The following is a 72,089-nucleotide window of genomic DNA, read 5'->3' as shown; positions in this document are numbered from 1 at the left end:
ACAAAATGTCGTTTCAGCTTTCCACGACCGGTGATTTCTAAAGGAAGAGTGAACAGTTTGATGTCTTTGCTGGGACATAATGTGACGAGGAAATCACCCAAAAATACATACAATTTGAAAAGAAACGAAGAGTCCAAGTACATCAACGACTACAACCCAGTGATTTTGTCCATGTGGAATGCTAACATGGATATACAGTTTGTGGCTGATAACTGTATGGCTGTGGCTCGGTATGTGACATCTTACATCACAAAAAAAGAAAAGACAGAATTGAAGAATATGTGGGAGGACATTTCCCATGAAAAGAGCCTCAGTAAGAAGTTGTACAGTTTCAGTCTGAAGATGTTGTCGCACCGAGAAATCGGAGCTTACGAATGTTCTGACCGGTTATCTTCAGCAAGTCTCTATGCCAAATCTAGGAGTATCATTTGGGCGAGTCTTGGTCTTGCTGCAACGCGTAATCGAGTTCTGAAACCTGTACGGGAAATTGAGTATTTGGTGGAAAAGGAGCCAAACAGTACAGATATTTTGAAGACCAACATGTTGGATACATATTATCCAAATAGAAGCAGTCACCTCGAGAATGTTTGTCTGTATGAGGTTCTACAAAATTACATATTCAAGAGGAACATCAAAGAAGATATTGATAAAGGAGTGTATGCTGTAATTGGAAGTGAGGGATGTCTGGTCAAGCAAAGAAAATGCCAATTGGTAAATCATCGAAAATTGAGTGGCGAATCTCCTGAAAGAAAAGAGTTTTTCTATTTAGCTCTTTTGCAACTTTTCAAGCCTTGGCGTGCAGAAGAGGTACTGCTTGGAGATTTCCTCTGTTACAAAGACTCTTTCAATGCAGCCAAGGAGACCATAGAATGTCCCGTTTTTCCAAAATATCTAGAAATGTTGAATGCGGAAATCGAGCAGGAAGCAACAATTGCAGCCGAGATTGCTAGAGACAGTTCTCAGGACAGTCAGAGTTCTGTTTCATTGAGTCAGGATCCACTAGGAGGACCAGTTATCGAAAATTAAGCTGCCACTGCCATGATTGAAGTGGAAAGAGCCATGGCACATGCTCAGGAGGATGCGGTTAACTTAGAAGATTTGGAAAGACAACGCAACGTTGAGCAGAGGAAAATATATGACGAAGTTACCAACCAAATTGATCATGGATTAAGTCATGAGAAGAAAGAGTGCTCATGTACGTCGTTGAAGCCTGTCCGACTGTACGTGAGTGGAGAAGCAGGAACTGGAAAAAGTTTCCTCATTAAAGCAATTTCATGTTATTTGCAGAAAAGGACTGAGTCATCGCTGTCTTGTGTTGTCACCGCTCCAACTGGACTGGCAGCACATAACATTAAAGGTATTACTTTGCATCGTCTACTGATGCTGCCAGTGGAGCATGATAACAAATTACAATACCACAAGTTATCTGGAGATGCTTGTTGTGAAGTTTCAAGAGTCTTGAGGAAAATGAAACTTCTTATCATTGACGAAGTAAGCATGGTTTCCAATGTCATGCTTGCCTTTGTGTATTTGAGAATGCAAGAAGTTCTTAAAACAGAGTATGATGTGTTATTTGGTGGCAAACACATCATTGTTTTCGGTGATCTTCTGCAGCTGACACCAGTGAAAGGACAACCAGTGTTTAAACTACTTACACATGAAGACACCAGGAAGTGCCTAGGGAGCATTGGCAACGTTAATATATGGTTAAACTTCAATTATGCTGAACTGCGTGAAAATATGCGTCAAGCGAAGGATGAAGATTACAAGAATATTCTACAAGAAGTTAGAATCGGAAAAGTGACCGAGCATGGGAAAGAAGCTTTACATGCACGATTACTGTCAAATTTGTATCCAGAAGAAGACGTTCTGCCAGAGAATATTTTTCGGAAAATTACTGAGAAGAAATCTGGAATATGTTTGATGCCAACTCTTGCAGAATGTGCCATCTTCAACAACAAAATGTTGAATTTAGAAAACCAAGAGATTGTGAAACTGGAAGCTATTGACAGAATAGAACATATGGGAGCAACAATTATTTTGTCTGAGAATTTGAAATCTAAATTGGATTCATTAGAGAAGACTATATCTAAAACTGCTGGTTTTGAAAAGACTCTGAATGTGTGCTTAAATTGCCGTATCATTTTGAGAAGGAATTTACATGTTGAAAGAGGTCTGGTAAATGGATCAATGGGTAATGTTGTTGATTTTGAGAAATACAGAAATAGAGATGGAATTGAATTTTTAAAAATTAAATTTGATGGCATTGAGGAAGTACAGCTAATTGGTTGTTGCTCTGCTAGGTTTTTGCTTGTAAAAGACTTATATGTTCGCCGTAAGCAGTTTCCTGTTTGCTTGGCATATGCGGTGACAATCCATAAATCGCAAGGTTTAAGTGTAGACAGTGCATTGGTGAACATTGGCAGTTCTGTGTTCAAGGAGGGTATGGCATATGTGGCGTTGTCACGAGTCAGAACTTTATCGGGATTGTACTTGATTGAGTGTGATGTCACAAGCATTTGTGCGGATCTAGATTGTGTTAAGGAATACAATAGGTTAAGAAGAGAGTATGCGCCACATTTGCCTCAATATCCTTTGTTTGAGAAATGTGTGGTAGGCCGGAAACGAAGAAATGTGACCAGTAGTAGGGAGGTTGTAGCAAAAAGACGAAAAGTCGATGAACCCGAAATTATAAGCAGAAAGAAAATGGATTCTGTTGAAGATGTTGTTGGTTTTCAATTTGAAAATAGTTCTGGTGTCAACTGCTATGCTAATGTAGTGGTTAATGTTGTCTTTTCTCTAGAAACTTTAAAAGAAGAGATTGAAATCAATTCAGATCAAAGTTTTTGCTGTTTATTGAATTCTGTGTTAGAGAAATGTAGCACTGATAGAACAAAAATAGAAAGTGTGTCTGAAATTCGAAATCTGTTAGACAAATGTTCAGGTCAAACGCAATTCTCTCAAAATATTCAGCAAGATTGTCAGGAGTTTTTAATGTATATGCTTGATGTATTGCAAGATGAAGGTGTAGATGTAGATCATCTGTTTGGCCTTTCTTATAAATGGCAGCATGACTGCGAGAACTGTAGGGTATCAAGTACTACTAGTGTAGACTCAGAAAGATTTATATATTTAACTTTGCCAGACAGTAAATCAGTGTCCTTTAATAAGCTAGTAAAAGCAGCCGATCACAACATGGAGTGTAGCCAATGTAAGTCTGCAATGCTGTCCACATTATTTATACGTAGATATGGCCAGTATGTCATTTTAATGTTCCAACGATGTAGGCCTGATGGAACAAAATTGACAACTTTAATTAAAGATTTTGTGGCTTCACAGTTGTCAATATCAGGAAGGACTTTTGTAACTGCAGCAATTATGTATCATGACGGTCCTTCAACAACATCAGGACATTACACAGCTTATTTGAAGTCTAGAAACGGCTGGTCATTCTGCAATGATTCTGTTTTAACTTAAAAAAAAAATTGCCTTTTGACCTTAAAAATTCTTACCTGGTGTTTTTACAACCAAAATTTTAGGGAAAGAATCTTGGGATTTGTTCAGAGGAATTTCAAGAGGTTCTAATGGCTCCTACACTATTTGGCCTTGAGGATAAGTGTAGTACAGAGTGAAAAGTTATTTTAGAGTTTTAAGTAGTTCCTGAAAAAAAAGAAGGTTTTCTTACAGATAGTGGTGGGCACGGATGAGTTAAAAGACAACAGAGTATTTCCCAAAGCAAACGGTGTTCTTACCATAACACTTGACGTCATGGAAAAATAACTGCACTTTGAATGAGTTCAGAAAAACTGTTTCTTTTAATAAGCTAATTCAAGCAGCCAATCAAAACTTGGAGTAGAGGTAATGTAAGTCTGCAAAGCTGTCCACATTATTTGTACAAACTTTTGGTTATAATGTCATTTTAAAATTCCAACTATATAAACCTGATGAAAGTAAGTTTCCAACTTTAATTACAAATGTTGTGGCTACACAGTCGTTGATTTTAGGAAGAACATTTGTAACTGCAGCTATTATATGACATGATGGTCCTTTGACAACATCCGCTTATTACACAGCTTATTTAAAATGTAAAAAAAGCTGGTGTTTCGGAAATGATTCCCATTTGACTATGAAACAATGTTACCTTTTGATTTACAATATTCTTATTTTGTGTTTTCAGAAGAGAGAATTTAGGGTAGGTAACTGGCCTATAATGATTCTAGGAATTGATATAATTTTATGTACTGTTTTAAATTGCTTTGTGATTAACAGTGATCAAGAGAATTAAATAATTGTAGTAGTCATAGAGGTAGTGTAATGTGCCTCATAGTAAGCAGTATCAGTGTCATAGGAAATGTGGAACATGAGTGAGCAAGAAGGGTGAGATATTAGTAGTACAGGATTGTGAAAGTGATCTTGAACGTTTTCTTTTTGAAAGTTGTGGAAAAAGAAAATGACGGGATTTGCTTAGAAGAATTCCAAGAGTTATAAATGGCTCTTACACTATTTGGCCTTGAGGAGAAGTGCGGTAGAGAGCGAGAAGTCATTTATTGTATGTAACATATTTGTCAAAACGATGGAGCTTTTCTTTCAGAAAGTGGCGGGCAGAAAATAATAACAGCACAACAGAGTATAAGCTGTTCATAGGACATCCTCCGACGTCATGGAAAGTAAGTTACTTTTGAGGAGTTCTGATTTCTGATTGGTTATGTTTTATGTTTTTTTTAAACACAATCATTTTGATTGTGGTTTTTTCCCCCGCTGTTATATGATGAATACCTTCAACTCACTGTTTTTAGTGAAATTTGATATATTCTGAGAACAGCAAAAATAAACCATTTAACATGTATAATTAATTCTGTACTTTGTATAGTGAAGTTTAATTTGTACTCATCTTGTCTCATGCTCACTCGTCTTATACTACCTTCTATCAATCCTCTTTACATACTCACATTGCCTTTTGTTTTATTCTCTTTCACCCTTGTTCTCTAACTCAACTTATCTTTCAACCTTTGTTTCCCTATTCCAACTCTGCTTTTTTCTTTTCTCCCTTGCACCATTTTCCAGCTTTTAAACCTTCTGCTTCGCTTGTCTTTTCCATCTTTCCTCCCTTTGTTTTCTAAATTAAATATTTTTGGGTTCTCCTTTTTTGGTGCAATCAGTTAGTATAACTCACCCTCACTCATTTATCTTTCTTTGTTGCCTCACTCAGTCTGTATCTGACACTCTTTCCTTCACTTCCTCTGTCTCCTCTCTCCCTCACTCTCTTTTCCTTATTCACCCTTTCCTTATATAGTTTACCTTACTCACTTTCTTTTAGTAGCTTACACAACTTCAATTTAGTTTTCTCTTCTATCCTTCTTTTCTGTCACTGAAAGTATCTTCCTTTTTTTTCTATTAGTAATTTACTCAATTACAATTTCTTTTTGTCTCTGACTGTCTATCACCGTTTATTTCTCTTTTTTTTCTGCATGTTTATCTCTAACTTTATTTCTTTGTAAAATTGGATGATTTTCAATCTTTTCCCTTGTCTTTTCTAAATTTTCAATACATGTTTTAATATTTTTCTAATTTTTGGTCTTTCTTTCACACATTGAAAGTATAAAAATAACAAGTGACTAAGTTAACGACAATTATAAGGTAAGTGTTTTGTACTCTTTTCGTTACATTTCTATCACATTTAACTTCTATTAGTTCCACTGCTTCATTTCTTTAACTCTCAGTTTCCTGCCTTTGCTACTTCCCTCATTCCTTTTTCTATTACTTACTTACTCTACTCCTTCCACTCCTTTTCTCAGTCCTTCTGTTCTCATAGTTCCTCACTCCTGTTCACTCACTCCGTCTCTATTACTGTCACTGCCTCTCACTCATCACTCTTTCACTACTTCTTCATTATGCTTTCTCCCTGTAGTTCAAGCACACTATGTTATTTACATTTCTTTGCTGTTTCAATTATTCCTTTTCTGTCACTTCTTCTTTTCTGCTTTCTGTTTTTTCTCTCTGTTATTCCACATGTTTTAACCTTAGTCAATGTCATACATCTTGTTTTATTCCTATTTACTTTCGCTCACTGTTTTCTTAACACTTTCCCTCAGGGTTGCTCTTTTACTCCGGTTCTATCCCTACCTCTCATTCCACATCCTTTACTGTTTTTCTTCTTAATTTGAACATTCACTCACATTCTCTAAGTAACTCTTGTTTATTATTCTTCTACTCTCCTTTTTTTCTTTCACTTCCTTATCTATGTTGTTTTTCTCAATTATACACTCTTACATCTTTTTTTTGGTAAATAGATCTATTAAATAGTATCTCTGTGTTACTCCCTCTAGCTGTCTTTATTTTCACATTACTCTCTGTTTCCTTCCCTTATACTCACTCTTCCTTTTTTTTTACATTTTTTTTTTGTTTCGCTTCCGGTTCGCGTACCGGATAGCGAACCGGGAAGCGAATCAAAAGAAATAGAGGTTGCCAGAGTGCTAAACATTCTAGCAATTTTTCATAAATGGGAGGTAGTTCTGAAAAGAACTTTTTTTATTGTTTTTGTTGTTTTATATATTTTTTTTATTTTTCTGAACAATTTTTTTACTTTTTTTGTATTTTTTGAACAGTTTTATATTTTTTTTGTTTTTTTGGGGGGGGAAACGAAAACCATTCGTTATAAAGGGCTCAACAGGAGCAACAAAAAAAAAAGATCATGTAGTTTCTGGGGCGTTTTGGACATTTATGATTGTCAATAGCTCTGTTGATTAAAGTGATGCTACTCTCCCTGTAGCAAATTAATTTGCCACAAAAAATGCACACTTGCTTCACGCCCCAGAACTTCATCTGAATGTTTGGGACCGTCTCCCTCGCCTCTGGTCCCGTCACTGCCTCTTCTGTTAATGTACTGGCCACAGGAGGGGGGGTTTTCCTGCAGGTCACGTACCTGCGCAGCACTATAATTTATAGGGTGCCACCTCTCCATGTGGCGATGCATGGTGTAATTACCATAGCTGTACTTCTTATCAGTCCCTCTGGACAGAGATTTGTCACAGATGAGACATGTGACGTACCGGGCATTTACTTTTTTTTGGCCCCGGGGAAATGTAAAGAATTGCCAGATGTAACTATCCTTTACATGGAACCTCCTTGGCTCCTCACGCAAAAACTGTCTCCTCCTTTGCTCCTCTTCCTCTTCTTCATCTTCTTCCTCCTCTTCATTAAGGATGACCTGAGGAGGTGGTCCTCTCTTCCTAGGAGGTGGTGGTGGTGGTGGGGGTGCACCAGCTGCAGCTACTAATGAAGCCATTTCTTATCAATCAAAATAGGTCTTCCTCTCACAAAGTTGAAAGTCAGAGTGAGAAAAAAGGTGGGGGCTTTCATCATTTGGGAAAAAAAATGTTCTTAACCAATGAAAAGTGTTATTTTTAGGTCACATGACCTAGCCTTACATCATTAGGAAACCAAAAGTGAAATGAACCAATGAAAAGTTTTATTAACAAGTCACATGACCTGTTACGCTTACGTTACGCGCTCCGCGCCGCGCCCCGGATCGCTTCCGGGGCGCTGCGCTTCGCACCTCGGTTCGCGCACTGGAGCACTTCCGGGTGCGCTAACGCGGCGCGTCATAAGACGCATTACGCGACAACGCGATACGTCGCCCTTACGCGACGCGTCACGATGTTGTTTTCTAACGCGGCAGTTGTGCAAACGGAACGTTTACCGGTTCGCGGACCGGGTCGCAGCACCAAATTGAGTTAACAGGAAGCTACCCGGTGCGCGGACCGGTAGCGAAACAAAAAAACAATTAAAAAAAATATATACATAAAAAAATTGTATTAAAAACATATAAAATATATTTTTCAATTTAAAGAATACATTTTAAAGCTTTTGATATTTGCTATTAAAAAACATTGAAATTCACTGAAAAAAACATAGGTTATAGACCATATATAGTTAGGAATTAGCATTTACAAAACCTTGAAAATTCACTGAAAAAACCATAGGTTATACACCATATATAGTTAGAAATTAGCATTTACAAAACCTTATTTTACTCACACAAAACCATTGAAATTCGCATATATAGTTAGTTGCACTAACTATATATGGCGCACCCGCAATCCACTGCTGATTATGTCACATATTACATTACTCCCCCACTTCATTTAAATGAGCCCCCCTGTGGGCCAGGTTCCGGGGTCAATCGTATAATTATATTACAGGGGCCTACGGGACAGCCACCTTCCTGGGGCTATGTAAATTAGGTGTGGGAGGGCCGACAGACCTTCCGCAGCCCCGGGGACCGCCACCTCCCCGGGGCTTGTTTTGTAATTATTGGGGAGCCTCTGAGGTCCCCCCAAGCCCCAGGGATCGCCACCTCCCCGGGGCTTTAAAAATAGAGGGTGGGGGGCCTCGCGGCCCCCCTCCTGGAGACCTTGATGGCCCTGGAGACCGCCACTCCCCAGGGCAGGCTCCTGCAATGCCCCGGGGAGCCCATCCCGGGACATTGTTGTTTGCTATGACAGAGTGGAAGCACGTCTCCTGTCCTGTCATAGCAAACCCTGGTTTGCTTCGTTGAAGCGAGAGGAGGAAATCCTACTCTTGCTTCAATGAAGCAAAGCAGGATTGCTTTTGGCAAGGGGAGCTGCATTTTAGCAGCTCCCCATGCCCAAAAGCAATGCCGGTTCCCACAGGAGGCGGGGAGCCGGCAGGACCGTGGGGGCATTTGGGCTACCCCCATGGTCCCCAACGAAGAGGCCATGCCCTGGGAGATGGGGTCCCCGGGGCCAGAAGTGGACAAGGGAAGGGGGACCACATGAACTGGGACTGTCCCGGGGAATGGGGTCCTCGAGGCGAATATAAATTAATGGAAGTGAACCGTTTTCTTTTAGAAAAGTTTGGAGTGGTGATCCTAATGTGACGCTCAGCATGGCCCCCTAGTGTGAATGTGCTGGGTGCGCGGCTCTCAGGGCGACCGCCTAGTGTGAACGGGCTGGATACGCTGCTTTCAGCGCGGCCCCCTAGTGTGAACGCGCTGGGCGGACAGCTCTCAGCGCAGCACCCAAGTACTTCACAGGTCTTTAAAATACCATTTACCTGGTAATGAGGTTTTGTTGTGTGTTCACCCCTTCTTAGAGCCCCTGCATCTCCACTCTACCTATGACTGGAAGAATTAGCCCCCCCCCCCCCCAAATTTGCGCATGCAACTGAGTGCCAAAAGAGGAGGGGTACAACCTATCCTTCGTCCTGGCCCTTGCCTCACGGTTTCTACCCCCCACACCGGTCATGCTCCGCCTCTCCTTATATTAGTAATGTCCAGCACCCCCCCACATATTCTTCATTGCACTATTCAGTTCTTACACGGCAGGCCCGAATTAATTCACAATACAGCTACCAATGTATTCACTTCCCTTACGACGAACTCCGCACTATACTCACAGACGCCTGGGCAATTTTAGGAATTACCCCTACGCCAGGCACCCAGCTTAACATCTCTACCCAATCTCTTGACATCCTCCCAGACATAGTTCTTACCCCACCATCTCCAGACACTATAGATCCTCAGCTGCTGTATACAGAAGAGGCCTCTGATTCTTCCACCCTGTCTGCCCCCCACTCTCTTCCCCTTGGATACCCAGGGTATCCAAACAACCCTGGTACCTCACCCATTCTCATCACTGATGACGAGTCTTCAGTAGACTCTATACAGTCAGGTGCAGCATCTGAAGTAGCATTCATCCCACCGCCAGAAGGGAAAGGCCCAGACGCACCCCCGACATCCGCCTCCAACTCATACTCATATCACACACAATTTCAAAACGATACAGTACCCCTTTTAAGAGCACTACTGTCCGAGTACCCATAACATACTGTGGGCCCTGCGTTCTGCCACACCTACAGAACTCATCCCACTATTCCAACTTCACATAAGGGAATGAGTAATCATACCACTGACCATATCACGATATTCCTGATCAACAATAACATTGTAGGCATTTCTGACTGCCAACCATCTTGTTTCATCCACGTCACACCCCTTATGAGTTCTGTCCTTCTCACAATATTTCAGGCACTCAATATTGACTACGCCTACCCTCGCCAAGTCACCCTATCTCTCGCACCAGCATTTTCACGCCCCGCCGAGCCTGCAGTAAAGGCTTTCCCGCACAAACATTTTCACGCCCCACCGAGGCCATAGTATCGGCTCATAGCAGTTCTTACCCCACCCGTGCACCACCTGCTTGTCGCTCACAGGAGACAAGCCCCATGCAGGCTCTTCAGGCAGTATACGAGAAAAGAATATTCGGCACTTCAGTGCATAAAACACCAGAGTGGATCTACATACGGATCCGCCTACTATCCCCAGGCTTAGAACTACCCACCGTATTCACGTCCTCCTGGCCACGGAACCCACTGCAAAGCAAAATTCGCAATACCTTTGCCCGTCACAATCTTGAATTCCCTGACTTATCCCCAGAAGGAAGATACAGAGGACCTGACAAATTAGATTTAAGATACATACTCTACAATATTGTCTGTAATGAAATAGGAGAGGAACTTATCAGAGATCTGCATCCTCACGTCTGTAGCCCTGAAAACACCCAGGCAGGGTTTGTCTGTCCCTCCATTCCAACATCAGACTGTATCCCACACAGTGTTTCCCAGCAACAGCATATGCATTGAGTAATTTTATGAATAGGATACTGAATTCCACTGTGTATAAGACACCTACTGGCTAATATATATATTTTATTTTGCGCCTTGCAAGTTGGGAAGGACCGACAGTCCTATCTAGCGTTTTACCCAGACACCCACATCAATCTAAAATAGCTGACGCTTGCTTTGGAGGCCAACTTCTTTTCCCCGGGTGCACTACCTTCCAGAATATTGAATTACAAAGCGCCATATATGACTGCATCCTTGAGGCAGTAGCAGGTGAACTCATACGTGACCTCTAGGACCGCACAGACCGCATCGCCCCCATTGCAGAGCCTAATTTGCTTCCACACAAATATTTCATTATGGCAACACCACTCCAACATGTCCTGAAAATGTTTAGTAGCCAAGAACAGCGCATACTCAAACATTGTAGGGAGCTTCACAAGTTAACTAGAAATATGAACTTTCCATGGCCCTCAAAAGGATCTTTTGACGTAAATGTCCTTGAGCACGCCACCACCTTCCTAGACACCAAATACTCTGGCACCAAATTACAAAAAAGGAAGGCCACAATAAGTCTCTGGCGTATCTTTAAAGAGGACAATGCGCAAGAACACACTGCCACCCGGCCCACTGCCCCTCCTGCGCCCCCACCGTACCAAGCCAATGGCATGTATCCCGCAATAGCATCCGCCGAAAATAAAGAACTGGACTTACAGTGTACAACTAATAATATGCCAACTGTAGGGTATGGTCAACTTCCAAGTGATCTCTTTACCACACCCGAACACCCTCAACATGTAACTGAAGGCAGTGCTGCCCCATCGACATCATCACCCGGCACCAGCAGTGGCCCAACACTCCCCGTCACAGTGCCAGCCACAATACCCACGTCAGTACCCGCCCCAGTCAATTCCCCACCTGTTACTCCTCTCACCAGTGGCAGTCCAACTTTGCACGCCACAGTGCCAGGATTCCCAGGGCAAATAAATGTGCAGTTTTTGCTACAACTGAACCCCACTTCTGTCTCAGTCCTGCCTGTTGAGGAGGAAGAGGAGGCGACCAAGAATGTGTCCGTCGCCTCATCAAACCACTCACGCACGTCATCTCACCACTCATCCGACTCGCCTCGCCAAGCACTCCCCCACTACCCCGATCTGAACAGCCTCCGTGACACCAATGCTCCACAACTTCCGGAGCAGGAGGCCACCTCACAAGACCACATGCCATTCTGCGGTCCAAACACAGGCGAACCGCTGATCACATTCACCACTGTCCAACAACAGAATAAGGATAGAGAAGTACAGGGTCCGCCAGCACCATATTTAGTTCATTATGACAACTGGAGAACAGCCACAGAATTCAATAAAAGCTTAGAGTGCAGTCCCAATGGAAATGCCCGAACTGACCTGTTCATCCGAGAAAGGCAACCCAGCCCTGAACACGACGACATATCCCTGGTGGTCCGACGCGGCTCACTGAAGTTAGAACAGATAAGTGACTGATTGTCCGAGACCCTCAAGTTTGCCCACTTTAACTCACCAAACCCTAAGCAACAATGAACACTTCGCGACAACTCACTGGACAGGCAGACATCTTTGAAAGCACGGGAGGGATTGGGGAACTAGGTCATAGTAAACAGCAGACAGCCCATTTTCCATCCACACCTTTGCCGAGTGTGGGTCCCTCTCGGGACATAAGAGATTATGAAGGACGGCCGGAAGTGCAGTACAATGGGTCCCCCTCCCCTTGCCGCCAGACAGCTGCGCCAGACCACACACATACGACGGCTGAGACAACTCAGGTCCAGCCTACACCCCCAGACATACCCCCACGGCACCCCGCACCTGTAGCAGACCCGTTTGCCCCACCTTCCGCCACAGACGAGACAAATTCCTCCAGCCAGCCACACGCAATCAGTGGGACAACCACATCAACAAACCCGTTCTACCAACATCAGGAATTCCAAAACTCGGGGGTTGTGGGCGGGACCAGGAAAATGAGAAAAACAGAGGTAGAAAGACTTGCAGTGTTAGGAACACACGGACGACCAGAGGACATCGCATACGATGTCCCTGGCACGGACGCTCACATCAATTACCAGGTCACTGGCACCGCCTCCATGCGGAACACTCGAACTAGACCAACTAATGGCATGTTCCTCAGCAGGCAATGTGCCCTGCGGGACAAGGACTTAACTCCCAACAAAATAGTGACAATATGCGAGAATTCAGATTATGCTGTCATCCCCTTCACTGACAATTTGGCTGGATGGACAGAATCCTTGGCCCCGCAGATGATCCCCTGGCCAAGAGAAGGGTCTTTCGACCCTCAGCATATGGCCACTGCAGTAGAATGTATACTGCAGGGTGCAGGGGATGAGGATTGGGACTATGATTATATGGAAGCCAGTCTCAAAATTTGGCAGAAATACGCCATACGATATGACACCACAAGACCGAAGCTCCCAGGTGTAGGGATTAGCCGCCAGATGCCGCTAATATACAAAACAGCAAAGGCCCCCCCGATATATAACTGCTGGTCTTATGCGGAGAAGGAAGCCATTAAAAAGAATCTCCCGCCCCTCACTGAGGGTGCAAGCAAATGGATAGTGGCCCTAGAGAAAAATACTACAGGCACCAAACCAGGGGTTGGCGATATGAAAAGTTTGCTAATTTCCTTAATGGGAGGGGAAGCAGAGGACATTTTCACAAGTATCAGTAGAGGACTGATAACTATGAACGACACAACATACGATGGAGAACCATTTGATAAAATTAGGGCGGCAGTCTGGACTAAATTGCGCTTGAAATACCCTGATGTTCCAGATATTGGGTCTCTCATGTCACTGACTATGCAAACAAATGAAGACCCGATTAACTTCATTTCCAGGATGAAAGAAAAGTGGTACCAGGAGTTAGGTGACTCCTGGAATACAACTGGAGGTAATAGCAGACTCTTTTACCACATGGTTTAAAGAGGACTGCCAGACGATGTGCAGGAAAAATTAGATGGAGTAGTCGCAATGGAAGGAAAACCCTGGCCTGAAATACAAGACCACATTATACATTTCTGCAAAAAGAAAATAGAACAGGAAAAAAGTAGGCAGCTAGCTATAGAAAATGCAGCTGCAAAATTGGTGCAGCAGAAGCTTAAGAAAAAAGACGCCCTTGATACGGTCATGTTGGCTGCACCTGTCAGCCAAATGACAGCAGTTACCACCTTTCCACAGGCCGCCCAAAATGCGCTTACTACCAATGCCCAGTCCCCACAACAAGTACAGCAGCCTGCCATACAGCCTGCCATGCAATATGTGCAAGCACAGACACAACAGCAACAACTGCCCGCCATACAGTACTCGCAAACTCCACCACAACAAACAGTGCAGTATGTACAGGCCCCACAACAGCCCACAGTGCAGTATGTACAACAACAGCCCCCTGTACAATACATGGCATCACTACCTGCTTATGGGAATGACCAACAACAGTACCACAACAATGACAGAAACTACTCCAACAGAAACATGGGTATGCAGGGACGAGGAAATGGAATGGGGCAACAGAGGGCCCAACAACAGGCAGGGACACACACTTGCTTTTATTGTCACAAACAAGGTCACATGATGAGGGAATGTCGCACTAGACTTCGAGAGCAGGGCCAGCAACTCATGGGCCCCATCCCCCAAGTCCCCATCCAACAAGTAGTACCACAATTACAACAACAACAGACGTTTTCACAACAGCCCCAGATGTTGTATGCTTATGCCCAGCCGGCCCCACAGCAGATGCAAGTCCCCATGCAGCCACGGCAGATGCAAGTCCCCATGCAGCCACAGCAGATGCAAGTCCCCATGCAGCCCCAGCAGATGCAAGCTCCCATACAACCGCAACAGCAAGTATCCACGTACCAAATGATGTCCCAAGCCCAAAACACAACACCTCAAGGAGGAGTGGTGATGACCCCCAACAACTCCTTCGCACAGGGCACAATCCAGCAGTACCAAGCTGGAGGATACGCTCACTAGGACAGCCTACAGACAACTCTTGTGTGCCCAGTTTTATCATGCATCATGAGCGGTGAAGATGACCCCACCGTCCTGGTCACGATAAATAACAAAACTTACAGCTTCCTCATTGACACAGGCGCCACGTACTCCTGCATTACAGGCGGACACCTGCCTATTTCTGATCAAGTAGCGGACACACAGGGATTCTCTGGGGCAATAGCAAGGGTTCCCTTTACGAAGCCAGTACCCCTACAAATAGGAGACCGGGTGCTAGAGCAACAACTGCTTTATTCACCACACTCTCCAGTCAACTTATTAGGGAGAGATCTCATGGCAAAATTAAACATGACCATTCACTTCCATGAGAACGGTACAATGGTTTGTTCTATGCCAGGTACACCCATGGCACGGATGATGGCACTCACTGTGGACTCTTCAGATCAAATGAGGGCTCGCCCTGTGGATGAGCAAGCGTTCTCCACCGCGGTGCACATCGTTATAGCCAACACCCCTGAACTACACCAGCGCACTGTCCAGCTCCCAAAGGAATTTCTCTTTCGCCCACAGTCCCAGCACTACCAGATATCGGACAAAAATATGATCCTAGGCATACTTGCCCTCCACATTACACCTACTTACGGGGCATTCCTAGCAGGAGACGATGATATGCGCTCCTGGGCCTGTGTAATTTTCATCGAACCCGGACACCAAGTGAGAGACATTGCAGATGACCAGCTCTTTGGTGATACTGACGAATACCCCATAACAGAGATCATCTATCAGTATTAGGTATCCCTCTTGGTGTCAGTGGAAAACAGAACTCCCGGTGCCCCACCAAAATTTGATTCAGTGCGTGAGGCAGACTTGGCACAAGTCCCGCCGCATCTGTGGACCACTGGTCCAAATGATGTAGGCCTCATCTGTTCAGCCACTCCTTTTAAAATAACACTGAAACAAGGCGCAATTCTACCCAGAATTAAACAGTACCCACTTTCCAAGGAAGCAGAGGAAGGCATTGCCCCAACAATACAAGCCCTGCTAGATCAAGGAGTCATATACCCCTGTGTATCTCCAGTTAACACGTGTCTTTTTCCTGTCCGAAAGGGCAAGACCAATCAGTGGCGTTTAGTTCATGATTTGCGTTCGATCAATAACATAGTGATACCAGAGTATCCCATCGTCCCAGACCCTTCAGTCATCCTCACCAATGTTCCCCCGAAAGCGCAATACTTTTCGGTGATCGACCTGAAAAATGCATTTTTTAGCGTCCCCCTTCACCCAGACAGTCAGTACCTATTGGCTTTCTCGTTCGGCGGGGTGCAAATGACGTACAGACGACTCCCACAAGGGTACTGTGAGTCTCCCAGCATCTTCAACAGAGTCGTCAAAGAGGACTTATCGAACTTCCAATGTCATAGCACCTTGCTGCAATATGTCGATGACATCTTGCTCTGCAGCACTACAGAACGACAGTGCAGAACTGATACAGTCTCTCTGCTCACCACACTAGCCCACAGAGGTTATAAAGTAGACAAAAACAAACTCCAGTACTGCCAAAGAGAGGTACAATATCTAGGACAGATACTCTCAGCATCAGGGAGACGAGTCACGCCAGACAGAGTTGAAGCCATAAAAATGACACCGGAGCCACTAACTGTAAAAGACATGCAGAAATTCCTTGGACTAGTCAATTATGTCCGTCAGTGGGTCTGTGATTTCTCCACCATAACAACCCCTTTGCTGAAAGCCATTAAAAGTGCAAAAGACAGGCGAAACAAATTAGATTGGACACCTGAAATGACAGCTTCCTTCAAACAACTCAAAGATGAGATAACAAACGCACCAGTGTTAGGCACACCCGATTACACAAAGGAATTTTACCTGTTCACTCACTGCAATGGTCAGGTCATGACTGCAGTCCTTACTCAGAAATATCCCATGGGCCATAAGCCAATTGCCTACTTCAGCGGGATGCTAGACTCAGTCATGAAAGGTCATTACCCCTGCGAACAAGCCCTGGCAGCTGCAGCCTTTGCTGTAGAAAAAAGCACCCCCATTGTCATGGGATCCTCGCTAACACTGTACACAGAGCACGCTGTCTTTGCTATAATTCAGAAAGCCAAGACAACATTGACTACACAGAGAGTTTCAGGTTACGAAGTCATCCTGTCACTGCCCTCCCTGAAGGTTGTTAAATGTCACACAGTCAATCCTGCCACCTTCTTTGCCCATCCCATTGCAGCATCAGACGATGACACTCATGATTGTGCCACATACTCCCCAGATGAATCAGGAGCAGCAAAAGAGGACCCCCTGCCTAACAGCACAGTATACTTTGTTGACGGCTCCTCCACCATTGACCAGGAAACAGGGATCAGGTACACAGGAGCCGCAGTAGTTAGAGCCCAGCAGCACGAGTCCGCCGATTGCTTTGACATTGTACAGCACCTCACATTGCCCCCACATTACTCAGCCCAAGCTGCTGAATTAGTGGCACTAATTGCAGCTCTAAACTGCGGGGCCGATGACCGCATCACAGTCTACTCAGACTCTGCATATGTCACAACAACGACACACTCAAGCATCCTGCGCTGGAAAAGGCGCGGGTTCCTCAAATCAGATGGAACACCCGTGTGCCACAAAGATTTGCTGGAAGACTTGATTGAAGCACTCACACTTCCAACTGAGGTAGCCGTTGTTAAATGCGCAGCACACTCACGAATGGACAGGACTTTGTTTCCAGAGGTAACGCCCTGGCAGATTGGGCAGCTAAAGCTGCGGCCAGGGGCCCTTTACCCGTACCTGCACCATATCACCCTATCTTACTTGCGCAGGCTATTGCTCCGTCAGAACAAACAGAACAAACAATAACACTGGCGGAGCAAGTACAAAAGAGTGACGATGGTGTAGCTCCAGCTCACCACCCTGGCACAAATAATGATAAGTCTGACGCACCTGGTTTCTGCCCTATTGATGACGCACAACAATACGATCACATTGCCCAACTACATCTTAGAGAAGTACAAGAAAGTGCACCACAACAAGAGAAAGAGCTGTGGAAGAAGAGGGGAGTACAACAGGACACTGCTGATTTTATCTACAGACAGACCATATCAGGGAAACCAGTCATGCCACAAGCCTTACTGCAGGTGGCACTGGACCAACTCCACCATCCCGCACATGTCTCCCGAGATAACATGTCCACAACACTGCAAGCAGATTGGTTCATTCCCAATGCCCACGAACTAATACAACTCTTTGTTAATAACTGCCTCATCTGTCAACAGTATTCACCAAATCCAACGCTCAAAACAGTCGCTTCCACCATTCCCAAACCCTCTGGCCCCTTCAAAGAACTCCACCTCGACTATGTGGACATGATTGATCGATGCCAAAATTACCGATATCTCATTGTGGTGGTATGTCCCTTCTCGCGATGGATCGAAGCTGGACCTTGCGTCCACTGCGATGCCAAAGCAGCAGCCACATTCCTACTACGTGAGGTCATCTCACGCTTTGGAATTCCTACCGCCATAAGAACGGACAATGGGAGTCATTTTTCAAACGCCATCTTCTCCTCCCTGACCACGATGCTAGGCATCAGACACAAACTAACATCTGCCTACCATCCCCAAAGTAATGGTATTTGTGAGCGCCTCAACGGCTTGCTCAAAAATAAAATAAGCAAAATCAGCGCCAGCATCGGTAAGAAATGGCTCTACTGCCTTCCACTCTACTCATTAAGAAACTCCCCAAGCTCGGATCACCACCTCACGCCCCACCAACTTGTCACTGGACGATCCATAAATGTAGCTGTCCCCTCCACCAGGCCCAAAACTGACAGTGAGACATCCTGTGAGATTGTGAAAGCTGAACTGTACGAGTTTGTCTGCACACTAACCCGCGCTACGCAGTTCCTTTCTACCCAGGTATCCAAAAGGAAGGAGAAGAGCTCCAACGATCCAGAACTGCCACCTATTCGTCCTGGGACTCTGATCTTTATCCGGAGGCACGTCAGGAAGTGGAAAGACCCCAAATTCGACGGCCCCTTTGCAGTGACTGATTCATCTCCAACTGCCGTCTGGATAGCTGAACGCAAAGCATGGATCCACCGGCGAGACGTTCGGCTCGCTCCTGTACCTCCGCAGCAATAGACAATGGGCTGAGAGAGGAAAGAGACATGCCCATGGTCCCCCTGAATGAGGACAGTGGTTTCCCGTCCACTACCGAAGAAGAAGAAGATGAAGAAGAAGAAGAAGAAGAAGAAGAAGGCACACCCGTGCTGGTCCAGGAATGCAGCAGCCACAATGCAAAGTTATGTACTCTTGTCACATTTATGTTTTGTATCATTGTTGGAGTGGCACTAATAACTTTTAATTGGTGCGTCTATTTTCTTGCCATAAAGAGTTTTAATGAGATAAGTACCAGAAATGCCCTAGCATCCACAGTTTCAGCATCTGTACCAACAGTCACACTTAAACAGCAGACAGCAACACAACACACACTAGGTCCTGAGCTCCCAGAAAATAGTACTGCCAGCAGCGCACCCACCAGTGTGCATCCTGAATACTCACTCATCACCCCAAGGGAAAGAAATAGGTCGTGGGATAGGTCTACCAACATCACAGAAAGACAACAAGTGTCCCGCCAACGCCTTTCCCGTCACCATAGAACATGCCGATTTGCTATTGCCCCTTACAGAACAAAACCCCTTGTCCCCCGCAAGAATGCAAATAACCAGAAGGCAGGGCACAAAACATTCGATCATCTTGTGAAGATACAAGAGGGCCTAGGACCCCTACTAGGCCTACAACTATCAGTAAGAGATAATTCAGTCCACTCTTCCCTAGTAGACAACTCCTGGTACAGAGACATGACAGCCGTAGGGAAAAGGATCACAAATGAGTCCTGCTATGTGTGTTCCTACATTCCCCATGCTGTAGGAGCTGACAGACTAATTTTTCCTAAAGAAGTTCCACCACACATAGTGATGTGCCTACTACACCTGTATCTTTGCCGCCTGGAGGGACAGGTCCAAATAGTAGGAGGGGTTGGAATATGGATTGGATTTGTGAATACAACAGAATGGGATAACAACAATGTCATATTCAGGGTTACTTCTGACAAAGTAGAAATAGAACAGATGATACAAGAGAAGTACAAAAAAAATATACCAAACATGGATCACCGAGCGCAGCTATTCAGGCAAATGAAATACGTTTCGATCGCAACACCCCTAGCAACATGTGACACACACCCACGCCTCCATGGCCACCACCACCCGGGGGGCCTCCCCGGCCCACACTGTCAATGCCAGAACAGAACACTTCTGGAAGTACTAGCCCGAGTATATTACAAGAATGAGTGGCTCAAAACTGGCCACATATATTGTAAAGCAGTGTCCCTAGGTCCCCCTTGGACTGGCGAAACAACATGGGAGGAAAACATTGATTGGGATGTAGAGGATAACTGTGAACAGATTTGGAATGAGGCAGCAAGCAGATACACCTGGGGTGGGGAGAGAATGTACAAAGATAAAAAGGCATTTAAACTAAAAAACCCTTCTCTTTGTTTCATAGGTAATGGCTCCATCTCTGTTGGGCGTAACACAGGCTGCAACTCGACTATTTTTAATTTCGATATGCAGTATGGCACCACCACCTTGATGGACTTCTATTGGGCTTGTGGAGAACACCTCTATCTCCAACTACCTCCTCAATGGCTCGGACTGTGTTCCTTGGTGACTCTGCATGAGGTACATCTGGTTGTGCCGGCATCGAATGCCTTTCACATACTGTCACACCCCACGTCAGGGGACGTGACATTCCTCCACCGCCACCGGCGAACAGTGGAGTACTTCGCGACAGAGGCTCTTGGCAACGTTCCAGCAGAATTCCGCCTCTTCAATGAGGCCCAACTTTTCTTCGGAGGAGCAGTCCCAATGTTCCAAACTCAGGCTAATGCTCGCTGGCTAGAAGTGACGCGCTATGAGGTCATGAAAGCCATCAACAGTACCAGAGACGGACTAAATGCAATAAGGGAAGAACTGCGCCCATTGAGACTAATGGTCCTGGAACATCGCTACTTCCTTGACATGCTGACTGCCAAAGACGGTGGTCTGTGTCACCAAATCTGAAAATCTTGCTGCACTTTCATACCAGGAAACGACGAGGATAACGGATCGATCGCAAGAGCCATTAAGCAGTTGACCAACTTGGGAAAAGAAATGGTCGATGAAGGAGGTGCCCCTGCGGACATTATTCCAACAGACTGGTTCAATCTTGACTGGATGCCTTCATGGCTCACAGCGATTTTGAAATTGATGATACCGATTGTTGGGATTCTCATAATACTGTGTTGCGCTTTTCAGATTGGGAGCCATTGCATTAAAAGATTAGGTTCCAAGGCAGTTGGGATGAATTATGCTAGCACAGGGATCTACCAGATAGCGAAGTATGAAGACATGGATAGGGTTTCCGGGGATGGGACGGGAGTACAATTAGAAATGGGCGAGATAACAGCACCTGGCACCCACTATGACATACCCACTGCTCCCCCTCTTCCCCCAGGCAGGGACATCCCAAGCAAGAGTCCTACAGCCGCCCAGTATGAGCGTCTGCTTAATGACCGAGATGCAGAATATGTCAAAATACTCCTTAGGTCAGACGGAGAAACAACAAAGAAGAAAGAGCAGGTCCAAAGCACCTTCAAGTGTTATGTTAACGACATGCCCTGGATACCCCCACTGGCTGTAGGGTCGCCAAGATACTTAGTAAAGAGTGTGTTCATAAATTAACAAGACGGGGGTGATGATGAAGCGTTAAAATCACGCTCTACCATCTGATCACCAGAAAGAGCATCTCTTAGCTGTCTTGATAGCGAAATGTCACATATGGCCCTGCCAGAGAGAACCTGAAATATGCTTAAAAACCCTAAATTTTTGCTATGCATGATCAACATATTAAATCCCACTAACTCCCTGAATCCTGGGGTTATAGACCCAAGACTGAGGCATAAAAGACATGTCTTGGGCTAACAAAATGCACTAGGCCACAATAATGTTAAAAATGCATTCCTCTGCTGCACTGAAAAATAACATGGTAAATTGGCTTAATGTGAAGTAGTAATTTTTAACAGAGGCCAACGCCCACACACACACGTACACCAGACTCAGCTGGCGCAGAGGCAGATTGACACATTTCAGGGACTTTCCACTGAAGTCTTGTTTTGAAACTTAGTTTGTCGAAATAAGCCACAAGCTTCTTACAAAACTAACGCCTAACGTAAGTTTCCGGTCACCATACATTTTTAGAAATATGTACTGAACAAGATGTTCTCGCCCATAATGTACAGAACAAGATGTTCTCGCCCATAGTGTACAGAACAAAATGTTCTCGCATGGCCAACCAACTGTTGGGACACCTGACCGTCCCCACTGTCCTAGGACAATGCGGTCACAGCCACCTGCGTCAGAAAATACGTCAGGACAGTGTTAGTTCCTTATTTTGAGGTATAAGAGATCTACCATCACATTTTGAAGGCAGAACTTTCCAAGCTAACTTCTTGGGCGGTCCTCCAGTCGACTGAACTATCTGATTTAGGAACACGCAAACCTATTCTTCCATGTGATGCCTTCCTGAATGAGATAGTAGCTTAAGCTCTCTTAATTATCTCAATTTGCTAAATGCTTTTTCATCCATTCCCAATTCCTTGCAATAGTCATAGGTATCTTTCAGCATTAGATCAGCATTAAATCTACTGGGGTTCTTTCCCCTAGGCAGGTGCGTCTAGGCACTAGGCCTGATAGGAATGTACTTTGAATAATTAAGCTGGAATTCTAGTATGCTTTTTAAGAATCTAAACCACTGTTATTTTATTCTTGCTAAAATGTTTAAACCTGCAATGATAGTTCTCGGCGGAGACATTGTGTAAAGGCAACGTACTTCCTCGAACAGTTAGAAGCCTTCGTAAACATTTCCTGCTTACACAGAAAGTCGTCTTTTTTTGAATAGCCACTTCTGTTTGCATCGCAATAACTTTTAGAAATAATTGATTCCTAGTACACTTCCTGGCAGAGTGAAGCCAGAGCTTTTAAGAGTGATCTCTTGCATTATGCGTTATTTTTATTTGATACACATGTGCTTATTACAATAAAACGTGCCACTCCAACTTGACCAGCCGTCTTTTTCACGTTATTGCTCTTCCTTTTACCAGTGCCTGATTGAGACGATTATCCAGACCCCAGTGAGCGTGGCCACACCCTAAAAGAGGCTCGGGAAGGCCTCTTTTACCCTCTGTCAGCTGCTCTGCCAGGGTTGCCACTTGTTGGCAGTCAATTAGAACCAAGCTGGTGCTCAGGGGTTTGTCTCCGCCAACATGTGTACTTATCCAATCACTCCGCCAATCCCCAAATGCTTATAAATTCACCATAAACTCTCCAATCATCCAGTCTCTACCAATGTACTCATAGAATGACCCAGAGAAAGTTACGTAACCGAGGTCTTCCCTACTGCCAGAGGTAACATGGTTGAGTGCGCAGTCAACAGTACAATGTAATGTGGTAGGGCCCAGGGCCATCATGCATACATAATGAACACAAGCACACAGTTAGATAGATAGCGAAACTGGCTACGGGCACGTGCGCCCGGCCTCTTTTTATTACCAGGGTCACATGTCCAATGACGCCTGTGCTGGATGCATGTGCGGTGAGTGTATGCCAGCCCTCAGGGACTGGTTGGTGCTGGCAACAACTACAACAGTGATCATCGGATCACACACAGAGATTCAATCTTAAAGGGTCCATGACTTGACGTGCACTAAGACAGGGGCACCAGATCTTAAATCACACACAAAAGATTGTATCGTAAAGGGTCCATGACTTGTGGTGCAGTGAAGTAGGGGCACCAGAGATGAGCGTGCTCATGTGATGAAATTGTTAATGTCCCTTCGCGATATTCCTGCTGCCTGAGGTGACATTGTTGCGTCAGGTGTCCACAGCGGTATACAACGTTTACAACGAAACTTTTACAACGACCTACCATTACAACGCAACTTTTACCACGCAAACTATTACAACGCATTGCTCTGGGGGGCGCTCTAGGATAGGGAATAGGTTAATTTACTATCCAATAACCTTCCCTACTATCCACGGGGACTGGAGTTGGAATAGTAAAATAAACTATTCACTATCCAGCACCCCAAAGCGCTATGCGTTGTAATGGTATGCGTGGTAAAAACCGCGTTGTAAAGGTAGGCGTTGTAAAAGTATGCGTTGTAACGTCATACATCCGTCTACAGCACCAAAGTCAATCATAAAGGGTCCATGAGTTGTGATGCACAGAGTTAGTGGCTCCTAAAGAGCTCAGCGTGTGCGCAGCCAGTGATGATGCGTCGTCCAGGCTGGCCGCACCGGATGCAATGTCTGTTGCCTACTGGACGTTGCAATTAATAAATGAAGACTCAATTTTAATTGTGAGCCCTGCTGACCACAGTGTAGGCCGGAGGCAGTGGCCAGCAAGGGTAAACAGACACATGGCGTTGACTTGAGCTGCACAGAGTTAGTGGCACCTGAAGCACTCCGCTTGCGCTCAGGCAGTGACTCTGCAATTAATGAATCAAGGCTAAATTTTAATTGTGAGCCCAGCTGACCGCAGTGTAGGCGTACGGAACAAAAGATTAAATAAATATGGAATACATTGTCGAAATATTGGATCTTCTGAGTACAATCTTGTTGTACGATATTCTGATGCTGTAATCTGTACTGGAAGTTTGTCCTATCGTCCACCTTTTCCAGTGGGGAAGATCTGTGGAAAACAACAAGCTTCTAAACTTGTTTCCCAGACACTCGTGGGAGTTCCCTTCGCTTTCCTCATTATTTCCAGTCACTTCCTTTGAATGTAAAGGATGTACACTATAATGTTCATAAATTTCTTCACTTTTGGAGAAGTACACTTTTTCAATTTGGCCACTTAAAATGTCGCTATCATCAACTCAATTGATTTATTCTTCTTCCACATACACATTTCTTGTAATAAACATTGTTTTTTTGTGAGATATAACATAGCCTTTTGCACTTTGCTGACATCTGCTAATTCTTGCCATATTTTTTGACTCTTTGTAGGAACACCATTAACTAGAATAACTACAGGTTCAGTTTCCTTTCTCTACAGCAATAGTTTCAAGATTTTTAAAAAAATCTAAAGGTAAATACACAACTCTTCCTTTTAAGCCTCTTTGTAAATCTGATGATGGCAACTTACCTCTTTCAGGCTCCATACGAACAATAGCCTGAAACGAGTGTACTTTTGCCTAATGAATTCTGCCTCAAAAGGCCACATGGCTGTGACTTGTGGTGCACTGAGTTAGTGGCACCTGAAGCTTTAAGTGTGTGAGCAGGCAATGATGATGTGTGGTCCGAGCGGGCCGCAATGGGAGCAATGTCTTTTGCCTACTGCACTGCGTCATGTGCAATCGCGACTCGATCTGAATTGTGAGCCCTGCTGACCGGAGTGTAGGCCGGAGGCAGTGGTCAGCAAGGGCCCACAGCCACGTGGCGTTGATTTGAGCTGCATAGAGTTAGTGGCACCTGAAACACTCAGCCAGCGATGATGCGTTGTGCTGGCAGGCCGCAGTGGATGCCATGCCTTTTGCCTATAGGACTCTGCAACTAATAAATCAAGACAGAATTCAAATTGTGGTCCCTGCAGATCGCAGTGTAGGCATATAGGACAAAAGATGAAATATGTATGGAATACATTGCCAAAATATGTAGGTTTCAGGGACGTTATAGTAAGTTGCCTATTGGACTCTGAAATTAATGAATCAAGACTGAATTTGAATTGTGAGCCCTGCTGACGCAGTGTAGGCCAGAGGCAGCGGTCAGCAAGGCCCACAGGCACATGGCATTGAGTTGAGCTGCACAGAGTTAGTGGCACCTGAAGCACTCAGCGTGTGTACAGACAGCGATGATGCGTGGTCTGGGAGGGCCGCATTGGTAGCAATGTCTGTTGCCTACTGGTCTGCGTCATCTGCAATTGTGACTCGATCTGAATTGTGAGCCCTGCTGTCCGCAGTATACATCAAAGGCAGTAGTCTGTACAGACATAACTGCGGTGCTGTGCTGCTGGGTTCGCAGGGGGCCTGTGTCGAGGAGGTCGGTGGTCACGGCGGCAGCCTTGTGGCAGGGTGAGGGCCGCCGCTCTGGCAGATGCACTGACCTTCCCAGAAGTGAACCACGCCGAGAGCCCTGGCCTATTTATTCACACTCCTACGCTGGAGTGGCAAACATTGGAACAGCCCACTCCGCTTCGCTTCCACTTACAGGGGGGACAACACAGCTACATGACCGAGATCTTCCCCACTGCCTGAGGTAACATGGTTGCTTCCACTGTCCACAACACTACAAGCACCAGCAGTACATGTACACATGGAAAGGTCTGTGCTCTGCATAGTGAGGTCTGTCCAGCACATCACCACCACACTTGGCATTGTGTGCATTGTTATTGATGGGGGACTTGCCTCCTTCACACATACTGGGTTGCCACGTCTTCCAATATTCAGCTATTGTGTGGCTGAGGGCCCATGCCGTTTTGGATGGTCTGCTGTTCTGTTCACTGCTGCCTTGGTGGTAGTAGGAGGGGTGGTCCGGGGGAAGGTCCTGGGGGTGGTGCCGGTGGGTGTTGTGGCCTTCTTGGGTGTCAGAGCTACATGATCAGTAGCTCTATGACATGTGTTGGTCTTCAGATGTGGCTCTGGGCTAGGCTCCCTTTCATACTGTAGGTAGTCATCCTGCTTTACAACAGTAAAAGGCAGATGTTAAGTTCTTACTGCTAACGCAGCTTATCACCTGTTTTTGGATCACGTCGCAGATTTGGCTAGTTGTAAATATCGAGAAGTGGGGCTTTTTTGCACTGAAATGCCTCCTCTGCATATCATTAGTGTTGTCGCCCTCTTTCGTGGCGATGTTTTTTGCAGAAGCTAACGCCCCATCGTTTTTTTGTTTTTTTTTCCGGATTGGTGCACACAGCAGCTGTTTAAAAAAAAATAGTAATCATTTTTTGGCACTGGGGCTTTTTGTAGGATCCTCCGAGCAGGCCTAGGGGGTCAGGGTGGTTGTGCCCTGTCCACTTTTCTTGTTTTTTCATGTTTTTTCTTGTGATTCACATGTAGCCTAATAAACACAAGGGCTCATTTTAGAGTCACCCTATAACTCAACAGTGGGGACTTATCGCCGAGTTATCGACACTTTAGTGCTGCAAACATGGCAAAAGAATTATCGCCCAATTCTCAAGTAGGTGCACACTGCCACATTGTCCACAGGCTGACAGTACCAACACAGCGGACAATCAACATCCTTACACAGACAAAGCTGCTGGTTGTGCTGCACCTGTTGGCCTCTGGTACCTTCCAACTAACAACTTTGAGAGTCAGAGAAGTCTCACAGCCAGCCCTATTAAACTTCCTCACATGTGTTAGATGCATGTCTACAAAAGCAACGTAGGGTTCCTGTATCGGCAACACCCGCTCGTCCCAATTCGCAGTATTTCTGCACAACCAACCCCAACCCCAGCCGTTTCTTGATGCGTATGTGCTCCAGATCCAAGATTGTAGTCACTGAAATGGGGGTGCGCCAGGTCATCACGTCTAGTAGTCAACAGTAGTGGAAAAACAGTACTTTACTTGAAAAACATAAATTGACAACACAAAAACATCAAACAACGAGTGGCATTGCCAAAGGGGAACATCAACTTGTGGATTGAAATAAATGTAGATAGTCCTGGAAATCCCAAAACTCTGTATTCAGAAACCTGTTGGATAAATGAAGACAATGGTCAAGCGTTAGTATGGTCACAAATGTAATATGGTACAATGTATTGCACTTGGACAAACTGGAATGCTTACAGGTATGCTCAATCTTGCACAAAATGACCGTGACAGAAGTTCGTGTGGTCGTAAACTTTGTAGGAGACAAAAGGAACCTTACAACCACAGGAACTTCTGTTATGGTCGCATTATGCAGGATTTATCACACCTGTAAGTATCACTGTTTGTTTCAGCATGATAAACCTGCCTGTTCACTTCACCCACACTGCGTAGGTACAGCTGGAGACAAAGCAAGTGATCCACGCCATAGCAGGCTTCCTGGACGTGTTAGAGCAACTGACTGCACACATATACTACGTTTGCCCCCCGCCAACACTGTACACAATCACTGCAACAGAAAGCACACACATTCCAACAATGTGCAGGCAAAACTGGACCACTGGGGCCTGTACACTAATGTTGTCTCAAACTTTTCAGGCAGTGTGCATGATTCATACATCTTTCGCAAACATCCCAGCCCTGGTCCCCAGACCAGTCCTTCGTCCAGCAATGACTGCCCGACCCTGCGCACCCAGACCTCAATGCTCACCTGCCATCACCGGCATGTCTCCAAGAGGGCCCACCATGTCCCGGAGCAACCTCCTCAGCTGTCACTGGATTCCGCAGCAGAGGCCCCCAGCGCATCCTGCTGCACTGCGCCGAGGAGTCATGTCTGTATAGCCAGCAGCCTTTGGCGTACATGTGGTCCAGCCGAGCTCACAATTCAAATTGGTTCTTGATTTGCAGGATGATGTAACAAGGCCTATGCATCATCGCAGGCTGCACACCGCTCAGCTCTGGTGGAACCAACCCAGTGCAGCTCAAGTCATCACCACATGGCGGGAGGCCCTTGTCGGCCAAAGTGCCTCGCTGACACTAACATAATAGGCACATGGATACACCCAGATAGAGGGTGGAAATGGCATTGAGCATGTACGCCCGGCCCTTTTTATTGGCAGGGTCACAAATTCTGTGACGCCTGTGCTGCATGGGTGTGGTGTGGGTGTAAACCAACTGTGAGGAAGTGACTGTGGCATGCTGAAAACTAGACCTGTGATCAGCAGTAAGCATGGGCAGATTTTGCGAATTGGCATACGCGAAATTGCGTATTTACGGATTCGCAATCCGCAAAATCCGCGAACTCTCGCGAATTTGCGGATTTTTTAATTTTTTTGTGTTCGCAAGGATTTCTGCCAGTTCGCGAGGATTTTGTACCAGTTCGCAAACGCGAACTTACTTTTCGGGTAGCAACGGTCGCGAACATGTTGTTTCTACATCTGGTTCATCACAGCACCCTCTGTTTCACCACTGCCACCCTCTGTTTCACCACTGCCACCCTCTGGCTCACCCATGCCACCCTCTGGCTCACCCATGCCACCCTCTAGTTCATCACTGTAGATTATGGGTGGAAAAGCACACCTGCCCTGCCTCAACTGACATAAATGAATTAGGGGCTGATTAATGTGTTACTGAATTTGAACTTCCTGGCTGGAACCTGCTTCCTTATCTGTAATTGCTTTCTCTGAGCCTGCTGTGAGGGTCAGAGCAGGGTCATAGAATAGTTGCTGAACTCTGAAGGGGCCCCTCAGGAAGCACAACAGGGAATGGTTACTAATGATAAGATTGAACTTTTGCACCTGCTGAGTGCTTTCAGTTTTGCAAAAATCCAAATATCCAGCAGCATCCACAAAAAGTAATCCTTCCAGGCACTACAGGGAATGGTTACTAATGATAAGATTGAACTTTTGCACCTGCTGAGTGCTTCCAGGTCAAGATCCAAATCAAAGTGACCAGCACATGAAGAAAGCACTGAGAGGAGCCTGCTGGACAGGAACAGGAAGTTGGAGACTGTGGGGCACTTCCTTCCTCCCACCCCCCCCAAAATGGACTCCTTGCAAAAAAGAAGTGCAGGCAAATGTCAACCTGAGGAGTTATTCTGATAAAAATCATAATTTTCAAGGTTTATGCTGCCTGCTGGTGGATTTCTTGTGCGAAATTTCAAATTTTGCAATCTCGCAATTGCGAGATTGTCGCTGCCCGCCGCATCTACGTTTTCGCAAGTGTTTACTCCCGCGAAATTGTATAGTATTCTAGTTGGCAAGTGCGACCAAGCAAAAAAATCCGCTTCGCACGGATTTACGAATTTTCGGTAAGTTCGCAAGAGTTCGCAGATTGCGAATTTACCGAAAATCCATATAGCCATTCCCACAATCACTGACTCTTACTTATAGTCATTTATATCCTTCTACTCTCACATACACTGCCTTTTACACATGTAGTTACTTGGACGTGTACCATTGAGATATCCATTCATTCACCAACACACACCCATACACACTCTCACCCACTCATACTGATAATTTCACATGCACTCTTGAACCCACACAGTTAATCAACCGCTCAAACATCTATTCACAGAGTCACACACCTTCCACCCGCCCACACACACACCCAGGCACCCATACAAATACTCAGGCAACCAATTGATAACCCATATAGACCCCCATATAGCTACTGACCAACCCATGCAGCAGCTTATACAACAACAGACAGACTGATACAGACATTTACACAGTTTAGTCACTAACTCATGCATTCAGTAAGTCATGTGTAATCACTCACTTAAACAGTCAGTCACGCACCTACTAAATCCTCCCTTCAGACACTTATACACCCACTCATTCTTCAGTACACCTTGGCATATATATAATACATATTTAAACTTTAAAGAAAATCACAGTCACTGGATGATGTCATCAGTGATGCCATTCGAGATGTTATCAGTGATGTCATCAGCAGTGCATTGCGGGGGCACGAGTTATAGTTAGGTGAACTAACTATAACAGGAGAATTTCTATGGTTTTGTACGAGAGAAATGTCCAACTTACTATAACATCCCTGAAATCTATGTTTTTTCATGAATATATATATATATATTCACTGACAAAAACCATAGGTTATACACCATATATAGTTAGGAATTAGCATTTAAAAAACCTTATTTTACTCACACAAAACCAATGAAATTCCATATATAGTTAGTTGTACTAACTATATATCACGCACCCGCAATCCACTGCTGATGATGTCACATATTACATCATTCATGACATGGTCAGTGACATCACTGATGACATCACTGATGACATCTCAAATGACATCACTGATGACATCACTGATGACAAAATCCAGTGACTGTATTTTTCTGTAAAGTTAAAATATGTCTTACATATTTATGAATGAGTCGATGTATAAGTGTCTGGACGAAGGATTTAGTAGGTGCATGACTGAATGTATGAGTGAGTGATTAAATGTGTCTCACTGAGTGCATGGGTTAGTGACTAAACTGTCTTAATTTGTGCATCATTATGTCTGTTGTTCTGTAAACTGCTGCATGTGTTGATCAGTAGCTATATGAGTAACTATATAGGTTATTGATTGGTTGCACAAGCATTTGTATGGGAGACTGAGTGTGTGTGTGGGTGGCTGGGAAGTGTATGACTCTGTGCATAGATGTATGGATTCAAAAGTGCATGTTGGAAACAGCTGTATGGGCGGTTGACTGTGTGCATGACTGTATTGGTGAGTGAATAGATATCTCAGTGCTACATGTCAAATTAAGTACATATGTAAAATACAGTACATGTGAGAGTTGACATATATAAATAACTGTGCATAAGAGCCAGTGAATGTGTGAGTGGCTGTATGGATCATTGTGAACTTGTATCCAGGATTGTATAAGTGAGTAAATATGTTTTAGTATATGTTTGAATAAGTAAGGTGTGTTTAACTGTATAGTTAAGGAAACGGAGGTGTGATTGATTGTTTGCATGACTGTCTAGGTGTGTGTGTAACTTCATGGATGAGTGACAATCTGTGAGTCTGTGTTTACACTGAGTGTATCTAAGGTTATATTAGAGTCTGAAGAGGTTCATCGTATTATCACATGAATGATTTTATCAGTGATGTCATCAGTAATGTCATTTGAGATGTCATCAGTGATGTCATCAGTGATGTCATTTGAGATGTCATCAGTGATGTCATCAGTGATGTCACTGACCATGTCATGAATGATGTAATATGTGACATCATCAGCAGTGGATTGCGGGTGCGTGATATATAGTTAGTACAACTAACTATATATGGAATTTCATTGGTTTTGTGTGAGTAAAATAAGGTTTTTTAAATGCTAATTCCTAACTATATATGGTGTATAACCTATGGTTTTTGTCAGTGAATTTTTAAGGTTTTGTAAATGCTAATTCCTAACTATATGTGGTCTATAACCTATGGTTTTTTCAGTGAATTTCATTGGTTTTTTAATAGCTAATATCAAAACCTTTACAATGTATTATTCTTTAAAAAGAAAAATATTTTTTACATGTTTTTTATACAATTTTTTTTTTATTTTTTTTTGTTTCGCTCCCAGTACGCGTACCGGTTAGCTTCCCGTTAGCTCAATCCGGAGACGCGACCCGGTACGCGAACTGGTAAACGTTCCTTTTGCGCACCTCTCGCGTTACAAAACAACATCGTGACGCTTCGCGTCAGCATGACGTTTCGCGTTCTCGCGTAATACGTCATATTACGTGCTACGTTCGCGTACCCGGAAGCGCAGCGGTACGCGAACCGGAAGCGATCCGCGGCGCGGCGCCGACCGCGTAATGTAAACATAGCAGGTCATGTGACTCGGTAATAACACTTTTCATTGGTACATTTCACTTTTGGTTTCCTAATGATGTAATACAAGGTCATGTGATCTAAAATGGACACTTTTCATTGGTTTAGAACTTTTGTTTTTCCCAAATGATGAAAACCCCTCCTTCTTTCATCACTCTGACTTTCATCTTGGTGAGAGAAAGACCCTTTATTGAGACTTTGAGATGGCTTCATTAGTAGCTTCAGCTGGTGCTAGCCCACCACCTCCACCAAATCCAAGAAAGAGAGGACCACCTGCAGAAGTAATTTTGCAAGAAGAGGAAGAACAGGAAGAGGAGGAAGAGGAGGAAGAGCATGAGTTTTTGCCAGAGGAGCCCAGGAGGTACAATCGAAAGGAGAATTACATCTGGCAATTCTACAGAATTCCTGAGGGGCAAAAGAAAGTGAATGCACGTTACGTGTTTTGCCGCATATGCGGTGATAGATTGTCAAGGGGCACTGATAAAAAATACAGTTATGGCAATCATACTATGCATCGGCATATGAGTAGGTGGCACCCAAATAATTATAGTGCTGCCCAGCTACGTGACGAACAACAAAATCCCCTCCCAATGGCAAGAAGATCGGTGGTTCCAGAGGTGTCGGGACCAGAGGCGAGGGAGATGATCGCAAACATCCAAATGTTGTTTGGGCACGTAAAGCAAGTGTGCGTGGAATGTGGCACTTTCATCTGCTACAGAGAAAGTAGCATCACTTTGATTTTGCGAGCAATTCAAAATCATATTAATGTTTGTACGAAACGCACCAAAAAATAAATTCTTTTTTTTTTTTTTGCTCCTGTTGAGCCCTTTATAATGGATCGTTTTTGTTTCCCCCCCCCCCCAAAAAACCAAAAAAAATTTAAAAACGTTCAGAAAATACAAAAAAAGTAAAAAAATGTTCAAAAAATACTAAAAAAAATATAAAACAACAAAAACATAAAAAAAAAGTTCTTTTCAGAACTAACTCCCCATTATAAAAAAATTGGTAGAATATTTGGAACTCTGCCAACCTCTATTTCTCTTAGTTCGCTCCCGGAGCGCTACCCGGTACGCGTACCGGAAGCTAACCAAAAAAAATATTTTTTAAAAAAAAGAACAGTAAGTATAAGGTAAGCAAACAGACAGTTATGTTAAAAGAAAGACAGCTCTAGGGAGTAAACTAAGGATACTGTTACCTACAATCCACTGCTGATGATGTCACATATTACATCATTCATGACATGGTCAGTAACATCAACAGCAGTGGATTGTAGGTAACAGTATCCTTAGTTTACTCCCTATAGCTGTCTTTCTTTTAACATAACTGTCTATTTCCTTCCCTTATAGTTACTGTTCTTTTTTAAAAAACATTTTTTTGATCAGTCATAAACAGTGACATTAATAGAAACAGAGAGAGTGAACAAGAGTGAAGAACTATGGTCCTCCTCAGCCACCCTCAGAAAACCAAGGGGGTCAAGATACATCTACCGTGCCCCCTTCTACCCATTCTGAACATTATTTGCCCTCCATCTTGTATCTTGATTCGACCGAAACACAAAATGGTGGACTGCCATAACGCTGCTGGTTTGCGAACCGGGCAACTTCCCGGGAAGCGGTCCAAAAAAAAAAAAGTTGGGAAAGTAATTCACAGACACTAAGAGTAATAGAGATGGAGTGAGTGAACAAGACTGAGGAACTATGAGAACAGAGGGACTGAGAAAAAGAGTGGAAGGAGTTGAGTAAATAGGTAATAGAGAAAGGAATGAGGAAAGTAGCAAAGGCAGGAAACTGAGGATTAAAGAAGTGAAGCAGTGGATCTAATAGTAGGTGAATGTGATAGAAATGTAACGAAAAGAGTACAACTATTTACCTTGTAATTGCCGTTAAATTAATCACATTTTATTTCTATACTTTCAATCTGTGAAAGAGAGAACCAACATTTGAAAAAAATTTAAATATGTATTTAAAAATTACAAAAGACAAGGGAAAATATTGAAGGACAAATAGTTTTTCAACAACTTTGACACTGACAGAAGCTTCTGCTTCTCCAGGTCCTCTACACAATCCTAAAGATATACATTTTAAACTAACAGTATCTTGATGCAGATGAAGTGAGGCCTATCTTAAAACATGGTGCATCTTTTGCATTGCTCTTGTTTCAGAAAAGTGTCGCTTCAGTATGCAAATAACATGTCTCCTATCCAGAGATTTGTTTGAGGTGAGGCCTACTCAGAGTTCAAGATGAGATTTACACTTGTTGAAGTGTACAGAGGAGATAATATCTGTGAAAGTCTACTAATGAAGTGAGTCATGTCCACTGCACTCTTCAACAAAGTAGAAACCTCCTATGTTTCCCTGGACAGACCTAAACTTGATCTGCACAATGTGATTCGTAATGATAGGAAACACAGGTGATGTAATTGAAATATGTGCAATTTATTTTGCTCATTTCACAATCACATCACTTGTGTTTCCTTTGCTTAGGTATCTCATTGTGCAGATGTAGTCCAGCATATGAAAGGATACGTAGAAGTGCAGCACTGCATACAATAAATTTAACACTTACAGAAAACTCACCTTCTCCATGCCTCCTACACAGTTCTACATATACATCATAAATGCAAACAGTACAGAATTAATTATACATGTTAAATGGTTTATTTTTGCTGTTCTCAGAATGTATCAAAATTCACTAAAAACAGTGACTTGAAGGTATTCATCATGTAACAGCGGGGAAAAAAAAACACAATCAAAATGATTGTGTTTAAAAAACCCATACAACATCAGAAATTAAAATTCAGAACTCCTTAAAGTTAACTTACTTTCCATGACGTCCAAGGATGTCCTATGAACAGCTTACACTCTTTTGTGCTGTTATTACTTTCAGCCCGCCACTTTCTGAAAGAAAACCTCCATCGTTTTTAAAAACACGTTACATGCAATAAATGACTTCTTGCTCTCTACCACTATTTTCCACAAGGCCAAATCTAGTCAGAGATATTTATAACTCTTGGATTTCTTGTAAGCCAATCCCATCATTTGGCATTTCCGCAACTTTCAGAATTAAAATGTTGAAGATCATTTTCACAATCCTGGAATAGTAATATCTTCCCCTTCTTGCTCAGTCATGTTCTACATTTCCTATGACACTGATACTGCTTAATATGAAGCAGACTTACACTACCTCTATGAGTACTACAATTATTTAATTCTCTACATCACTTTTAATCACAAAGCAATGTAAAACAGTAGACAGCATTGCAGACTTACATTCCCTCTACTCCATGTTTTGATTGGCTGCTTCAATTAGCTTATGAAAAGAAACAGTTTTTCTGAACTCATTTAAAGTGCACATACATCTCCATGATGTCCAATCCTATGATTAGAAGTTATGTCTCTGAACTACACTTATCCTCAAGGCCAAATTGTGTAGGAGCCATTAGAACTTCTTGAAATTCCACAGATCATATCCCGAGATTATTTTCCTAAAATTTTGGTTTTAAAAACACCAGGTAAGAGTTTTTAAGGTCATACGGCAATTTTTTTTTGAAAATTAAAACAGAATCATTGCAGAATGACCAGCCATTTCTAGACTTTAAATAAGCTGTGTAATGTCCTGATGATATTGAAGGGCCGTCATGATATATAATTGCTGTAGTTACAAAAGTCCTTCCTGATATTGACAACTGCGAAGCTACAAAATTTTTTATTAAAGTTGTCAATTTTGTTCCATCAGGCCTACATCGTTGGAACATTAAAATGACGTACTGGCCATATGTTCGTATAAATAATGTGGACATCATTTCAGATTTACATTGGCTACACTCCATGTTGTGATTAGCAGCTTTTACTAGCTTATTAAAGGAGACTGATTTACTGTCTGGCAAAGTTAAATATATAAATCTTTCTGAGTCTACACTAGTAGTACTTGATACCATACAGTTCTCGCAGTCATGCTGCCATTGATAAGAAAGCCCAAACAGCTGATCTACATCTACACCTTCAGCATGTAATACATCAAGCATATACATTAAAAACTCCTGACAATCTTGCTGAATATTTTGAGAGAATTGTGTTTGGCCTGAACATCTATCTAACAGATTTCTAATTTCAGACACACTTTCTATGTTTCTTCTATCAGTGGTACATTTCTCTAACACAGAATTTAACAAACTGCAAAATCTTTGATCAGAATTGACCACAATCTCTTCTTTTACATTTTTTAGAGAAAACAAAACATTAATTACTACATTAGCATAGCAGTTGACACCAGAACTGTTTTCAAACTGAAAACCAACAACATCTTCAACAGAATCCTCTTTGTTTCTGCTTGTAATTTTAGGTTCATTCACTTTTTGTCTTTTTGCTACAACCTCCCCAGTATTGTTCTCATTTCTTCGTTTCCGGCCTACCAGACGTTTCTCAAACAAAGGAAACTGAGGCAAATGTGGCGCATACTCTCTTCTTAACCTATTGTATTCCTTAACACAATCTAGATCTGCACAAATGTTTCTGACATCACACTCAATCAAGTACAATCCCGATAAAGTTCTAACTCGTGACAATGCCACATATGCCATACCCTCCTTGAACACAGAACTGCCAATATTCACCAATGCAGTGTCTACACTTAAACCTTGCGATTTATGAATTGTCACCGCATATGCCAAGCAAACAGGGAACTGCTTACGGCGAACATATAAGTCTTTTACAAGCAAAAATCTAGCAGAACAACGAGCAATTAGCTGTACTTCCTCAATGCCATCAAATTTAATTTTTAAAAATTCAATTCCATCTCTATTTCTGTATTTCACAAAATCAACAACATTACCCATTGATCCATTTACCAGACCTCTTTCAACATGTAAATTCCTTCTTAAAATTATACGGCAGTTCAAGCACACATTCAGAGTCTTTTCAAAACCTGCAGTTTTAGATATACTCTTCTCTAATGAATCCAATTTTGTTTTCAGATTCTCAGACAAAATAATTGTTGATCCCATATGCTCTACTCTATCAATAGCTTCCACTTTCACAATCTCTTGCTTTTCTAAATGCAACATTTTGTTGTTAAATTTGGCACATTCTGCAAGAGTTGGCATCAAACATATTCCAGATTTCTTATCAGTAATTTTCTGAAAAATATTCTCAGGCACAACATCTTGTTCTGGATATAAATTTGACAGTAATCGTGCATGTAAAGCTTCTTTCCCATGCTCGGTCACTTTTCCAATTCTAACATCTTGTAGAATAGTCTTGTAAACTTCATCCTTTGCCTGACGCATATTTTCATGCAGTTCAGCATAATTGAAGTTTAACCATATATTGACGTTGCCAATGCTGCCTAGGCACTTCCTGGTATCTTCATGCGTGAGCATTTTGAACACAGGTTGCCCTTTCACTGGTGTCAGCTGCAGAAGATCTCCGAAAACAATGATGTGTTTGCCACCAAATAACACATCATACTCTGTTTTGAGAACTTCTTGCATCCTCAAATGCACAAAGGCAAGCATGACATTGGAAACCATGCTTACTTCGTCAATGATAAGAAGTTTCATTTTCCTCAAGATTCTTGAAACTTCAAAACAAGCATCTCCAGATAGCTTGTGATATTCTAATTTGTTGTCATGCTCCACTGGCAGCATCAGTAAACGATGTAAAGTAATCCCTTTAATATTATGTGCTGCCAGTCCAGTTGGAGCAGTGACAACACAAGACAGCGATGACTCTGTCCTTTCCTGCAAATAGCATGAAATTGCTTTAATGAGGAAACTTTTTCCAGTTCCCGCTTCTCCACTCACGTACAGTCGGACAGGCTTCAACGACGTACATGAGCACTCTTTCTTATCATGACTTAATCCATGATCAATTTGCATGGTAACTTCGTCATATATTTTCCTCTGCTCAACGTTGAGTTGCCTTTCCAACTCTTCTAAGTTAACCGCATCCTCTTGAGCATGTGCCATGGCTCTTTCCACCTCATTCATAGCAGTGGCAGCTTCATTTTCAATAAGAGGTCCTCCTAGTGGATCCTGACTCAATGAAGCAGAACTCTGACTGTCCTGAGAACTGTCTCTGGCAATCTCGGCTGCAATCGTTGCTTCCTGCTCAATTTCCGCATTCAACATTTCTACATATTTGGGAAAAGCAGGACATTCTATGGTCTCCTTGGCGGCATTGAAAGAGTCTTCGTAACAGAGGAAATCTCCAAGCAGTTCCTCTTCTGCACGCCAAGGCTTGAAAAGTTGCAAAAGTGCTAAATAGAAAAACTCCTTTTTTTCAGGAGATTCGCCACTCAATTTTCGATGGTTTATCAAGTGGCATTTTCTTTGCTTGACCAGACATCCCTCACTTCCTATTACAGCATACACTCCTTTCTCAGTATCTTCTTTGATGTTCCTCTTGAACATGTAATTTTGCAGAACCTCATACAGACAAACATTCTCTAGGTGACTGCTTCGATTTGGATAATATGTATCCAACATGTTTGTCTTCAAAATGTCGGTACTGTTTGGCTCCTTTTCCGCCAAATACTCAATTTCCCGCACAGGTTTGAGAACTCGATTACGCGTTGCAGCAAGACCAAGACTCGCCCAAACGATACTCCTGGACTTGGCATAGAGACTTGCTGAAGACAACCGGTCAGAACATTCGTACGCTCCGATTTCTCGATGCGACAACATCTTCAGACTGAAACTGTACAACTTCTTGCTGAGGCTCTTTTCATGGGAAATGTCCTCCCACATATCCTTCAATTCTGTCTTCTCTTTTTTGGTGATGTAAGACGTCACATACCGAGCCACAGCCATACAGTTATCAGCCACAAACTGTATATCCATGTTAGCATTCCACATGGACAAAATCACCGGGTTGTAGTCGTTGATGTACTTGGACTCTTCGTTCCTCTTCAAATTGTAAGTGTTTTTAGGTGATTTCTTCATCACATTATGTCGCAGCGAAGACATCAAACTGTTTACTCTTCCTTTAGAAATCACCGGTCGTGGAAAGCCGAAACGACATTTGGTGTAGAACTTGTCTTTGTTTCGGAATTTACGACGGCAGTACTTTCCACATCGATGGCTTTGGAAACGCAGAACTTTTTCTCTTAGGCTTTTCTTCTCCTTTGCGTTTGGAACAGCACACGTAGAATACTGTTGGATGAAACTCATCACTGAGTCTTCTGGATCCGTTCCAAATTTAGGTGCATCCTTGATCCACAGCAACATATGTATATGAGGAGCACCTCTTGCTTGGTACTCCTTTCTCCAGAAGAAATCCAACACCTCTCCAAGAGGTGGATTCTTCTTATTCATGATGAAAGACATCATAGCTTCAAATCTATGATTGAAGTACCTACATACATTGACTGGATCCAAAGAGCACAGTTCTCCGGGTGTCTTGAATTCGATGTTTTCTACGTTAGCATTTGCCTCTCGTAGAAATTGAAGTAAGTCTTCCCAGCCATACTCGGCACAACTCAGAGTGAGGAACCATGTGGGAGTACCTAAGTTCCTCAGCATACATTTTAAATCACCATGACGACGGTACCAGTACTCATTAGTACCACGCTGACACGCCATGAGATTAATCAGGTGAGAATCCAAAATACTATCTTGGACATTCACTTTATCCATAAAATCACTTGCCGAGATGTTTTGCATGTGTATACCACTTTTCAAGATGTGGTTCACTGCATATGACAGTCCAGACAGATCGCTTTCAAACAGGAGATGAAACAAATAAGGAATGCATTGTCGAAACCTAGCATCTCCTGCATACAATCGCAAAGTCCGGTATTCAGAAGCAGGAATTTGATGAGGTCGCTCATCATATCTTCCTCCCTGACCTGTTGGAAAAAGCTGTGGGAAACACCGAGCTTCCAAACTTTCCTCCCAAACACTAATGGGACTCCCTTTGGCTTGTTTCATTTGAAACAACTCAATAGCATTCCCCATGACTTCCTTTGAATGCAAAGGATGAACACTATAATGTTCATATATTTCCTCACTAGTAGAGGGTTCTACTTTCTCAATTTGACCAGCACACAAATCGCTATCCTCTTCCTCACTTACTTCCTCTTCTGCAACATATACATTCTTATAGTATTTATTATTTTTTTTCAAATACAATGTTGCCTTTTTAACTTTCCTAACATCTACTAAATCTTGCCATATTTTCTTATTCTTTGTCGGAACCCCATTAACTAAGATAACCAGAGGTTCCTCTTCCACTTTTTCTACTCCAATTGTGTTAATGTTTTTCTTGAAATCTAGAGGCAAATAAACAACTCTTCCCTTTAATCCTCTCTGTAAATCTGATGGAGGCAATTTCCCTGTCTTTGGCTCCATTCTTACAATAGCCTGAAAGGGATGGATACTTTGAATCAAAATAGATTCATAAGTATTTAAGTCCTTCAATTCAGAAGGAATCTCAACCAATTCCAGATTATTATGAACTGCTCTAGCAGGCATCTGGTTTTGTTTTAATTTGTTACAACAATAAGTACACACACGTTGATCCAATCCCAAATCAAAACAATTTTCTACCATCAAGTATGTTGCAAAATCCTTCCATTCACTATTATTTTCCCTTTCACTTTTTGCATATAAATCCACTAACTTAGTCTGATTCTTATAATAAGTGCGTCTACAACACACACAAGTGAAATTAGGCCTCTCACTTGATTTCATGTCAAACGTCGCAATTTCCCTCTGGAAATTATCTGTACTGGAAACATGTACACTATCTTCCAAATGACCCTCTACTTCTTGCTCAATTTCAACATTCTCCTCTTTACTTCCAAAGTAACAAAACTCAATTTCTTCACATATATTCTTCACATCTATTTCAGAACCATGCAAAAGAGCAGCGCATAATTGTTTCAGCATAATTGCTGGACTCTTAGCATAATACAACAGTCTAACTAACTTCCTCACTTTGTTATGATGCACTGCTAGCATCCTGAAATGATGAAAAACACTCTGGCATACTCTCCTGGAAAGACAAGCCAGTGAATGACCATGCAAACCTGTCACTTCTCTCACTCTGCAAGGATCTAATTCTTGCAACAACCTTATTTTCTGCTTCAAACTTTTCTTGTTAAATGTCCGTACAAAATCACAAAGCAAATTGATGGAATCCTGTCGCACACTGCAAATACTACTACACTTCCAGGTGTACACAGGACCCTTAGCACGTCTTCCTAAAACCTCATTACCTAACAACTCTTCTGCCTCTGTTGTCACAAGTTTTTCTTTTTCAACTGGACAACCATCTTTCACTTCATAAGCACGACCACTGATGTCAACTGCATGCACCAAATCATTATCCTGGAAATAACTCTCTTCATTAAAAAATGCCTCACAGCTTGAACTATGTATCCATTCTCCAGAAAAAACTTCACAAAAATTACTACGATTAACTATTCTCTTCCATCTACTATTTCTTTTGAAATCAAAAATTGCCTTGTTTAGCTTCCTAATTCTATTGATTATCAAAATAAATAACTTACGTTTAATTTCAAAAGCCTGATCAATAACTTTCTCAACTTTTTTTTTTCTCCTATAAAAAACTAATTTCTGTTGACCTTTCTTAATATTTTTTAACAAATTGCCAATTATCCTGTTACGGAACATTCGTTTACGAATCTCCCTAAACTGTTGTTTCCTTCTACTATCATGCACAGATTTATCTCTTGCTCTAGCAGTAACATTTTCATTTGTCCTTTTCTTTCCATTTGATTTACTTCTCATGTTATGGATTGAAACATTTTCTGTACTAATATTTTTTTTATTAGAAATATTTCTTATGAAATATTTAGAGCTCTTACCCGGTGCTTTCTTCATGGCTTGAGAAATCTTTTTGTTAGAGGACTGCTGCGTTTTTTTTTTCTCCTGCTGTCTTTGACGTTTTGCAGCCTTTATCTCTCTTATTTTTGTAGGCATATTTAAATTTTGAAATGATCTGCAGTTGAATCTGAGGAAAAATATAATAAAAAATGTTATTAAACATTATTACCAAACAGTAAAACAATAACAGTGATCAAAAACTTAACACACTACTTGACATTTTAAATAGAAGATTTTTTAGTCCTTGCAAATTTACAATACAGAAATACCAGAAAAGAAATGACATTTATATTTATGTTACCTATGCTATTTTATATGTGAATCTGATCTAATTTTATGAGCATATTTTAATATTTTATTGAAGACACTACACATAACCTGTTTTTGAAGGTGTCTTTATTTTTAAATTAAACGGTTTACCTTTTTACTTTTTATTGATTATAAATTTTAAAAATAAATGTTTATAATTCCAAAGTCTCAAGCAGGTCAGCTTCCCATCCTATATCATATAATTCGGACAAATCTGCATCTTCATCACGCTCTTCTTCATCCTCAGGATTTAAATCATCCAATGGATCAACATCCACTGATGTTTCAATTACAAGTTCAATGATGAGGTCAAAATCAACTGATTGCAGATTGTCGCTCATGTTGAGGTTGTCTTTATCTTTAAAGAAAGACAACAACAATGAGATGTTGCAGAGTAAGAGACAAATCTCACAGATTATAATAGTAAAATTATTTAACAAGAGTAACATTTTGCAGCTATTATTTAGCCATGTCCAGCGATGCTGAGCAGGTGAAGCCTATGTCTAATTTTTCACTGAACAGGACTCATCTGTTCTTAACCTTGGATAAGCCTCAACGACTCTGTGTCCCCTGCACATACTCAAATGTTAAAGTGCAGATTTATATTAAATGGCACATCCCCAGGCATGCACCAGTTAATGTGCACCACTGCTTTACCACCCATGGTGTGCCGCATTTACAATCAGATAGGAGAAAGCTGCTTCAAAACCCTGCGCCTGCTTGAAGCTGGCATAGGTCTTGACGCAGCATTGTATAGATGGGGCACCCCTGAGCCTTGCTGGAGCTGCATCGCACGTACGATACAACTCCAGCAATGCGCCACCTTTACGGCACAGATGCGTCACGCATCTGTGCCGTTTTTGCCCCATGCTGCACCGCATTGTAAATGCAGCACAACATGGGTGGCGGAACAGTGGCGCAGGATGACTGTCACATCCCTGGTGATGCGCCACTCATCATAAATCTATCCCTAAGCTTCTTATCTTGTTACAGATGAACTGCCATATGTATCATCAAAATATTTTACATATTATAAATAGCAAATTTTAAGGAATAAATAGCGATTCTTTACTATTCCTAATTTGCAATGAGCAAATTGCTAATTGCAAATTACCCATTCATTTCCATAGGCTAGGAGGCTCATAGGAATTAATGTTGCAAGTTGTGATTAGCAATTAGCTCATCACAAAATAGGATTTTTTTCAAGCGTGCAGGGGTATCTCAAGAACACCCTGCTGCACCCCTGAAAAAGAAATTTGGGAGCACATGGCACACCTACATGCCCTAATGGCATGTATGGGCGTCATATGGGACCTTTTTTTTTTTTTTTTTTAAAATGCTTTTTGAAAAGAATTCGCAAATTACCACAAACTAGAAGTTGGTGGTAGTTTCCAAATCCTTAATATCATTTTTTACATATTTTTTTTTGATACATTGCATTTAAGGAATCACAAATTTTGAATTATTGACATTTTAAGTAATTTCCACATGTGCAGTGTTTTCAAAATATAATTTGAAAATCGTTTTTGGGGAAAAGTAATGGTTTGCAAATTTATGACAAGGACATAATGGTGTATGCTTCTCTATAAGGCATTTCAGTATCTCTAATGTCATTTTTCCCATATTACATTATAAGACCTTTCCCCATGAAGCACATTCCTTGTAAATATGCTCCCACCTGTGCATTGCAAATTTAGATTTTGACTGTTTCAGACACATAGCCATGTTGAAAGTGACCCAAAAAAATTGCAAACGTTTTAAAAAAAAACATTCATGTGTCTTAATGACATTTTAAGTCATTTCCCCATGGACAATGTTTTCTAAGTGGCACAAAAGAGGTATACACCTATCATAAATCTGTCCCTAGCATTATAAATGATTAAATCAGGATGACAATAAGATGTGGCCTATCCAGAGGTTTGTTTAAGGTGAGGCCTACTCAGGATTGCAGATTAAAGTTACGCTTGATGAAGAATACAGAGGAGATAATTTATTGTAAAGGCCTACCAATGAAGTAAGTGATTTCTACTTCATTGCACCAGTCATCATAAATGTATCCATAAGCTTCTTATCTTGTTAGACATCAACCGCCATATGTATCATATAACTATTTTGCATTTCCAAAAAAGCGAATTTTAAGGAATAAATAGCGATTCTTTACCATTCCAAATTTGTTTGAGAAAATTGCTAATTGCAAATTACCCATTCATTTCCATGGGCTAGGAGGCTCATATAAATGAAGGTGCAATTTGCGATTAACAATTTGCTCATCACAAATTAGGAATTTATTCCAAAGGTGCAGGGGTGTCTCAAGAACACCCTGCTGCAACCCTGAAAAAGAAATTTGGGGGCATATGGCGAACATAAATTTTAACAACATTCCTTTACCTCAAAAACGATTTTCAAATCATAACTTCAAAACACTACACATGGGAAAATTACTTAAATTGTCCTTAAGACACATAAAAGCGTTTTTTGATTGGCTTTCCTGCATGGTAGGGTCACTTTTAACATGGCTATGTAACATAAACATTCAAAATCAAAATTTTCCATGTACAGGTGGGAGCATATTTACAAGCAATTTGCGCCACAAAGAAAGGTCTGACATTAAAATGGGAAAAATAACATCAGGGACAGTCAATTGCCTTATAAAGAACCATACACCATTATGTCCTTCTCATGAATTTAAAAACAATTCCTTTTTCCCAAAAACGATTTTCAAATCATAATTTCAAAAAACTGCACATGAGAAAATGACTTAAAATGTCATTGAAACACATGAAAGCGTTTTTTGATTGGCTTTCCTGCATGGTTGGTTCACTTTTATCATGGCTATGTAACACAAACATTGATAATTAAAATTTTCATGCACATGTAAGAGCATATTTACAAGCAATTTGCGCCACAGAGAAAGGTCTTACACTAAAATGAGAAAAATAACATCAGGAACAGTCAATTGCCTTATAAAGAACCATACACCATTATGTCCTTGTCATGATTTTATAAACAATTCCTTTTCCCCAAAAACGATTTTAAAATCATGATTTCTAAACACTGCACATGGGAAAATGACTTAAAATGTCATTAAAACACATGAAAGCGTTTTTTGATTGCCTTCCCAGCATGGTTTGGTCACTTTTAACATGGCTATTTAACACAAACATTCAAAATCTAAATTTTCCATGCACATGTGAGAGCATATTTACAAGCAATTTGCGCCACAGAGAAAGGTCTTACACTAAAATGAGAAAAATAACATCAAGGACAGTCAATTGCCTTATAAAGAACCATACACCATTATATCCTTGTCATGAATTTAAAAACAATTCCTTTTCCACAAAAACGATTTTCAAATCATAATTTCTAAACACTGCACATCAGAAAATGACTTAAAATGTCATTAAAACACATGAAATCATTTTTTGATTGGCTTTCCAGCATGGTTGCGTCACTTTTAACATGGCTATGTCACACAAACATTCAAAATCAAAATTTTCCATGCACATGTGAGAGCATATTTACAAGCAATTTGCGCCACATAAATCATAATTTTCTCCTTAAAGCACACTATTCTCTATCTAAAGTAAAGAAATATTTTCTCACCTTAGCAAATACTTTGAGTTTGAAAACAGTCTAAGAAACACACCAATTTGTCTTCAGCAGAGCAAAAGGTATGCACTCCAGAGTCTGCAGCTATCAAAAGCACAGAAATGGTGTAATTCTTCACACATATTTCTCATGTCACCCAATCAAAACTCTTCCCTCACTTTTTTTCAAATGAAAACCCTTCCCCCTCTGCCCTTTCTGCCTATTTTCCATAGCAACCACCTCTTGGAGAAACTCTGGTGTTTGCAAATTCACACAACAATGTTGCAATTGAACTCTGAACTCTCAGTGCACCTGCATATCCAGTGCTTTCTTTCATTTAATGATTTTTTATTGACCACTCAAAATACATCTTTCAAACAACACATCTGTACACCCTAACTTTCTGTTTTCATCAATCAAAATCCACCAATCACTGTTACTACTTCATGAACACAGAAACTCCACAGTTTTTTTCATTTCAAACTCACATTTTTTCAACTGCCATTTCATTGCCACACTTCATCTGACTGCAGGAGAACCTTCTCTCACCATGTTTTCTGTCTGGATTGTTGGTCATAGTTATATTCACTGGGCTCAAAGGTACGTTGAAAGCAGGAATTTACCTAACCTCAATTTACAAGATGTGGAAATTAAGTGGTTTGGCCACAGAGGATTAAAATGTCACCAATTGATACCATTGGTGAAAACCTTTATGCATTTGCCAAAACCTGACCTGTTAATTGTGCACTGTGGAGGTAATGACTTGGGCACTTTGACTGGTGTAGGTCTGGAAATGCTTTTAAAGGACACCTTTGAGCAATTAATGGCACTTTTTCCTCAGACTGCCTTGGTATATTCAAATATATGCCAAAGACAGAAATGGAGGTGGTCAAACCAATTTTGTCCACAAATTGAGAAGTCGAGGAAGCATGTAAACAAATCTGTATCAGCTTACATGAGAGACCATGGAATGGGCTCCCTGTACAACAATAACTTGCGTTACTACATGCAAGATATCTACAGAGGAGATGGAGTTCACTTCTCAGATGAGGGCAACAGAGTTTTCACTCTGAATTTAAAAATGTGCATTGGTACCTACTTATAAGTACCAAAATGTACCATAAACCCAAAAGCTCTTCTCAGAGCTACCCTACATCTAATCACTCACAATTATTATTTTACTCTAACTTTTTTCACTAATTTTCAACAAAGTACACTCCCTGGGGCGCTACCCGGTACGCGTACCGGGAGCTAACCTCGCGAAATTTTTAAAAAAAATGTTTTTTTTTCGCACATATGGGCCTCCTCAGCCACCCTCACAAAACCTAGGGGGTCAAGATAAGTCTCCCGTGCCCCCTTCTACCTATTCTGAACATTATTTGCCCTCCATCTTGTATCTTAATTCGACCGAAACACAAAATGGTGGACTCCCGGAACGCTTAAGGTTCGCGAACCGGGGCGCTCAACGGTACGCGTACCGGGTCGCTCCCTGGGAAGCGCACCATCAAAAAAGGTGGGAAAGTAGTTCACACAAAAGCCACTTGAGACAATTTCACCAAATATAGATTAGCTCATACTACATACCAATCCCTACCATTTTCACAAATTTGATTGGAATTCCATATAGCCATTTAGCCTGTAGACCTCTCTAAATACCGTGAGGTAAATTACTTCACAAAACACATCTGAAGTGTTGGAATTGACAACCAATTAAAATGTTACTTTCATTTTCTACTTTTTTTACCTGACATTTGATTGGTTATGTACCCGAATATATATAAAGGAAGAGAAGGAAACACAGCCATTTTGACTACTACTTCCTGGTGTACATTTCAATAGGATTTTCATTAATAACTTCAACTTCTTTTTAAAGGTAAGTTGTTATTTTTAAAACTGAAGTATATTGTGCACTTTAAGTTAATATGGCAAACTTTTTCTGTTAGTTATATACTATCCCTCTGTAGTACTTATAAATTTAGATACACTTTTTTATATTCCTACTTCCACTCTGATACTATACACTGCCCAAAGATAAATTCTCTGTTAAAAACTGCCTATCTAAAATTAATCCCAACAGTGCCCTACCTCTACTAATATATATTTTTTTTATGCAAATTTCAGGAAAAATGGAAAGTGAACAAAACATTTCATTTGAAATTGTCCTTCCAGAGTCCAACACAGAAATCATTGATCCAAATGAGATTGAATTTATGGATGAAACTTGGGACCAAGAACTACTGCAATGTGTACAAGCAGTAGATAACCTCCTTGCAAATGAGGACATTTTACAACCTCAGAGACTACAATCTATATTCCATGATTTTTATGAAATTTCTGACAATGAAATGTTAGAAAGTTTAATAAATTATGAAACACAATAAAAAAAGCTTAAAAAAAAAAAAAATTATAATAATCAACAAAACCAACAATCAATTAACATACAGCATTTGAAAAGTCTATCATTCATTTTTCATTGTGATACGCTCCCCAGAACGCTTCCCGGTTCGCGTACCGGGCGCTAACCACGAAAAAAAACAAATTTTTTTTTATTTTTTTTGCTTAGCGGGGCCCCTTTAAAGCCTCCACATCAAACCTAGGGGGTCAAGGAGGATCTACTATGCCCCCTTATGGTCATTTCCCCCTTTGTTTTGTCCTCCTCTTGTCACTCGATCCTACCGAGAGACAAGATGGCGGCCGCTCCGGACTGTTTAGAATGTTGACAGACACCGGAGAGCCAATCAACTTCGCTACGCGAAGTTCCGTTACGCGTCAAGTACGCGTACCGGGGCGCTGCCTGGTCCGCGCTTACAGATATATATCTTTTTTTGGACGTTATTTTCTCAAAATCCACTGCAGCACATATATTGAGACCTACAAAAGGCACATCGGGCTACCAGTCCCTACAATTTTGCCAAGTTTCGAGCAAATCCATTCAGCCGTTCGGGCTAAAAGTGAGGCTAACCGCCCTATGGAAAACTCAATGTTAAAAACACGTTTTGGGACCCCCCTTTTTTCTCGGCCCCCCCTGGACCAACTCCCCCCAAATTTCCAGTGGCTGCTCAGAAACAAAATGTTCCATTTTGCTGAAAATTTCAGCCAATTCCGTCCACAAACGCCAAAGTTATTAGACATAGAATTTTCAAAAAACCCATAGAGAAAAAATCCTAACTATATATACCTACTGGCGACCGCCAGTAGGTAATATATATATATATATATATATATAGAGCGACGCACCTCCTATCAAGAGCGCCATGCCTGCCCGAATTGAACCGAAGGTGGAGATATGGAAGCATAAAGGGCAGTGAGGTGAACGCCAAAGACTGACTTTGGTAATGGTCCACAGGGAGCCTTGAAAATGGGCTCACAGTGGCACAGCGGACTATTTGTGAAAGAAAATCTTGCAGCTTGGCAACCACTTTAAACTACAAGGACCAGAAGTCTCAGCAGCCATTGGGGGCGTGTCAAATGGAAAATAATTTATGTAAATGTGGTTGCCAGCAGCTGTAGGTACAAGGGCTCACGGCGCATCCTTTGAAAAAGCTCGAAGGTCGAGCGAAACATGTCAGGACTGCCGAAAAATGAGAGAATATTCAGAATAAAGGAACAAATGCTCCGCTGTTGGTGTGCGGCTCACTTTCTTTCCGAGTGGAGGATATTGGGGTAAATATATATATATATATATATATATATATATATTCCAGCTCCCAAAACACCGATATCACGAGTCACTCGAGTAGCGGGTGCTGTTACCGTGGCGGTGACCCACGGAAACAATATCAGCTCCAATACTTCAATAATACCCATCCGGGTTAGAAGAAAACAGCACTCACGGGCTCAATGGCTTCAGCAAAGGTTTATTTCAACAATCGCGTTTCGGGACACAATCCCTTCAACAGTGTTTACAAATCAACGCGCCGCACGATGCCATTTTATGAGTGCACTCAGGGTCATGAACACAGACATAGGACCGCAGCAAACAATCATGTTCGCGCGCCATCTTTGAACAGGCATTTCATTTTTAACGAAAACATTCTGTTACTGTATAATATTCTGTTTTTCACAGTTAATCACGCCGTATATCGGCAAGAATTATAACCGCTGACGTAATACAATCTACTATTACACAGTCAGCAGAGAGGACTTTTGGAACCAGTCGCCCGGATGTAATTATCCTAATAAACGATGTTATAATCTTTACAACATCGCGGTTGAAAAGCTATATCGTTCAAATATCAAATACATTTACAGATTCTATCTTGCCGTGTATCGGCAATTGCAGCCCTAATATGGCCGCAAAAAAGAAATTACAGATAATAGGACACATACAGGCAAATGACCAAGTAACAAGAGAACTCTAACTCATCTCATAACCCCAAGTGAGTTATCTCCAATGGTACATCTCAATAAAGCTTGTTAAACCCATGAGTTTCATATATGATGTCAATGATGCACTCCATTCAAAACATTTCAACACTTCATTTCATACTTCAGCATATTTCAATTCATGATTTACAATTATCAAGATTACCCCAAATGAGAAGACATCTCCTCCCCCATGTTCAGACCTCCCGGTGCCTTAGTCTCTAAATCGATAATATACCGAGATTCTAATCTTCTGAGAGTCTGTAATTTATTTCCGCATTGTGGAATTTCCACAACACAGTCTAAGCAGAAAAATCTTAAAAGGTCCCTATTGCTGTTGTGCTTGATTGCAAAATGCCGGGCTACCGGATAAGAAAAATCTCTATTTGCGATTGCCCGCATGTGTTCAAGCACCCTTAGTTTAACTGGATTAATGGTGCTGCCAACATATCTTAGTTGGCAGGGACACTAGGCAGTAAACAGGCAGTAAACAGCATGATCTGTGTGGCAAGACATGAATTTTTCTTTACAGCCTTTTACATCATAGGTTAAAGTTATTTTGCTAGATGTGCAGGCTTTGCACTTCCCACAGGGGAAGAAGCCCTTTGCATCCTTCAGTGTTCCCTTCTTTTTCTCTATCGGATTTAGATGGCTCTGAACCATGTAATCTCGTGGAGACCTCGCCTTTCTAAAGGTTATAAGCGGGGCAACCGGTATATCTGGACAAACAATTTGGTCAGTTTTCAAGATATGCCAGTGTTTCGTTAGTATAGATCTTAATATGAAGGAATTGACTGAGTAAGGTGTGATCATGCGAAATTTACCATCAGTAATGGGACGTGTCTTCTTTTCAAAGAGAGAGCTACGGGATAATTTCCTTACTCTAGTGAGAGCATCATGTAAAAGATTCTGTTTGGATCCTCTATTGGAAAACCTTTCCATACTGTCGCTGGCTACCCTTTCAAAGTCTTCATCATCCGTACAATTGCGCCGGGGAATTTCTTAGACTCAGGCGCACTAGAGTAAGGATTCATTATAGGAATGAATAGAACCACTTACTTTACACTCGCCGCATTGCAGACTCGACGATGCGGTGAGTGCAAGGTAAGTGTTTTTACTTATTTTTTTATCTTACTGTCCCTATCCTGTCATCTGTCAACTTCCCCCCGCCCACCGCCCAACCACTGTTACCTGTGACGGCCATGCTTGTTGTAAAGCTAGTAATCTCATTGGCAAGTACAAAGTTAAAGGCTAACACCTCAAGTCCCCTAACTTCTGAGTGGAGCTACTAAGGTTGGTACTTCAAGGTATCAAACGAATCAGTGCATTAAATCGAATTTAATGGTTATGTCAAATTTAATGTCACTGATGGGCAAAGTGAACCTTTCGTAACTTGCCACTTGGTAGTCCAAGGCTTCCAATGCTGTTTACAGTTGCACACAAAGGCCTGCCCTCAAGTCAGCCTTCTGATCTCTTGGGGAGGCATGTAAATGACTTCCAGGAAAGCTTACAAAGTATCTGCTGGGGGGAAGATGCTATCTCCTCCTGACAGGAAAAGCTACGTAGGGTGCGAGCCCAAAAGGCAAGCTTCAAATGGGAAGCCATCTTTGATGAGCAATTGGCAAGCACACACAAGACGGGCTGTCCAGGTGGACAGAAGGGCACTTAGGGACAGCATGAGGAAAACACTGGTCAGATAGGTTTTCCCATGGGTATGTAGCCAGAGATAGCAACACCTTTAGTGCAGGCTACCAAGGGCTAGAAAGTGAGAGGGGGTACAGCCATCTTGGGAGTAGGTAGAGAGAGCACTTTGGCATAGCTAGCTTCCACACTTCCCAGGAAGTTGTCATCAAGCAGGAGGGATCCAAGTAGTCCATTGGCTAATGACTGTGACCTTTCTGGACATAAAAGAGGCATCCCTGGATCTCAGAACTCACCTGGACCAAAGATGAGGACCAAAGTAGGACTGCCCTGTTGACTTGACCCTGGGAAATTAGAGGTTGCACCGATGTTGGACTGCACCTGCTGCTCCTTGGTCTGGCAAGGAGAGGACTGTGCCTGTGGTGTCCTGCTTGTGGAGACATCTTTCCACGAGCCCATGCAGAAGCAGAAACGCCACAAGTCAGTTTGCTGACTTCCTGTTCCAGCACCAGGGCCACAACTCTTGAGATACTTGTTTGGGCATGTTGGTAGCCCAGATCACTGGATCATCGCTCACTGCTGTAGTGTAGCTAGGGAGACTGACTCCCGGCACTCAAGTTGTACGGAGTTGGCTAGACCCTGGAGAGTAGTTGAAGTGCTGGTTGGTCACCCAACAGGAAAGCTATCTCCAGAAGAAGTGAACTGCTGCTGGTTTAGTCATGTCCCAAGTAGTCCAGTGGCTACTGGACTTTTTCTGGACCAAAGTGGACTTCGAGAGACATCGACCCCTGTGGCCATCGTCACCCCACCAGAATCATGGACCAAGGAGTAGCTCCATGAAGTCCCATGTTGACCACACAGCATCATCAGCATCCTTCACATCTACAGCATCCTGTATCCCTTGCATCAGGACCACTCCATTGAAGACAATGGCAAGTTGCCATTAATACTGGAACCGGACTGGTGTCTTGCTTCACCTTTCAAATAATACAGGGTTCCACAAATTGCACTTCCACACGGTGGCTAAAACACGGCGAAGCAGAACACATAAAACACAATACCTAGAAAAGGGTTTCACTTTACAAAATGCAAAGACTCTCTTTTAGAATATGGCTTGGGGTTATATTTATGTAATGCTCTCTAACAGAAAGGCTTTCACAGATGCCAAATTAACCACATTAAAATGTATATATATATATATATATATATATATATATATTACATATATATATATATATATATATATATATATATATATATATATTCACTGAAAAAACCATAGGTTATAGACCATATATAGTTAGAAATTAGCATTTACAAAACCTTGAAAATTCACTGAAAAAACCATAGGTTATAGACCATATATAGTTAGGAATTAGCATTTACAAAACCTTGAAAATTCACTGAAAAAACCATAGGTTATAGACCATATATCGTTAGGAATTAGCATTTAAAAAACCTTATTTTACCCACACAAAACCATTGAAATTCCATATATAGTTAGTTGCACTAACTATATATCGCGCACCCGCAATCCACTGCTGATGATGTCACATATTACATCATTCATGACATGGTCAGTGACATCACTGATGACATCACTGATGACATCTCAAATGACATCACTGATGACATGACTGATAACAACATCCAGTGATTTTTTGTTTCTGTAAAGTTTAAATATGTCTTACATATTGAAGAATGAGTGGATGTGTAAGTGTCTGGACGAAGGATTTAGTAGGTGCATGACTGACTGTATGACTGAGTGATTAAATGTGTCTCACTGAGTGCATGGGTTAGTGACTAAACTGTCTTAATTTGTGCATCATTATGTCTGTTGTTCTATAAACTGCTGCATGTGTTGATCAGTAGCTATATGAGTAACTATATGGGTTATTGATTGATTGCCCAAGTATTTGTATGGGAGACTGAGTGTGTGTGTGGCTGGCTGGGAGGTGTATGACTCTGTGCAGATCAATGTGTACTTGTATCAATGATTGTATAAGAAGGTAAGTATGTGTTAGTATATGTTTGAAAATGTAAGGTGCTCTATGTTTAACTGTATAGACAAGAACATGGAAGTGTCATTGATTCTTTACAGGACTGACTAGGTGTGTGAGTAACTCCATGGATGAGTGGCAGACTGTGAGTGTCTGTATAGGTGTATGAGTGCATATGATAGTGTTGTAAAGATGAGTGATTGTATGTATGAATGATTGTATGGGTGAATGAGTGAAGGTGTGTGTAGACGTAGGAATCAGTGAGTGCGTATGTAGTAACTAGTATTGGTGTGTCAATGGTTTCAAAAATTATACTCTGTATTTAACACTGGGTGAAACAGAGGTTATATTAAAATGTGAGGAGATGCATTGTATTGTCACATGAATGATATCATCAGTGATGTGGTCATTGATGTCAAATGAGATGTCATCAGTGATGTCATCAGTGATGTCATTTGAGATGTCATCAGTGATGTCATCAGTGATGTCACTGACCATGTCATGAATGATGTAATATGTGACATCATCAGCAGTGGATTGCGGGTGCGCGATATATAGTTAGTGCAACTAACTATATATGGAATTTCAATGGTTTTGTGTGGGTAAAATAAGGTTTTTTAAATGCTAATTCCTAACGATATATTGTCTATAACCTATGGTTTTTTCAGTGAATTTTCAAGGTTTTGTAAATGCTAATTCCTAACTATATATGGTCTATAACCTATGGTTTTTTCAGTGAATTTTCAAGGTTTTGTAAATGCTAATTCCTAACTATATATGGTCTATAACCTATGGTTTTTTCAGTGAATTTCAATGGTTTTTTAATAGCAAATATTATAAGCTGTCGAATGTCAAGTACGTGGTAAGTAAAAACATTTTCGTGTTTATGCACACTGATCTGCTTTGAATGCTGCCCCCCCCCTCATTTCTATTAGGAGTATTCTCTCTTTGCAGATAGTGAAAGGTAGTTAACGCAGGCCTTTGCCCCCGTTGTAATACGTCGTGCCTGCTTCTCTCTCCATTTGATTGATTGTTATCCAAGCATTTACTGTTTTAGAATTGGTTCTCTTTGGTTCATTCTCTATTTACAAACAAACACAGAGTCGCAATACTCTGTTTAGTCTTTGCAGATAACGAAAAATCGTGTAAAAAAACAAAAGGAATCGAGCAAAATCAGTAGGCCACTAATGGGATCTCTTTTTGACCTCGCTAAAATAGAAACATTAAGAACAACCCCTCATGACAAATACGAAACTAGTGAGATGAACTGAACTCCACACCATGATGGCTGCAATACAGCTCGGCTCCGCCACCCACCGCGCCCAAAATAACGATAAAGAGCGGCTGCCATGATTGCTCGCGGAATGGCCACGACGGAGCTACGAAATGGTGGTGCTCTCATGCTAACACCAGCTTCAGTCTGAAACATCCAGAAACACTGTAGACTACCAATTCGATCAGTTCCGGTAGCGCCCCAATGTAACCCGGTAGAGAAGAACTAGCCCTCCCCTCTTTGACTGATGGTTCTTGTTGCCTGTCCCTTCTGTTGTCATTTAACAGAACTATTTAGCCTGCTGAAAGGGGTTGTGTTCCGACCGCTGGTTGGTGGAGACATTTTGACTATATTCTGGACCTGCGTTGTCGCGTAATGCGTCATATGACGCGCCGCGTTAGCGCATCCGGAAGTCATCCGGGGCGCGACGCGCAGCGCGTAACGTAAGCATAACAGGTCATGTGACTTGTTAATAAAACTTTTCATTGGTTCATTTTACTTTTCTTATTCTAATGATGAAAGGCTTGGTCATATGACCTAATAATTACGCTTTTTATTACTTCCGAACATTATTTTTTCTTAAATATATGTTATAATGTTCCAGGCTAATGTACTTTCCCGGAAAATTTACAACTGTCCTGCAAGTAAAATATATTCTTTTTTCGAGAAAAAGGGCGTTTCTTCGTCCCATGACGGAGCCGTTGAGCAAAAGAGGGTCGACCTGCTGTCTTAGTCGCCGTTACGCCTGAATATGAGATTCTTATCGATCACTTTATGTTGCAGGAGTAGAAAACACAACAGCCCTTGACCATTTATCTTTACTGCGTTCCTGCGTATTATACCTTTTACCCTTCATGTAATTGGTCTGCTTTATTTCACTTGCCTTTTAATGATTCTAAAACAGTGACTATTATTAAAAACTTTACCAATGTATATACTACTACCATGTTTTCTTTTAAAAACCTTTATTGTGAAAATTTCATTATACAAATACGAGCCTATAACCACGTGGGCCGGCCACGGAGCAAACTGTAATCGTATATGATGAGTAGACATTTACACTGTAGAGGAACGTAACGGGCGGACCATTAGGTTGCAAGAACTAAGGTGTCTAACAGTTGCGGAATCGGTGGACGTACATTTTATAATTAAAATACGACAGGGCCAGTTACAATAAAATTATCTAGATATACATTTGCGGGCAAGTACCATGCGTGACGTTAATTCGAACTTTCAATAGTACAGTAATCAATAACACATCAGAACTTAATATCAATAGGGATGTCGAAATACTCAATCAATTCTCGTCCCCGCCCGCCATGTGCTTCAAAACTGCATACGTATCTCGTGATTTCAAGGTTCTGCAACCAGTACACAACAAGGAGTTACGAGTCCCATTTATTCCGGCGCCATTTTGGGCGAGGACGGGCAGGTCCAGGATATAGTCAAAATGTCTCTACCAACCATCGACTATGATGATGTTCATATGCTGTATTTATAGAGTAACACTCATCTGTCCACATGAAATTAATTTGCCACAATCTAAACATGTCATTTTAATCTTTCCAAAGTTCTTCTAAATATTTGGGACCGTTTCCCTTGCCTCTGATGCTGTCAGTGCCACTTCTTTGATGAATGTACTGGCAGGTCGGGGGTTCTCCTCCAAATCTCTCTTTTATGCAGCACTATAATTAATTGGTGCCACCTCTCCATATGACGATGCATGGTATAGTTACCATAACTATATTTTTTTTCGGTTCCTCTGGAGAGTACATCGTGGCAGATGAAGCGTATAACGTACCGGGCATTTACCTTTTTTTGCATGTAGAGGAAAGGAAAAAAAAATCGAGCGTCCGAGTTCTAAGGTGTCCCAGGGCCATTTTAGTGGACCAGGCCCAAATCCAAAGAACAGGCCGCCATTTTGAGAGTCCTGTTGCAGCCGCCTGTCGCTGTAGCATCAAGAGCGGCCAAAACTCAGCTGAATGGCAACTGAAACGGTAAAGGGGCGCCCCACTACAGCAGACGAGCCTCCACCTAGGAAGGCCCGTTCACGCCGCCTCCCCCCCCCCTTCGGGCACCCCACGCCATTATTCGGAGCAGTATTGTAGGATGGCCACACCAGTGCAGCAACTTGCTAGACACCACCTCGGTGGTAACCGAATCTCAGCGCCTTGTGGTGTCTTCTATTCAGAAAACATTGTTGTGCTGCCTTCGACCTATTCGCCGCAAGTGCGCACGCAACTCAGCTGCATAGCTTGCTAGACACCACCTCGGTGCTAACCGAATCTCAGCGCCTTGTGGTGTCTTCTATTCCAAAAATATTGTTGCGCTGCCTTTGGCCCCATTCGCACATCGGTCCGCTACTGCCGCCATCTCACAGGCCAACGGGGCGCCCCACGCCGACTTTCAGCATTGTAGGATGGCCACACCAGTGCACCTTACTAGACACCACCTCGGTGCCATCCGGATCTTGGCATCTCAGCGCCTTGTGGTGTCTTCTATTCAGAAAATATTGTTGCGCTGCCTTTGGCCCCATTCGCACATCGGTCCGCTACTGACGCCATCTCACAGGCTAATGGGGCGCCCCACGCCGAGTTTCAGCATTGTAGGATGGCCACACCAGTACAGCAACTTGCTAGACATCACCTCGGTGCCATCCGGATCTTGGCATCTCAGCGCCTTGTGGTGTCTTCTAGTCAGAAAATATTGTTGCGCTGCCTTTGGCCCCATTCGCACATCGGTCCACTACTGACACCATCTCACAGGCCAACAGGGCGCCCCACGCCGACTTTTACCATTGTAGGATGGCCACACCAGTGCCACAACTTGCTAGACACCACCTCGGTGCCATCCGGATCTTGGCATCTCAGCGCCTTGTGGTGTCTTCTATTCCGAAAATATTGTTGCGCTGCCTTTGGCCCCATTCGCACATCGGTCCGCTACTGATGCCATCTCACAGGCCAACGGGGCGCCCCACGCCGACTTTCAACATTGTAGGATGGCCACACCAGTGCGGCAACTTACTAGACACCACCTCGGTGCCATCCGGATCTTGGCGCGTTGTGCTGCCTTCGGCCTATTCGCACATCGGTCCGCTACTGACGCGAACTCACAGGCCAACGGGGCGCCCCACGCCGACTTTCAGCATTGTAGGATGGCCACACCAGTGCTGCAACTTGCTGGACACCACCTCGGTGCCATCCGGATCTTGGCGCGTTGTGTTGCCTTCGGCCTATTCGCACATCGGTCCGCTACTGACGCCGCCTCACGTGCCAACGTATTTTCTCCGCATTTTATACCCTATGCCGCATAACAGGTCATGTGACTTGTTTATAAAACTTTTCATTGGTTCATTTTACTTTTGGTTTCCTAATGATGGAAGGCTTGATCATATGACCTAAAAATAACACTTTTCATTGGATGAAAACTTTTTTTTTTCCCAAACGATGAAAGCCCCACCTTGTTTCTGGATGTTTCACACTGAAGCTGGCGTCACCATGAAAGCACCACCATCTCGTGGCTCCGTCGTGGTCATTCCGCGAGCAATCATGGCAGCCGCTCCCCACCAGAAGCCTGCAGGAGTCGGGGGCCCCCAAAACTTTTGTTGAATCCTCAAGGCGGAGGGGACGCTTTCGAGAATGGGGTCCAAGACCTAGCAGACAAGCGTCCGATTTCCAAGGTGTCCCAGGGCCATTTCAGTGGACCAGGCCCAAAAAGAAAAGAGCCTGCCGCCATTTTGAGAGTCCTGTGGCAGCCGCCTATGGCTGCACCGCAAGAGTGGGCGCAACTCAGCTGAATTGCGGCTTTTGACACAGTGGACCAAAAGCGGACGGAATGGCAACTGAAACGGTAAAGGGGCGCCCCACTACAACAGACGAGACTCCACCTGGAGAGGCCCGTTCACGCCGCCTCCCCCCCCCGGGGCGCCCCACGCCGTTATTCGGAGTAGCATTGTAGGATACCAAAACCAGTGCGGCAACTTACTGGACATCACCTTGGTGCCATCGTTCTGCTGCCTTGGAACTATTCGCACAACAGTTTGCTACTGATGACCCACCCCCCGCGACGCCCCACGCCGGATGCCGAAATCAGTGCGGCACCCAGGCAACATCACCTGGGTGCCGTCCAGAAATCTGGACGTTGTGCTGCGTTGGGACTATTCGCACAGCCGACCGCTACTTCGTTGTTTTTCCCTAAAAATGTTTATATGTTTTTACTGTTTTTGTTTTGTTGTATATATTTATAAGTTATTAAAGTTTTATAATCTTACTACTTTGTTGGAGTGCTATATATTTTTAATGTGACACATAATTGTAAAAACTTTGATGTACAAAGAGTCATCCCTGGAATCTTCCGCTTCAGGCTCGGTCCCCTCCCCAATCACAATACAGGATGGTTTTCAGATAGTAGGAACGCGTGTGCTGTGACGGATCTCATCGAGTGTGGGCCTTGATCTACTATAACTCCTTTGAAGAGGGGTGATTCTTTACAGCTGGGGCCATAAACTACATCTGTAGGGCTAGCTGATAGCCTAGGACCGGCCTGGACAATCGGACACAGAGGAAAAGGAGTGTCAGAGGGTGCGGTAGTGAATAGGGCGAAAGGGAGGTGTCGGGCGGGCACAGGGTGTGATTCTCAGGGAAGAGCAGCGCAGATGGGGGGAGGTTTATTACCCATGCATATGACAGAGAACGAGGGTGACCAGTGCCTGGGGGAGATGCTTGCGAGGGTGGGGAGCCATGCTAAGGATCGACAGCGTGCAGAGAGTGGGTCTGGTCAAGGCATCTAAAATGACTGCCGTGCACGACAAAAGTGTGGCATTTGAAAAAAGGCAAGATGGCGCAGACAATGTTTTTCAACACTTCCTGATTTCCTTCGAATCGAACGTTAACAGACGTTGGGGCATATTACCAAAGTTAAGCGATATTTATCCCTAATGATGCTTAGCAACGAATTTTTTACCGCTAAGCATCGTCAGAAATTATCCGAGATAAACCTTGCTATTATCAAGGTTTATCGCAAATGCCATAAAAAACGACCGCAATGCATTAATATCGCTGAAAACTCAGCGATATTCATGCATTACCGAGCTAATGCTCTTAGCCATGTTATCCACCTCCCATTGGATAACATGGCTAAGAACTGCTCAGGGCAGGTGGTAGCTTTTGGAGATATTCGCGCTTAGCGCGAATATCTCCAAAAGTTGGTAATAGGAGATAGCGATGTTAGCGACTGTTTCCAGTCGCTAACATCTTGGCATGCCCACTTTGCATGTCATTAGTGATAAATATCACTGACATGCAAAGTGGGGCCCAAGATGGTCGCTATCTCCTACTAGCGGTCGCTAACTGGTGTTAGCAACAGCTAGGTAATACAGAGATAATTTTATCTCCGCGAAGCGGAGCGCTGTTACAGATATATATCTTTTTTTGAACGTTAATTTCTCAAAATCCACTGAAGCACATATATTGAGACCTAGCAAAGGCACATCGAGCTACCAGTCCCTACAATTTTGCCAAGTTTCGTGCAAATCCATTCAGCCGTTCGATTATTATTATTATTTTTTTTTTTGCCCCGCGGGGCCCTTTTAAAACCTCCACATCAAACCTAGGGGGTCAGGGAGGATCTACTATGCCCCCTTATGGTCATTTGCCCCTTTGCTTTGGCCTCCTCTTGTCTCTCGATCCTACCGAGAGACAAGATGGCGGCCGCTACGGACTGTTTGGAATGTTTACAGACGCCGGAGAACCAATCAGCTTCGCAAAGCTCCATTACGCGAAAAGTACGCGAAGCGGAGCGCTGTTACAGATATATATCTTTTTTTGAACGTTAATTTCTCAAAATCCACTGGAGCACATATATTGAGACCTAGCAAAGGCACATCGGGCTACCAGTCCCTACAATTTTGCCAAGTTTCGTGCAAATCCATTTAGCCGTTCGATTATTATTATTTTTATTTTTTTGCCCCGCGGGGCCCTTTTAAAACCTCCACATCAAACCTAGAGGGTCAGGGAGGATCTACTATGCCCCCTTATGGTCATTTGCCCCTTCGCTTTGGCCTCCTCTTGTCTCTCGATCCTACCGAGAGACAAGATGGCGGCCGCTACGGACTGTTTGGAATGTTTACAGACGCCGGAGAACCAATCAGCTTCGCTTCACAAAGCTCCGTAACGCGTAAAGTCCGCGAACCGGAGCGCTGCCTGGTTCGCTGTTACAGATATATATCTTTTTTTGAACGTTAATTTCTCAAAATCCACTGGAGCACATATATTGAGACCTAGCAAAGGCACATCGGGCTACCAGTCCCTACAATTTTGCCAAGTTTCGTGCAAATCCATTCAGCCGTTCGGGCTAAAAGTGAGGCCAACCGCCCTATGGAAAACTCAATGTTAAAAACACGTTTTGGGACCCCCCTTTTTTCTCGGCCCCCCCTTGACGAACCCCCCCCCAAATTTTCAGGGGCTGCTCAGAAACAAAATGTTCCATTTTCCTGAAAATTTCAGCCAATTCCGTCCACAAACGCCAAAGTTATTAGACATAGAATTTTCAAAAATCCCATAGAGAAAAAATCCTAACTATATATACCTACTGGCGACCGCCAGTAGGTAATATATATATATATATAAGCTCCAATTCTCAAATTATCATTTAAGAATAACCGCACTGAGTTGTTCAATCTTGGATGCACGTTATGTTTTGCCACAATTATAAATAAGAAGGAATGTGCGTAGAGCAATTTAGTGGTTAAGAAATTTGGAAACTAACGTGGCATTCTTGTCACGTCCTACAGTTGGGTACTGTGGGGAGATAAGCCGATCCACGGCCAGATTACAGCCCAATGATCACTTTGAAAAGAATTGTACAACCCGGGAAAACACATGGATTGTAATAAATATGCGCGCCCATATATGTGAATGTAAACATTGGAAATGATACTCATTGATTAACGCGAGTAAATTCCAAGATGGCGCGCAGTTTTTGAAAGTGATCCTTGTCCCCTTTTGATGTCTATGTATAGGCAGGAAACTTTATTAACATACTGCTCTATGGGGTGTCATCGACACTGATGAAGTCTTACAGCCGAAACGCGTTTGTTGACCGTTGGCAAATAAAGAATGTGTGTGCCACGTCCCCCTCTGTGAGTGCGGTTATTCTTAAATTATATTTTGAGAATTGGAGCTTTTGTATTGAGTGGTTGTCCACTGCCGCAAACCGCACCCGCCTGCGAGTGTCCGTGAGAGAGAGTGGAGTCTGGAGCGCTGATATATATATATATACATGCTGGGAAACCTGTGACTGCACAGACAGCTTGAACACTGCAGGCGCATGCTGTACATATGAAATGCACGGACATTTTAATTAAAGCATTACAGTGCGCAAAGGTGCCTTGTGGGACTTGGATGATGGACACAGGATTACTCACAGTTCATCTGCTAAAACCATCAAGGAAGGAGAAGTGATGCTGCAGGCATGGCCCACTGGGGGAGCACTTGCGTATATGTACCTGCAGCAGCTGAGCACGGAGCACCGAGGTGAGGAGCAACGAGTTCAGAGTCCTTCCCCATCCTTCATAATGCCTGCACCAATCGCAGCGGGGCATTTGATTTGAAAACGGACAGCAGATAATTGAGAAGGTGAAAGGCATTTGATAAAGGCATAGGAGCCGAAACCGGACATGCCGACCCTGCGCTGCTGAAATAAATTGAAGGTTTTTCCTGTGACCTGCGTGGGCTGAATTCCTTTGTAAAAGAAGGTTTTGGATTTGTATTTAGGTGCGAGGCCACGCGCGCCATGAAGTCCCCTTCCTCAAGTTGTTCGGCGTAAGTAGTGGCAAACTCTTATGGACATTCTCAAAGTGCTTGGGATATACGCCGAACCGCCACCATTTACCTCCAGGCACATGCTGGGAAACCTGTGACTGCACAGACAGCTTGAACACTGCAGGCGCATGCTGTACATATGAAATGCACGGACATTTTAATTAAAGCATTACAGTGCGCAAAGGTGCCTTGTGGGACTTGGAGGCTGGATGATGGACACAGGATTACTCACAGTTCATCTGCTAAAACCATCAAGGAAGGAGAAGTGATGCTGCAGGCACGGCCCACTGGGGGAGCACTTGCGTATATGTACCTGCAGCAGCTGAGCACGGAGCACCGAGGTGAGGAGCAACGAGTTCAGAGTCCTTCCCCATCCTTCATAATGCCTGCACCAATCGCAGCGGGGCATTTGATTTGAAAACGGACAGCAGATAATTGAGAAGGTGAAAGGCATTTGATAAAGGCATAGGAGGCGAAACCGGTCATGCCGACCCTGCGCTGCTGAAATAAATTGAAGGTTTTTCCTGTGACCTGCGTGGGCTGAATTCCTTTGTAAAAGAAGGTTTTGGATTTATATATATATATATATATATATATATATATATATATATATCTTTATAGGCAAGCAATAATAACACACTTGGTAAATGCAACTGGTAAATGCACGGATAATAATATGAAATAAAATAAGCAGATAATATTAGATAAAACTCAAGCATCTATTACTGGACGTCCTGCAAGAGAGTAGAAAGTTATAAATATTTATATATACACTACATACATCAAATGATTACATTGGATGTGCATTCTGAGTCACTCACACATCACAAAGAAAACACGTCAAGGGGGCATGGCTTAACTAGCTACGATGGGGGACACATTTCGCTGAGGCTCCACTTGAGGGCCAGACAATTGTACTTCATCCGCCACAGCGGGTGCTTGCTAAGCTACCTGAGCGCCTCAGCCAGAGCCCTGATCACCGGAGACATCGGTCAGATTGACAACGGAGGTCGGAATAAAGGTGTTGAGAACTGCTATACAACCACGGGGCCAGGTGCCCGATTCCTACATGGCGCCTGCCTAGCAGTGACCCGGGGAGCTGAACTGCCGGAGAGGTACGTCTAAAGCACCTCATGCACCCCAGGGAAGAAAACACATTCACAAGGCTAGCGCACTGGCACCAGGGACTTGACAGCTGCGATCTCCAACGCTGAGCACCCTGCATGGGTAGCCCCCGGGAAGAGCGCGAACACTGGGGGAAGCCCCGGAGAGTGGAGTCCCTAATCACCGGAGCCTCTCAAGGCACTAAACATCAAACAGGAGGCAGGAAGAAAGCAAAAGCAAGCAGGCACCACCGGATCGGCGTTGGCTGACACGCCTGACCCCAACATGATGTCAGCCCGGTAATTGCTCCAGGAGGGGAGGAGGCCCTAAGGGCTGCAAGCCTTGGAACGCGTGGTGAGCAGTGGCAGAGATGCCCTGGGGGGGGCTTGCCCACAAAACACAAAGTGGGATATTAACCGAGAAATTCAAACATGTGGCCCCGGGAGAGAGGGGTGGGCGATGCTGACCCCTGGAGAACTGACAAGTTAGATTGGAGGACCAACTTGAAGGCACTTGAAGAGGGGCGAGGCACCTGAAGGGGGTGGAGCCAGACGTGAAGGCCTAGTAAGAGGCCGTAAGGGAGATGCAGCCAGAGACAAAGACGAGCGGCCAGTGAGTCTGGGCCTTGTTTTGTTTCCTCCTCCCCGCTTGCCTCAAAGGTGAAACCCACAGCCCCCTCCCTCCCATGACGATTCAGCCACCAAACTCTCACCATCCCACGGACGATAGATATCAGGGGACCTAGGGAGGAAGCTCCTCCCCCCTCCACTCAACAGTGCCCGCAATCTTACCCCATGTGCCAAGTCAAACGACTCCAAAGCCCAATACAGAAGACACCAGCACTAACCCCCTACCCCTCTCCACATAAGAAGAATGTCAACCGGAGAGCCCTAGATATGTGCCGCCACCAAGGGAGGATCAGTGCCACACGGAGGTGCGCCTCAAAAACCGCTAACAAAAACTTTGGCATAAGAGAGAGTTGCCGGTCCCTGGAAAGAGGCGGGCGGGGAGGGGCGGAGGACGGGAGGAGGCGGAGGCACGGATTAAAACCGACACAGGCCCACTTTCAGGGAATAACAGGCAGGCGCCCACATAACTACAAAACAAAGTCAACTCTAATGTGACAGACAGGGCAAGGCCGTGGAGGCAAGTTCAAATCAGGCTTTGTCCTCCTCTCTTTTCCCCTGGAACTGTAATGGCAGCACACATAGGGAAGCATTACAACAACACCAGAAAGCCCTGCCTGGTTAAAACGCACAGTCCAGGAAGCCGGCAAGGTTACCGGAGAACTATAAATGATAGCGTCATTCACATAACAGAACACCTTGGATGCCCAAAGCCTAACAGTCTCTCAAGAGAGCAGCCTTACCGGCACAGGCACGCAGCCATGGGACATCTAAAGACAACCGGGGGACCCCAGCCACTCAATGTGGGACAATCCAAATCACCCACCCAAGAAGTCCAAACAATAGACCCCGTCACTAACGCCGCCATGTCAGACAAACTTGATAAAGTCCTAGCAGCTATAGAGCACTCACGTGTAACCATGGAGGAACGGTTCAGCATCCTCCGATGGGAAAGAAAATGGAGGAAAAATAACTCCTGACCTGGCTCCATGTCTGTGGCAGATGATAATTCTTCTTGGACCAGCAAGCAATCAGCTTCAGAGAACCTATAGTGGACCATGACAACTGCATGCCCCGGAAATACAGTGGTTATGTACCTTCTGGATAGGAGTAATTCCCAAAGATTCAGAGGGTTCATTGGATCATAAGGCCAAAAATGAAGATGGTCACTTCTGGTTAGAGCTCTGTGGCATCGAATGAGGAAAAGCAGGATACTGCTGATGAAAGACAAGCCACAAAGACCTTTTGTAGTAGTAAACGAAGGAGGAACTACTCCTGTCATCACAGAAGTATAACTAGCAGTGGTAAGCCTGTCATAGACTGGGTTGGATGAATGGGAATGCAGTTGCCCTTCTGTCACCTGTCTACACAGAGTCCTAGACAAGAAGCAGATTAATCATCCGAAACGGGTCTGACAAATGGGTCCATGAACCTGCGGTTGGGAACCAGGGAGTAGCTAGTACTACAGGAGGATGGGAGATGTCTGGAGCACACAAACAATTTGCACTAAGAACTCCAAGAGGATCGGACTCTTGAGTAGAGCCACAGAAATTTCGGAAGGCAAAACAGTACCAAGGAGGTCACCAGCCATGCGTAGGTGCCCCGAGAGCCTGGAAACAAGGGGCAAGGATGGACACTCTTATTACTATTTAATGTGAAGGAAGTTCTGAGAACAATAATTACACTTGTGACAAAGACAGCATGCCATGGGGATTTATAAATTGGCGAATAGTGATGTTACCAATGCACTTTCTTTCTTAGACCAGGCTCCTGGCTACCCAGTATGAACACTTTGGGCAAATGAAATCTTCCACACAGCCAGTGTGAAACAAAGCAGTGAGCAAAAGAGACACAAGGCCAACTAGAATTAATTGCGAAAAACAGCTTTGGCAGCCAATAACACAGTCTGTTTTTACTATTGATTAAACTTTACCATCCACCATGTCTTCTGAAAACCCTCAGACTGCTCCTCTTCAGAGAAGTAATTCGGAGCAGTAGGATTCCAATGTCAACAACACCAGAGGAATTACAATAGGATGTCCTTCTAGATGCAGTAATGAGAGAAATTATGCCTGTGAGGGCAAAAATGGGCTTACTAGACACTAGGGGCACTGAATTGCGGGCTGAAGAGAAATCAACAAGATTGAGCATGACTTCCTTTCATACAAGACTTGATGTAGTGGAGTAAAACGAATATGTGAAAGACTGGCTAAATAGAGCTCCAGAATGGAATTCTAAAATAGGACATCTGAAACAAAAAAACTCTGAGGTTAAGGATTGAGCACAACATGATAACATTTGCTTCTATGACGTACCAGAAAAACTGGAGATTGAAGATATGAAGATCTTTGTAGCACACTAGTTGCCCTAACTATTGTACCTAACTTTCACACCCCCATTAGAAGTGCCGGGAGCCCACAGCATATGTTCTTGTGATTCCCCTAACCGTGAATCAGCAGGTCTAAGGCCTAATATTGGTTGTTTTTTGAGACACAAGCAGGATAGTAATCTAAGTAGCATACCAAAACGGGCCATTTCTGCTACTTGGCAAAAACATCCAAATAACTGCTGATTTCTCCCTAGAGCTGTGGTTCCCAAACTTATTTGAGCTATGACCCACTTTTTAGAGCAACACATTTTTGTGGCCCACCTGCCTTTAATGGACATGAGGAGGGAGGCAGTGGATTTTGGACTGATTCGAAAGCTTTGTGTCTCGTATCACATTGACATTTACAGACAGCACATGTTCCATTCAAATGGCCACTAAAATTTGCACAGGCATAGTCTTACTGGTAAATGATATATCAAACAAATGATAATGTGTGGAAATCAGGTTTCTGCAAATATTTATCTTTTGCGGAGCACCAAGTAAAATGTCTTGTTTTGATCACATTCAAATGTCCAGCACACTTCAGAACTACAAGAAAACTGTGCTTTATTTTTGCTTCCCATCTGCGGAATGCACGAAGTTCATGTACAGGTATTGACATTTTTTTGAGTTTTGCAAAAAACAACAACCAACAGCTTTTCCTTTCACACCTCTTGTAGTCCAGCAAGATTGTCACATAATTAACTTCAAAACCTTTTCTCACTCTTTAGTCAGAAAAAGAAAACCAAACTCCAATCTCCATGTTAAAAGAATAACGCAGTCTGACATTTGACACAGAATTAAAAATCTACTTTATTTACTGCTCAGAATTTCCCAACCAATTAAAAATCGACTTGCACTCACGACCTTTAGGGGCCCATTAGGATCTCAGGCGGATTGCCACCACCCGCATGGCGGTGGTGATCTGCCCGAGATCCGTCCCCGCTCGCCACCAATTTCCCCCGCCATATTACCATATTACTATGGCGGAGGGGGACCGCGGCGGACGGAAAGTCCGTCTGCCGCTTTTCCGCCCGGTCAACAAGTTGTCCGGGCGGAAAAGAGTTCAATATGGTGGCGGTGTCTGTCAGACACCGCCAGCCATATTATTATGGGTGTGGAAACATGCCTTTCCATGGCGGCATTACCGCCACGGAAAGGCATGCAGTAAATGCTTGCGGGGGCCTGTTGCGGGCCCCCAGGGACTCGGGGGTGCACATGGGGGTACCTATGGTACCCTGCTGCAGTTCCATGCACAACATGTCAGGCACCGCGTGGTGCCTGCCATGTTGTTCACGGAAGTGCACAACATGCCTTCCTGGCATTGTGGAGGGCGGTGCTGAGTGCGCCGCCCGACACAATGACAGGAATGCAGGATGCACCCGCCACTGTGGCGGGTGCATCCTAATGTCCCCCACGGGACCCCCGCCCCTATGGTGGGCAGTCCCATTTCCCGATAGGATGGCGGGCAGACAAAGTCCACCCGCCATCCTAATGACCCCCATAGTTTGGGAAACGCTGCTCTACAGGCTAACAAATAACATAAGGTATATTTTGTTCTGCATCCCAGGCTTTGCAAGTGAGACATCTATTATGTGGATCACTATCGATGAAATATCATCAGACTACAAAGAATTCAACAACTTGTGTGTCTTGGAATGGCTCGAGACAAGCCCCATGGAAATGGCAGTCATGACTGAAGCTCTCCCAAAAACTATACAAGAGTCATCCTTCTCCTTAACCAGAGAACTGTGTCGTGGATACCTTGTTGACTATTCCTTTTGCAAACAAGTTAACACAGGTAAACTCATTAGGTTGGTGAGGACAGAATATTGGGAGTCAAAATATCAAAAGGTGTGTATACATTTTCCATACCAAACTCTACATCTACAAAAGTACCTATATAGGTATATATAGTTAGGATTGTTTTCCATAGGGAAATCGCAACATTCTATTGGGAATAACTTTGGCGCCGGTTGAGGAATCTTCCTGAAATTTTCCTTAACTTTGCCTCGCGGCGCTCCGCTCCTTCCCTGAAAGTTTGGGGGGATTCGTCAAGTGGGGGCCGAGATAAAAGGGGGGTCCGAAAACGTGTTTTCCCCATGTTAATTTCCATAGGGCGGTTGGACTCACTTTTAGCCCGAACGGCTGAATGGTTTTCCACCAAACTTGGCAAAATTGTAGGGACTAGTAGCCCGATGTGCCTTTGCTATGTCTCAAGATATGTGCTCCAGTGGTTTTTACGAAAATGAACTTTGAAAAAATATATATTGGACTACATTGGGCTATATATATATGTTAGAGCTCAAATGTAGCCCAATGTAGCCCAATGTAGCCCAATGTAGCCCAAAGATGGCCACCAGAGACAAAAAAAAACAAATGTAGCCCAAATATCAGCCAGATGTAGCCCAACTATAGCCCAATGACAGAATGTCCCAGAGTGTTCTAAAGAACAACTAGAGCGCTAACAGTCTTACTTATGACAAAAGTATGGCACCCCTGAAGTCATCTTGATTGGAATAAAGTGTTAACACTTAAAACATTTAATTTGCAAAGGAACAAAATGAGGGGGTTCATTTTGCCATAGAAATTATGATTAGTGCTGATGAAAGAAAAATTAGGGCACATTTTGAGTGACTTCTCAAAGCCTCTTATATTTCATTAAAACAATTCTGATATGCAGTCTCCCAAGATGGCCACCAGAGACAAAAGAGCCCAAATGTAGCCCAAATGGCAGCCAGATGTAGCCCAACTATGGCCCAATGACAGAATGTCCCAGAGTGTTCTAAAGAACAACTAGAACGCTAACAGTCTTACTTATGACAAAAGTATGGCACACCTGAAGTCATCTTGATTGGAATAAAGTGGTAATACTTAATACATTTAATTTGAAAAGGAACAAAATGAGGGGTTTCATTTTGCCATAGAAATTTTATATATATATATATATATATATATATATATATATATATATATATATATATATATGCACGACTGTCTTTCCCGAACAGAAAAGGCGGAGGCCACACAGGAACAGGTAGGAAGCCTTTATTTAACAAAATTCCACTAAGGCGTATGCATTTCGGCGTCTTGTTGCCATCATCAGCGCCGTGGAAAATGAAGGGAAGAAGGAAGCGGGTCCGCACCTGTAGGTGTCCTGCTGCCGTTGGATTGGCTGCCTTAACTCCTCCCCCGTGAGGGGCTCCACAGCAGGTAGTTCGTCCAGTCGGTAACAGAACTACCGGACCCAGAGTGCCCAGTGTTATTCCAAGGTCCCGCGGCAGTGATGAAAACAGGAAGGGCAATTGAGCAGGGCGGTGCACTCCCGCTGTCCAGTGTTTCCCGGCTTGTCAAAGAAAAGAGCCTCCTTCCTATATATATATATATATATATATATATATATTCACTGAAAAAACCATAGGTTACACACCAGTTATAGTTAGGAATTAGCATTTAAAAAACCTTTGTAATTCACTGAAAAAACCATAGGTTTCAGGCCTTATATAGTTAGGAATCAGCATTTAAAAAACCTTTGAAATTCACTGAAAAAACCATAGGTTTCAGGCCTTATATAGTTAGGAATTAGCATTTTAAAAAACCTTTGAAATTCACTGAAAAAACCATAGGTTTTAGGAGTTATATAGTTAGGAATTAGTTTTTAAAAAACCTTTGAAATTCACTCAAAAAACTATAAGTTTTAGTGGTGTTATAGTTAGCTGGACATTTTACTCATACAAAACCAATGAAATTGCTCCTATATAGTTAGTTGTACTAACTATATTTCGCGCACCCGCAATCCACTGCTGATGATGTCACATATTAGATCATTCATGACATGGTCAGTGACATCACTGATGACATCTCAAATGACATCACTGATGACATCACTGATGACATCATCCACATGACAATCACATACAGCTTTTCATACACTATTACAATTTTTCATCACTGTTTGTAAAATACAGAGTATCATATTTAAATCCATGGTCACAGCAATACAATTATCTAAAAATCCACTCAGTGATTCATAGATGTATACACACATCTAATCACTTACCTATGGATTCACTCATACATGCTGTCAATGAACAATAGAACACTATCAAAAATACTTATACATCTATATCGACATTAAACAACAGCACGCATCCTATTCACATATGAAGTCATCCTACTCACTTATGCAAACAATGGATCATACTTACATATTTACTTAGCAACACACTTATACAAACACCACTTCTTCTATTCATTTAAATAGTAAGTCATACTTAGTGAATTATAAAATCATTATTACAAATATACAGTTATCCATACAGTCACTCACACAATCATTGTGTCTTATCTATACTTATTTATATACAACAACTGACACATACACTGCCTTTTATTTTTCTAGTTTGTTGGACCTGTACCTTTGAGAAATATATTTGCTCATCATCACACCCATAAAGAGATTCCCTCACCCAAACTGTTAGAACATGTAGTTTTAACTTCATATATCTACTGAATCAACTATTCACACATCTTTGGACAGTCACACACCCCCCACCGAACCACACACACTTTCACACTCCCATACAAATACTCAGTTAACTAATGAATAACTAATATAGACTTTCACATAGCTAGTAACTAACTGTAGAATCAGTTTACACAACAACTGACAAAGTGATACAGATATTCACACAGTTTAGTCACTATCCACTATATTTAGTGAGACATTATAAATTGGTCAAGTAAACAGTCAATTACACTGCTACTAAATCCTCCATTCAAATATTTATTTATATATATCCACTCATTCTTCAATGTAAATTGCTATATATATAATGCATATTTAAATAACGAAGCAAACCACATTCACTGGATGATGTCATCAGTGATGTCATTTGAGATGTCATCAGTGATGTCACTGACCATGTCATGAATGATCTAATATGTGACATCATCAGCA

This window comes from Lissotriton helveticus, chromosome 4_1 (genome assembly GCF_964261635.1).
Source record: "Lissotriton helveticus chromosome 4_1, aLisHel1.1, whole genome shotgun sequence".
NCBI lineage: Eukaryota > Metazoa > Chordata > Amphibia > Caudata > Salamandridae > Lissotriton > Lissotriton helveticus.
This window is presented reverse-complemented; position numbering follows the sequence as displayed.